The following is a 62,492-nucleotide window of genomic DNA, read 5'->3' as shown; positions in this document are numbered from 1 at the left end:
TTGTATTTCTCTGTATTCCATGGACGCAGCCCAATAACAACTCTACAATTCTTCCGCGGTCCAGCAGAGGTCAACACATGACCAATCCTCTTTTTGCAAAACCAAGTTTAATATAGGAAATACCCACTGAATAGTTATGCAGGTGCATTTCTTACACAACCTAAGAGGGTTGTTTAGGGCAACGTTGCTCTCTGTCATATCATTTTGACACATTATTTAGGCCAGTTTAAATCCTTACCATCCCTATCATACTCTGATATTATTAGGTCCCTTTTAAAGTGGCACCCAAAGAACATCACTAACAGAATGACATTTCCCAAGGAACGAACAGCAACTGACGAGTGAAGATTTGGGCCTCCGTACAGATTCAGCGTCTTAAGCTACTACTGTCAGACACAAATAAAGACCTAACGAAAACTATTGCTAAATTTGCTTGGGGAGCTATAAAAATAAGGCAGAGCTGGACCAACCCTATTCCCTAATACTTTTACACTTGATCCATATACAGTTGTTCTTTTTTCTTAGTTTTTATCCATTCACGATTAATTTTATATCTGTAATCTTATGTTTCCTACTGGTGGGTCTATGACCGTAAATAAAATTGATTGATTGGGCCAAAAATCATCTCCCATTATAGGAGGGCTTGGATGGTGATAGTCAAAGTGCTCAGCTGGCATCGGCACCTGTGAGCTGACTGCTGCCAGCACTGGTGTTCAAGGTCATGATTTTAGCAGGAATTCTATAGCGACCACAGGCAATTAATGCAACCTCAGGCAGAAGATCAAATTTAATTATTCATCGCTGCCTTTCAGCCTTTGACATTTTTGCTATTGCCACTTTTGGAACCATATTTTTTAAAGAATGTTCTTTGACAGATGATCACGAATTGACAGCTTAAGCATCTGTAACTTGGCTCCTCTGAGTAAGGTCACCCTTTCCGAGTCATTATTGTGCTAACCGTTGCCCCTCCACGATGTAGAGCTGTCCCCCCCCCCCTCCCCGCCTCTCCGTTGTACCATTATTGTTCTGACTCTCCGGGTGTTGTGTAAGTGCTGGTCAGCAGCCAGGGCCCTGTCCCAAAGTAAATGTATGAGCTGGTAGTAAACCTTGACGGCCATTAGGTGCCACTCTGACTCTATGAAAACAGTGCCACAAAGGATGCCTGGAGCTGGCTGCTTCCTTCATTTTCTAGGTTTTATATTGTGGCCAAATGCTCTGATATCGGATGGGTCCTTTGCCTTGCTTTGGTGTTTTTTTGGCATTCTAATCATCCAAAATTGATTGCTGCCTTTGTAGAATGATGAGGTTAAGTATTATTCTATTTTATTTATCATATCATATGATGTTTATAGTGTAGCCAGGAAATCCGAGGAAAGGGAAGGCGATTGGAAGCCGCTTTGAGGCTCCTTCGGGTAGAGAAAAGTGGCATATAAGAACCAACTCTTCTTCTTCAGTGATATCAGGGTTCTCTCAGCCTCACCTCTCTCATAAGGTATCTGTGGTGGGGAGAGGAAGGGAAGGCGATTGTAAGCCGCTTTGAGACACCTTCTGGTAGAGAAAAGTGGCATATATGTACCAACTCTTCTTCTTCTGTCCAGGTCTTTTATACTTCTTTTTTTCTTTTTTCCCCTTAAGCCTGTGATTGGTGGAGCAGGTTGTACTCTCAGCCAATATGCTGGGGTAGGTGCTGTTGGATTTTTTGCCTTGTTTATATGGCAGTTGGTGGCAGTAGTTTTGGCCATATGAATAATCAATCACTGGTTTCTAAGGTCTTCCTCAATCTGTTTAAGCCATGTTTTCTTTGGTGCCAGTCGCTGGATCTTCCATTCAGTTGGTCGTTCCTGTCAGAGGAGTTTATGAGGCGGTCTGCTGGTGTTCATTCTGCAGACATGGCCAAACCATTGCAGTCTGTGCTTTTGGATTTGTTCTTTAATTTGCAGCTGGTTGTCACATTTTGCTCAAATTGCCTCATTTTGATTATGATCACATAGAGAGACACCCAGAATTTATTATATTTCTTGATCACATCAGTTTGGACTCTACAGGAAAGTATTCTATGTAGAAATACATCATCTCAACCATTCAGAGGGATCCATGTGGAGCCTATTTTTGTAGCGTCGTTTTGATGGCATGTGGTGGTAAGTATCTTGTTCATTGGTGGGTTGGAGGGATGGGTGGCTGTTTTCCAGGAGATTATGTGATGGTTCATTGTAAAGGTGCTGTCTGTGTTTTCTTGTTCTGTTCTTGTGTATGTTGAAAGTACTCCTTTAAGCATAGATGGAGGGAAAAGGCTTTCAGGCCCCAGCAGAACTGAATCATCTGTGTGGATTTGGTGGGTACAATGAAAGTCTCTGTAAATGGGTGGGACTTGGTCATCTGCCATTTTAATCCAAGACACAGTTTATCTCCCCCCTCCCCTCCCCAGTCTCTAATCAAGATAATAATAAGTAGTGTTATTGGATTACTGTCCTTACTTCCCGCAGAACTCCTAATAGTTTCAAGAAACCATTACATGATGTGATTATGATGAAGTCATAAAATTGTCTGAGCTAGCAGCCTGAGGAATCATCAATCCAGAGTCCTCAGTTTCTGTGAGGCCTTTCCTGCAGTTCTTATTTGCCAGCACGTTCTTGCAGCATTAACTTCTGGATACCGACCCCGATTTTGCGCCTTGCATTCTACTTATGTGGGTTTCTCCAGCACCACCCAGGAGTCATTTCATGGCTTGCATTTTACACTTTGTTGGGAGAGTAGGCATTCCTGTCTCCTGTCTTCCCTTAAAAAAACAATCCAAGCATGTGCAATAATGTAATGGCATAACCCACACAGACACTTGTTCTTGTGTCTTGCTCTCGTTGCCAACCTCCCCCGCCTCCCTTGGGAAAAGTATCCAAGTACTCCCCTTTTCCATATGTTGTACAGCTCATCCCGCCTCCCATCCCCAAGCCTTCTCAGGAGCAATGCAAATTAAAAGACCGCTTGGGAAAAATGGTACCTGTTTGCACCTTTGTTTTAAGTGTGCCACTTCAGGCAAGTATCATATGTCATCAATTCCTACTCCCTTCCCCCATATAGTGCATGTTTGTTTGTTTTTAAAAAACAGTCATTATGTTTGGACACAACAATGTTGTAAAACGAAGAAACTTTTTTTTGTACTTGGGGAAAGCCATGGAAGGCTGCTGGATGAAATTAACAACATTCTTAGTCTCCCTGCCTGAAACTGACCACAGCTCTATTTCCCTTCATGAAATTGACATAGACTGTTGAACATTCCTGCTGGAGGGGAAGACAGGGAAGGTGTGTGTGTGTGTGTGTGTGTGTGTGTGTGTCATGCTTGTGCTACTTTGGAACTGCATTTTCACAGAATCCTGTTCAAAAGCTTTTCACAATACAGCAGGGTGTGGAGGAGGGAGGGCAGAGACACAGCATTGGTTACATCTCAAATGTCATCATTTTGAGCCAGGAAACAGTGGAGGAAGCCAATGCGACTGTTGGGCTTCCACTTTAGGTTACTGTGAATTCCCTTCCAGGAGAGGGAGGGGGACTCTTGTTTTCTCAGGATTCATAAAAAGCATTCAGCGCTGGACCTGAATCAAAAGATTTTAGTGTGAAAGTAATGAAATTCCACAGAGCTTTATGGGTGCTACCATGAAGTTTTTAATCACTGAGGGAAAAAACCCAGCCCATTACATCCCAATGGCTACTTGCTTTCTTGCTTTCTTGCTTTCTATTTATCAATCATGAGCGTTATATCTATATTGGAAACAAATATACAAAACATAATGTGAAAGCCCCTGTACAAGGTCATCTCTATCTTCCAGCAGAAGTGTGTGTGTTGGCGGGGGAAATTATCATATCAGGAGCAAGGCCTCCTGATATTTTTGTAAGGAGTAAAACAGAGACTCCCATCATCTGTCATAGACGTGCTGGGGAAACAACTATTTTGCTCATTTCAAAACTCAATTATTAAAGTAGGAGGTGGCCTCTAGCACTGGAATACATTTCACATGCTCCCCCCCCCCACCCACACACACAGGTGCAATCATCTCTGTTATATTGGGTGTGATTTTCAAACCCAGAAGTGAACAGTTCTGATTAGTTTTAAACTTTTGTTGATTCTAGTAATTTTCTTCCCCAGTCTAATTTATGGATTGTACTTTGTATTTCAATGTGAGGGAACAGGTGACTGACACTGTGAATGTGTTGCTAGGGTCTTTTCCTGGCTTCTGGACTGTGCATTTTGCATTGGAAATGTGCAGGTAACAGTTTGTGTGACGCCATTGAACCCTTGCTGTGAACTGATTGTCATCTTTGCTGAACCCCAAATGTGACAAAATCATCTGCTGGTGATATATCACAGAGTGGTGCTTATCCTTATTCTGCTTTGATATTCTCACTGGTGTAGCATTTCTTGCAACTGTATTATGGTTGTGATAGCTCTGGCATAATAGCTACTAGCACAGAGGGAGCCTCAGATTATCTTGACTTTAAATTCGGGCTACAGCCAAATGACTATGCTGAAAAAAGCAAACATTGATGTACCCGAGTACATGATCATGTTCATCCCCATAGCTGATTCCTTGGTGATGTAACCCAGCCAAGCTACTGGCCCACAAAAAGGCATCTATACCACTATCCATAATGGGTCCTATGGGAATTCACTACTCACTCTCTTTTCATAAATTCAAGTCGATATTACTATGGATGCAAAACCTGGACCCTGAAGAAGGCAGACAGGAAGACCAATTATGGTGTTGGAGATGAATGCTGTGAATACCATGGGCAGCCAAAGTTACCAACAAGATAGTTTTAGAGAAGAGCAAACCAACTATGTCATTAGAAGGCAAGATATTGCAGCTAAAGCTCACTTACTTTGGACACATCATGCGATCAGACTCATTAGAAAAATCATTAATGCTCGGCATGGTCAGCGGCAAAAGGAAACGTGGTCACCAAAGGATCCGCTGGCTCGACACGATCAAAGCCGACACAGGGATAACCACGAACCTACTAAAAGATGTAGCGAGATACAGAGGCGCATGGCGAAGACTTTCCTATAGAATCGCCAAGGGTCGGACACGACTGAACGGATAACATCATCATTACTATGTTGCAGGAAACAAGTGAAACATCTTGTATTAGGATGAAGCATCCTTGATAGCTGCTTTAGGAGATAACACTTTTAAAGGACAAAGTGTAATGCTGTTTTGACGGTGCAAAAAGAAATGGCCATCAAAATAGTTACACCTCACTTGTCTCACTGAATATTAGTAGGTACCCTATTTCGAGCAATAAGGATATGATTGAATCCGTGTGAATGAGCAGATCTGCTTGTGGATGAATTAGGGGAACAGGATGAACACTACTTATTTCTTTCATTTATAGTTAGTCTTTCTCTCAGGGACAGTCTTTGTGATTCTGGGGCCCTATGAAAAGGTTCAGGGTAGTGCCCCAGAATCAATGCCACCTCCCCAGTCCCCCTACCAGAGGTGGGTGGGTAGGTGACTGGAGGGCCCCAAGCATTGCCCCTGTTGCTCAATGACCAAAAACACCGATTTCTTGCTGAGACTCATGTCAGATTCCAGATTTAGAATACAATGCCATGAGAATAGTAAACTGCAAATAAAGATTAGAGAACAATACACTAAGGCAGTAAGGTCCATGGAATATAGGGATGCCCAGACCACCCATAGGCAGCTTCTGACCCCCACTGCCACTCAGTAGGAAGGCAGGGGGAGGAAATGTGGGAAAATTAGTGTTGTGTGGACACTGAGACATCACTTCCAAGGTGAACTGGAAGTGAAGTCATCATGTTAATGTGACTAGGATTCACCCAGATTCTTAGGTAAAGCTATAGATCTCAGGTCGTATCGTATTGTATAGATCTCAAGTGAATTCTTGAACAATGCAATGCAATGAAGTGATGGCATCATTTCTGGATTTGCCGTGGAAGTGATGTCCTAGCAATGCCCTCCGGTGACCATTGTCAGCTGACAACCTTAAATATAACAGCATAAAATGCGCGAAAGCAAAACTACAGAGATTAAATGAAAATACAGGAAGATTTAAGAGTTAAAGAGGTTAGATTATTCTGTGTCCTTACAAAACATATGTCCTCTTTCTCGAGGAGGGATTTGAATTACCACCCTATTCTGACTTCTTTTTAAAAGGGAAAAACCTTTCTAGCAAAATGCCTTCCTCAGTCTGTGATATTTAGAGAACTTGGGCAGGTGCGTAACTCAATTTCAGAAGTATTATTAGAGCCTTTCTTGGTATCAGTTTCTATTCACCGAGGAAACATTGCAGTTGGAACCTATCATTGACTTTCTTTGTAACACTTTCAGATAGGGCAACGTCTATTAGGTAGAAATTCTGCCTAAATAGAACGCTGAAATTGTGTATACATTGATTTTTTTTTAGCTTTTCTTGAGCCCTGGGCTCCAATGCTATTACGATTGAACCTTCTTTGGTAGAGAAGGAAATTTGACAATGCAAACAGGCTATTTTTATCATAAAGATAAATAAAAATGGAGATGTATTCTGCCAACAGTGAGGTAGAATGGTAGTCCAGATTGAAGCCAATGGAAAAATTCCATTAACTGCTACAAAGCCAAGATTTTATTGGAAGCGCTTCTCTGCTTTAATTGTTCTGTGCTGTGATCCTAAGCAGACCAATACCCTGTTACAAAGAGCTCTAGCATCATTCTCATTTAGTGCTAACACATCTTAATTCTGTTGCTGAGCTGGGTCTAGTTGACGAACAAGCTCGGAGAATTTTGCACTCCGTCCCCTAATTGGGGCATGTGGGGAAAGGAGATTTAATGTCCCATCGATACATACCCACTGCTGCATTTCCCTGCCTAAAACAGCTCCAGAGAGTCGCTATGTAAAGCAGTGCACATGAAGTCCCTCAGTTCATGTTGAGTTAACGCATGATGTTCAGGGCCGGATTTACATGAAAAGAGGCCCTAGGCTATTCCACTTATGTGGCCCTTTCACCTCCCATTTTTAAGTTTGTAAATTACATGAGAGATAATAAAATACATCACTACTGTGATATATATCAATATGTTAAATGAAACATGCTGTGATTGGTACTAACCTTTATAAAAAATGTGGAACATAGGCCCCTCTTGATCTTGAGGCCCTAGGCTGAAGCCTAGTAAGCCTATAGGAAAATCCAGCCCTGATGATGTTGCTCACGTGTCTAGCAGGGCTGCTGTTAAATCCATATGTTCAGGAAGACACAGACACTGGAATCGTTAAAAACAGAGTCCAGTAGCACTTTTAAGACCAACGAAGATTTATTCAAGGCGTGAGCTTTCGAGTGCAAGCACTCTTCCTCAGACTATGGATTGGAATTGTTGCCCCTCGTTATTGGTGCCGGAACATGATACAAGAAAGTACCAAGACTGCACTAAAACACCACACAACAACAACAATCAACAACAACCCCCAAAATATACAAGAGTAGAACAATGGATCACCCACAGCTGTAGGTGATTGGTTGCAAGCAAGTTAAAATTATTAGAATCATGGAAGATCCCACTGCTAGATGGCCAATCAGGCTGCGACTAGGCTGTTTTCGAATTCACAGGCTCCCGCAGGGAAGCTAGCCCTCTGAGCCAATCAGAGGCTGTGGATCTCGAGCTGCATATCCAACAGGCGCCTGGCCCTCAGTCTTATTTATTAGTTTACTGATCTTATGTTTTGAGTTTAAATTTGGGTCTGCCCCGTACCTATGGCCCTATTGTAACACCAAAAGGTTATTTGGGTGAGGAGCACAGAGTCCTGTTCCCAACAGTCTGTGCCACCTCTCCAAACCCTCTCTTGCCCAGCTGAGATCACTTCCAGTTATTGAGACTTAGCTAGAAAGCAGGGCCAGTGTCTGCATACCCAGAGCTGCCAAGGCCCGGGCCTTCTGGAGAGGCCCATTGTCAATGATCCCCACCCACTAGGGTTGCCAACTTCTAGGTAGTGTCTGGAAATCTCCTGGGATGACAACTGAGTTCCAGGTGATAGAAATCAGCACACCTGGGGACCATGGCAGCTGTAGAAGGCAGAGGCTCTGGCATTATATACCAATGAGGTCCCTCCCCTCCCCAAACCCCACCCCCCTCAGGCTCCACCCCCAAGTTTCCTGTTATTTCCCAGCCCAGCATCCCTACCACCCATGCCCCTCCTCTGTGACCTGTCCACATGGTCTTTCCTGAAGCGCTGAATCACCCATGCATCCAGCCTTGAAGCATGCATGGGGGAAATGCATGCAGGTGGTACACAGTGGGGCCACTCAGTCCTGACGGCCACAACAGCTGCGCTACCAGCAGAACACACCAGCCAGTGCTTCTGGGGAGAAGGAAATGAAGGTGGCGCAAGTGCCTGTGAATGCAGGTAGTGAAGGCTTTGCAGAGAGAGGGTGCCTAGTTAGGTGGGGGAAAGGAGAGGGGTTCTTGCGGAGATCGAAGGAGCTGTCTACCCAGGGCCCTCCAAATCCTGGCACTAGCCCTGCTGGGGAGAAAAGGGAGGGATGATGGAGAGATTAGCCCCGTCTCTCTCCCTGCCTGTGCATTTCTCCCGTCTTCTTCGATTTCTTCGTGTGTCAGCTGCTTTTAAGCATCATACTGGCAAGAGTCTAGCAGAGGCCGCTGTGAGCTTGGGCAAAAGCTTTCTTAAGACAATTTCCTTCCTAAATATGGTATTCTGTGAGCAAGAGGTGCAGAGATAGGATCAGGAAAGAAAGAAAACACACACACACACACACCGCTGTGATGTGCAGAACAAAATGTAAAAAGGAACGAATGTAGAAGGCCAGACTGACTCTTCTTCGGCAGCTGCCTCCTCCTGATTGGATTACTCCAGAGAGGGCTGTCGTTGCTATTGTTATGTAATGAAAAATGTGTCCCCTTCCAGGGTCTGGGCACCGTGCTTGGCTGCATGGCGAAGTCTGGACTCACTTGCTCCTAAAGGAAGATATTTTCTTCAACCAGGTCTGCTTATAGGGAATATTGACTGAACCCCACACACCCCTACCACGATACCTGCCCTTTTCTTTTGCAGTGGAAGCTCACAGTCTTGGGACAGCGTCAGCAGGGTCACATTCCCACACACGCGAAAACATCTTCAGTGTTCAGGACTTGGCTGCAGAGGAAAGGACACGCAGTAATGGGTTTAAACTACAAGTACAACGATATAGGCTAGATCTCAGGAAAAAAAGTTTCACAGTCAGAGTAGTTCAGCAGTGGAATAGGCTGCCTAAGGAGGGGGTGAGCTCCCCCTCACTGGCAGTCTTCAAGCAAAGGTTGGATACACACTTTTCTTGGATGCTTTAGGATGGTTAGGGCTGATCCTGCGTTGAGCAGGGGGTTGGACTAGATGGCCTGTATGGCCCCTTCCAACTCTATGATTCTAGGACAGCAATGGAGCTTTTCCAAAGCAATGTCAGGATAAATACAACAATGTCAGGATAAATACAATAAATAAGCACACCTGGTCCTTGCCCCCTCTTCTTTTAGCTTTGCAGCAGTGTAGGCTGATTAAACTAAAAGAGGAGGAAGCAGCCCAAGACAAGAGTTGCCAGTCCCTCCCCCCCCAGTTATTGGAGGGGGGTTGGGGGGGTATCCTAGTCTTCCTTGTGAGGACTACTATAGTTTCCAGGGCTCTCTCCTCCAAAGAGAACCAACCTACCAGTTCAGTCATTGTTGCCCCTGGAAGTTTCCACCACTCAGAGATGTAGAGCACATACAACACTATAATTATTGTGGGCAGGTTGGGAGACTGCCCGGTATAAAGGCACGACTGTGGAAGGCTATTCATTTAACTAACAGAAGTGACTGGATCCAAAAGCTAATTACAAATGATCTCTCTGACTCTTAAAGCTCAGTATTATCAAGAGGCTAAACGGTCCCTTAAATCACCACACAGCAGCATTCTTGGCAGCGTCAGCAGGGTCACATTCCCACACACGCGAGAACAACTTCTTCAGTGTTCAGGACTCAAATAGGTCCTTTTTCCCACAAGGCAGGCAGTCCCTCCACTTAACTGGCTTTTCCCGACATATTTATTGTGTCAGCCCGAGTGAATAAGCCATAGCCTTTTATTATTATATTGGCCCAAACAAACTTTTGCATTCTTGAGATTTGATTTCTAATAAAAAATACCTGTTTTTGAGTTTGCCATAATTTTAATGATGCTGGTGATGTGATTTTAATGCTGCTGAGATTCTGAGGATGTCATCAGGTTTCACGCTGACGTGTCACACTGCTGTGGACTTGACACAAACACCAATGTCGCCTCAGCAATCAGCTTGAAAGATGTCATGTTTCCTTTTTGTGCATGTCACTAGAAGCGATTTGCTGTAAATTTAGCTAGGCGAGAGGACAGACTCTGTCCAAAGTTTTTGTCGTGCCTTGTGATTAAAGTGTCTTTCTGCTCTCTAGCTCTTGGAGTTTACTACAATCACATCTTGGAAATACAAATTGTATATAACTGAGAGGTTCCATCTTCTAAATGCTTTATTGAGCTGCTTCTGGCCTAAGTATCATATTATCTACATTAGATACTGTCTCATTTGAATGGTCTTGGTTTGTTTTCTCAGTGCCTTGTTTTAATGGCGTTGGTTTGTTTTAGCGGTTTGCTTAATGGCTTCCTTTTCTAATGGAGGCATTTTCAAGGATAGCCCAATCTCATCAGTTAAGCGGAGTCAGTCCTGGCTAGTATCTGGATGGGACGATCTCCAAGGAATTCCAAGGCTGTGACACAAAAGCAGGCAATGGTTAAAGCACCCCTGGATGTCCCTTGCCTTGAAAACCCTACAGGGTCACCAAAGGTCAGCTGCAGATTGATGGTACCATCCACCGCCATTTTCAGGGCACCGTTTCATTGCTTTAGTTGGAAGCCACTTCCAGCAAGTCTCTGGAGAGGTGACATAAATAGTGATATGCACAACTGCAAGGAATAATCAGAAATGAGGAGAGATCATAAAGCGGCAAGTTTGATTCTGCAGTGGTTTTGAAGCCCTAAAGATTCTGGAAAATCGGTGTGCCCCACAGACACAGACATCTTCTGGCATCAGTGGGTGGAGGTGGGAAGCTTCTCCGGCAGAACGATCAAGACCCAGTGTGTGCTGCCAGAGGAGCTGATCGATTTAAGCATCCCACTCTGCCTTTCCATAAAGCTCAAGGTGGAACAAAACCAAACCACACTTGCACAGAAAATTACACAAAACCCATGGCATGAAGATCCATTGTTCACGATTGTATATAAATTGTTTTTTTCCAGGGCTTCTCAGTTCAGTTCTGCCTGTTGTCCCACCATGCTGATCTCGCTCTTTTCTGCTGCTCCAGACAGACGAATACTCTATTTCAATCTACCCCGCAAGGCTGTTCTGTAGATACCCCCCCCTGGCCAAGCTACTTGTCCTGCCACGACCCCTGTGAAAGGGTCGTTCGACCCCCAACGGGGTTCTGACCCCCAGGTTAAGAACCACTGTTCTATAGCAAGCTTATAACTGAAAGACTTCCCCTTATGTTAGAGTTGCCATGGAGATTTGGGGAGTGGAGCCTGAGGAGAGTGTAATTTGGTGTAGGGAAGCACCCATGTGTTCTTACTTTCCAAAGTGGCAATTTTCTTCAAGTGAACTAATTTCTAATTTCGGTCACCTAGAAGATCAAGTGTAATCCCTGGAGATCTCCAGCCAGCACCTGGAGGTTCATAGTTTTAAAGAAGAAAAAGGAGCAGAGCTTGTTTTTATACTCTGCTTTTCACTACCTGAGGAAGTCCCAAAGTGGCTTATAACACCACTCCCTTTCCTCTCCTCTCAACAGACACCCTGTGGTAGGTGGGTGAGAGCTCTGAGAGAACCACTCTGTGAGAACAGGCCTAAGGGGACTGTGACTAGCCAAAAGACGCCCAGTTGGCTGCATGTGGAGGAGAAGGGAATCCAGTTCTCCAGATTAGAATATGCCACTCTTAACCACTATATCAAGCTGGCTCCTAGAACTTGTAAAGAACTGGTAATTTGTACCCATGCCCTGGAATCACAAGAACGAGGCTTAGAGATTGTGGTCATGATGCATTAGTTGCTGTTCATATTAAAGCTGTTTAAAGCTTTTATTAGCCCACCCAGAAATAATACAGCCACTAGTCTTGCTTAATAGATGGGCAGCCCTTTTTGTACCACCTGAGAAACTTCCAGGTTGTCTTCAAGGGCTGTCCTAGGAAAGGCTGGACTGCCTATATAAAATGAATGCTGGGAAGGGAGGATGAATAAACAAATGGCTACATCTTGGGAATTATAAAGGGTGTGGGTTCAAATTTAGAGAAATAAAGAAGTCCTTTTTGAAACCCAGTGTAAGACTAGGGCTCATTTTACAAGAACACATTTTAATTCAAGTGGTGTTCTAACATATGGGCCACAAGGAACAACTTACTGTGGCAATGTGTCAACCAACACAGCGCAAAGGACACATTTCCATTCTCAAGCAGAGCTTCATTCTGACTCAACACTGGATTGATATTTCTTTTGAACTGAAGTTCACAAATCGTACTTTGGGATTAACCCTCCCTCGCGCCTCCTGCTTCAGCTCCTTCGGCTTAACCCGTGTTTTTATCATTCATTTAGTAGATCATACATTGAACATGAGTCAGCAGTGTGACGTGGCTAAAAAGGCAAATGGGATTTTGGGCTGTATCAAACGGAGTATCATGTCCAGATCGCGGGAGGTGATGGTACCAATTTACTCTGTTCTGGTTTGGTCTCACTTGGAATACTGTGTTCAGTTTTGGGCGCCCCAGTTGAAGAGGGATGTAGACAAACTGGAGCATGTCCAGAGGAGGGCAACAAAGATGGTGAGGCGTTTGGAGACCAAGACGTATGAGGAAACGTTGGGGGAGCTTGGTCTGTTTAGCCTGGAGAGGAGATGACTGAGAGGGGAACTGATAACCATTTAAAAGGCTGCTCTGTGGAGGATGGAGCAGAATTTTTCTCTCTTGCCCCGGAGGGACAGACCAGAACAAACGGGATGAAATTAATTCAAAAGAAATTCCATTTAAATATCTGGAAGAAGTTCCTGACAGTTAGAGCGGTTTCTCAGTGGAACAGGCTTCCTCGGGAGGTTGTGGGTTCTCCATCTTTGGAAATTTTTAAACAGAGGCTGGATAGCCATCTGAAAGGAGAGGCTGATTATATTAAGGTTTCAAGGGGGTGGCAGGTTACAGTGGATGAGTGATAGGGTTGTGAGTGTCCTGCACTGTGTGTGGGGTTGGACTAGATGACCCATAAGATCCCTTCCAACTCTGTTATTCTATGATTCTACAAGTTTCTCTTCCATGCCCCAGAGTGGCTGTCTGTCTAGCTTCATGCCTGTTTCTTCCACCACTCCTCTCTTTGTTTTTTTCACAGGCTGAAATCAGAAGGAGGTGGGCTGATAAGAGGAGAGAAGATAAAGTGTGAAAAAGATGAGGAATGTAAGTCTTTGGGGGGCAATGGCTCTGAGGAAGACAACAGAGAAATGGTAGATGGGTGAGGAATACCTTCTGGAGACAGGTACCTTCTCAACTGGGAAGAGACAAGAAAATTAAAGAAGCCAATTGGGGATCCACTGGGCAGGAAAGTAGAGTATAAATACCTAAAGAACTACCAAAACATGTAATTTTTCTTCAGCATCTTGGAGTAGAATCTGGCTTGCAGTCTTGCATTCATTAAACCTGAGGCATCAATATCACCCTCTGCCTTTCAGCTCCCTTGTATTTGCATGTTCCACTCATTAACAGGCTATCTTAAGCCTCTGGCAATTTCGGAATTGGGGATATTATGGGGGGGGGGGAGCAAGCGAATATGAATTTGCCTGTTATTTCTGGAAAAGCAGCCAGACAAATCAGAGGCATTGTACAGATTTCAATAGTGGCCTATTTATTCTACCATCAACAAGACCAATAATAGCAGAAGCCCTGAAATTGTCAATGAAAGAATGTCACAGTTTGATAGAAAGCCATGTAATTAACTGGAAAGGCAGGAAATGTGTTTTAGGAATGCGCGGGCCATCTGCTGACAAAACCTGCCAAAAATTGAATTGTGGTGATTTTGTCAATTATCATGATAGAGCACAAGGAGGGTTGTCATTATCCCAGAAATTCCCTCCCAAAGAATCTCGCTTTTGACGTCAGGTTGGTTTTTTAATTTTTTTTTTTAAACACATCTCAGCTGAATTTCTGTCCGGTCAAAAAAACCATGGACGCGCCATTGGATTCTCCTGCTTGTGAAGATCGATGTGAGCTATGCCACTGCCTTTGCAAGGGGATGGACTGAATCCTGACACAAGGTACGCCGTTTCACGATAAGCGAGGTTCCGATGCGGGGGGTTTCAGTTCCATTTGCTGTCTCGTGCTGGACAGATCTTACGGCAGAGGAGACCGTTAATCCTGACAATATTTCTTTCTTTCCTGAACAACTTTTCCATCCCAGCTTTCTGTTCCCTCTGGGCTGCCAAGATGGCTCTGTGGATGCTGTTCCACCTGGGAAGCCGTCTGAGCCAAACCGTGGCTTAGCTTGTGTGTCTGGGTGGGTTTTCCTTCTGGGGGAAATGTGGCAGAGCAAGGTTTGCATGCAGCAGCTCTCCGGTTTTGATTTGATGGAATTTCTGTGTAGACACAGGGGTGGGCAAACTGTGGCCCTCCAGATGCCCATGGACTACAATTCCCACGAGCCCCTGCCAGCTGGCAGGGGCTCATGGGAATTGTAGTCCATGGGCATCTGGAGGGCCACAGTTTGCCCACCCCTTGTGTAGAGGATCTCAAGCGGCAGGTTTGGGGAAATCCTTCTGACCGGAATTCCCTGGAGAGAGCTGTAGCTGGTCCAGAAGACAAATACCAGGCTAGATAGATGTGAATTAGCATGAGGCAGTTTCACACATTCCTATGCTCTGTTTTTAACTGCAGTAGTTCATCGTCTCCTTTCAGAGCACTCAGATAATTTGAAAATTGTTCGGTGCTTCTGGGCACCTTCAGGTCAACAACGCCCTTCTTAGACATTCACTGCTGAAAACAGCCTCACTGAACCAGAAGAAGAAGAAGAGTTGGTCCTTATATGCTGCTTTTCTCTCCCTAAAGGAGGCTCAAAGTGGCTTACAGTCACCCTCCCTTTCCTCTCCCCACAACAGACACCCTGTGAAGGAGGTGAGGCTGAGAGAGCCCTGAGATTACTGCTCGGTCAGAACAGCTTTATCAGCATTGTGGTGAACCCAAGGTCACCCATCTGGCTGCATGTGGGGGAGAAGCAGGGAATCAAACCCAGCTTGTCAGATTAGAAGCCGCTGCTCTTAACCACTAAACCAAGCTTGCTCTTGTATGCTTGGAGGATTCTTGGAGGCCCCAAACCACCTAAAATTTTATGGAACCTCACAATATATTGTGAAAGGACCCAGCCACCAGGGCAACCATTTTGTTGCAATACCCACTTAGAGTTGCCAGCTCCTGGGGACTTTGGGGGTGGAACCAGAAGAGGGCAGGATCTGGGGCTGGGGGGGACCTCAGTGGAGTCCAGCCTCCAAAGCAGCCATTTTCTGCAGGTCAACTTTAGGCTGGAGATGACCTACAATTCCAGGGGATTCCCAGATCCCAACCTGGGGACTTACTACCCTATACCCCCTACCTGTCCTCTAAAAAGTACCCAGAAGTTCCATGAGGCTGGGGATCCATGGTCTACAGATGTAACCTAACATTCTGTGAATCCCAAGGATCATTTCCAAGTAATCCCACAGGATAATAGTCCCCATGGCTGCAAACCATGAAGTCAATTCCTAGTGAATATCAGAAGGGCTTCTATTGGTTGGGGTGCAACCTAGTTCCTTGCCCCGTTGAAGAAGTTGGTTCTTATATGCCACTTTTCTCTACCCAAAGGAGGCTCAAAGCGGCTTACAATCACCTTCCCTTTCCTCTCCCCACAACAGACACCCTGTGAGGCGGGTGAGGCTGAGAGAGCCTTGATATCACTGCTTGGTCAGAACAGCTGTGGCGAGCCCAAGGTCACCCAGCTGGCTGCATGTGGGGGAGCACAGAATCGAACCTGGCATGCCAGATTAGAAATCTGCACTCCTAACCACTACACCAAACTGGCTCTCACTACACCAAACTCCTAACCACTACACCAAACTGGCTCCTTCAGCAAGAATAAATGATTCAATGAAAGCAAATCCATTTCAACAGTATATACCATTTACAGAAATCAGCTTCCTTTAAAGCAGAACTGGGTCTACCTTAAAGCAAGAACTCTAGAGTAAAAAGCCTAGTCTGCAATAAACAAAAACTGCAAGATGCTGAGTGATCGAAGATGGCAGATCGAGTGCTTGGACTCTGATGATCTTTATTCCTCTTTCTTCTTGCATGTGACATGCTCTAGAAGGCAAGTCATATTGCATTCATCACCAAGCAAGTGGCACTTTTTTTTCTTCAAAATGTATGATCTTTCCTCCGAACATGCGCTCCAGCAATTAGTATGCATATTTCAAGACACTGACACTGTATTTCCACAAAAATGCCAGTGTGAAAGACAAGCTATTAAAACAGGCATTCCTCCCCCCCTCCGTTTTAGAGGTTAAAACACAAATTATGAGGGCAATTGTTTGTCTTTTAAAATATATCCTACTGTGGAGTAACAAAAGTGACTGCAATCAAGACGATCAACAACAAGCCCCTGAAGTCAACTGAGGAAAGGTGGGTGTGCTGAAATGACTGATAGGAAGCAATTTGGGAAGGAATAACATACAAGACTTCGGTGACTGAGAGATTATTCATTTAAGGAATTGGCTCTGACTTGGGGAATAACTGCCAAGGGTTCGCTTCCCATCAGCCTGTGCCTGCCTGATGCAAGCTGATTCAGGTGGGTAGTCGTGTTGGTCTGAAGCAGCAGAGCAAACTTTGAGTCCAGGGGCATCTTTAAGACCAACAAACATGGCAGATTCGTGAGTGGTGACATATACATGTAATTATATATACAATACATAAAGTTTTATTCAAGGTAGAAGCTGTTGTGTGCATGCAAATTTCTTCAGATACAATTAACAGTATGCATAAATGCAAAAGCATATACTCTGAACAGAACTTTGCTAAAGGTGCTACTTGGACTCAAACTTTTGCTTGGAACGTGTACAGAAATTATTCCCTAACTGGGGAATCCTGTGCAGAGTCCCTCCAGTCTAAATACAAAGGCATTCCTCTCTCTTTTCTGCCCCTCATTGTTAATAGTGGGGGCAGGAGACAGAGAATGCTTAGCACCCACTGGGAACATCCCTTGTTATTGCAGGACAATCCAAGAATGATTCAGAACATATTAATTTATTAAGTTCCTTTTAGTCCTGCCCTTCATCAAAAAAGCTGGCGTAAATGGGTCCCCTTCCTCCATTTTATCCTTACCACAATTTGGTGAGGTTGGTGAGACTGTATGAGAGAGGGACCTGCTCAAAGTCAGATCACTCAGTGCCCTTCACAGCCCAGTGGAGATTTTGAACCTGGGTCTCCTAGATCCATCCGATGTTCCCACCCAGGGGTCCCCAACCGCACTGAACCTGCAGGCATCCTTTGGAATTCTGATACCGGTGGGGGGGGGGGGAGGACAATCACAAAATCGCTGCTTCCGTGGGTGCAGCCAGTCCCATAATGGGTGCTGCAGGAGGTGGAGCCAACCACAAATTGTCAGGGATCAAGGTTATATATAGCTCTAATAGTCACTCTTTAGCAATTCAGGTGGAAACTCTTGTTAAGCAGGATGCCTTTTTAATCTGCACTGCCAATCAGAAACCCGGTTGGCTAAAAGCCCCACTTAGCTCTTGCCCACTTTCTTAAAGCACCTGGTAGGCACAGAGAAGATGCTGCTGGACACCTTGGTACACAGGGGTATCGTCTTGGGGACTGCTGCTCTAGCCCAGGGGTAGTCAAACTATGGCCCTCCAGATGTCCATGGACTACAATTCCCATGAGCCCCTGCCAGCAATCACTGGCAGGGGCTCATGGGAATTGTAGTCCATGGACATCTGGAGGGCCGCAGTTTGACTACCCCTACTAGGCATTAGAGGAGCCTGAGTCTCCTGCAGGTCTCTGCCTTGCATTAGAATCCCCTCTTCCTGCTCCCAAAACAGGCTGTGGATGAAATAGGAAAGAGTGGAGTCAGAAAGGAAGGAATGAGTGAAATAAGGACTGACCAGCTGGCAACTTCTCTCTAGCCAGGATCTGGCATGGAGACCTCCATTCAGAATGTGACAATATGCTATTTGTAAATTTCTGGTTTGTGCTAACAGCCACATGCAGGACCCAGGGAAGGCAAACGAAACAGCCTGGAGAAAGACAAGGAAAATGGCACCGGCAGCTAAAACCTGCTCTGCAGATGGAGCTTTAAGAAGCCTGCAGATTTATCAGGGATGATGGGCCGAGATGAATGGTGTGGTGAACAAATAGCCAGTTGGCAGAGGCAGGGGAAGGAGCGGAGACAGCATCTTCTGGGCACTGCAGAACGGAGAAGCAGCAAACAATTAAAACACGCTGCTACCTTTTGCACTGGCAGGTGAGATCAGCTCCAGATCTCCGGTGTTAAAATTGCTTCTCTGAAAGTGTCCCTCAAGACAGTCTGGGCAAGTGAAATGCTGGCAGGGGCTCATGGGAAATGTAGTCCATGGACATCTGGAGGACCACAGGTCGATTACCCCTATGGGCAATGACCTCGGCTAACACACAAGCAGTCAATGGAGTCGGTCAGAGGAAGAGGAAGTGTCCAGTTTGGAATGTCCTGCAGGTGATCTGTTAGTTTTCAGGTGCCATTCAAGTGGCTGATTTTGAGCTTGAAAGCCTGCCTAGGCTTTCCTATGTGCTGAGTTGATTCACTGAAGTCCTTGACTGGGCATCAGGCTCTCGAACAGAGGAGGCCTTTCTCAGCAGTGGCCCCAGTTTGGAATCCCTGGCACACCCACCTCTCCCATTTGGAAAGCTGGTCAAATACCCCTCCCCCCTCTTTAAATCCCTTGGGGTTTGGAGGCGAGATGGGTAATCATGGCTTTTCATTGATCTGCTAAATTTCAACTACGGTTTTAGCAACGCTTTTAATTTGTGTTGTTTGTTTTCTACAAAAATGCCTCGAGGGGCAGCATGATCAAAAAGTGGCAGGTGCAGGGATATATTAAATAGATTTGCCTGCCCATTGGAAACTTTGAGGTGGTCGATTTCCCATGAGCAGATCTACCCAGTTTTAAGGTTGGGTCATCACTCAGACTCATGGACACCAGGGTCAGGAAAATGCCACGTGTCAAAAAAAGCCAAAGAGATGATCATGGGATCAATGAATGTCCTTGGGCCAGTCAATCTCCCTCCACCTAGACAAAGAAGAAGAGTTGGTCCTTATATGCCGCTTTTCTCTACTGGGAGAAGTCTCAAAGCGGCTTACAATCGCCTTCTCTTTCCTCTCCCCACCACAGACACCCTGTGAGGTTGGTGGTAGCCATGACAGGGCTGCTCTACCAGGCCCAAGGTCACCCAGCAGGCTGCATGTGGGGGAGCAGGGAATCAAACCCGACTTGCCAGAGTAGAAGCTGCCACTCCTAGGCACCAAACCCCTATGCTATAGAAGCAAGATAACCACCATGGGGCACAGGTTGGCATAGAAAGGGGGGGGGGAGCCTGAGCTCTTTGGGGATTAAAAAGCAGGGGATACCTAACAGAAACGCCTGCATGAGATACGTTAGGTCAGTCCCTTCCTTGCATGCTCAGTGAATTGCTGATTGTCACTGCGGGACGGTGGGTGAATTCCCTCTGGAGACTTTCAGTGGGGGGGGGGGATCACTTGGGCACGAAACCAGCGGGGTCACCGCGGGTAGGCAGGTAATTGCAAGTTGCTGCATTGTGCAGGGGGTTGGACTAGATGACCCTGGTGCCCCCTTTCAACACAGGGATTCTACGATCCTCGGGGCGGCCAGGAGGTGCAGCCCACACGAAGGGGGGCCGGGTATTCATGCGTCTCTCTCTGCCGCGGCCTGCAGCCTGCAGCCTGGCCTGGGAGAGAAGCGTCTCGGTCGGCCGGTGCGCTCGCAGGGCGCCTTCCTCCGGCTGCCCCCTCCCCTGCCGCGCCAGCAGCAGCAGCAGCAGCAGGCGGGCGAGGAGGACAGGCAGGCGGGCGGGCGGGGCCAGCGGCAGTGCCGGGCGGCTTTATAGCCAGCGCGCGAGGGGGAGCGCTGCGCCGGCCGGGGGGGGGGAAGCGGATTGCTGCTGCTGCTGCTCTTCTTCTTCTTCCCCCTCCCTCCCTCCCTCCCTCCGCCGAGGATGCTGGAGCCCCGGCCGGAGCCGCCGCGGCCCCCTCCCTCCTTTCCGCAGGAGCCGAGCCGAGGCTAGAGGCGCCTGGCCGACGGCGGCGGCCGCTTGCGAGCCCGCGGCAGAGAAGAGGTACCGGGCGGGGGGCTGGCGCGGGGCGCGGGGCTGGTCCGCTTGCCGCCTGCTGCGGGAAGGAGCCGCGCACTGGTGGGGGGGGGGGGGCGACGGGCTACGCAGTTGGGCCGGCAGCCGCGAGGCTGCGGTGGCCGGGGGGGGGAGGGCAGGCAGCTGCGGCCCCCGGGTGGGCGCCTCCCGACAGAGCTGCCGGCGAGGGGGCGAAGGGACTCCTGCGCGGAGGATCCAGCCGGGATGCTGAAAGGATGCGCAGACAGGGCGCGGGGGGTGGCGCGGGGAGGTCGGAGACAGAAGCCCTCTTGCCTAGGGTGGGGGGTCCGCATTATCATTGCAGGTTCGTAGAAGTGTGGACGACCTGAAGGTATCTGGGATAGGACTTTGGCTGACCCCGAAACTTTCAGACCTATGGCTTTTGTTTCGAGACGAATCGCATCTTCCTTCCAACGCTGGCTCCTCTACGCTAGACTTTTAAAATAATGGGAGTTGGAGAGTGCCCACAGCAGTGCTGGTATCGATTAGTTTGAATGGGACTTCCCAAGCTGTGTGTGTGTGTAGGTGCAGGCATGCGGGTTTGTGCATGCTGAGCCACCTGCTTTGGAAAATCAAGGCCCGATGGTGCTGCCTTTACTGTCTAAAACGGTGGTCTGCCACAGGCTGAGGCTGCAATCTCTGCCTACTAAACCCATGGGCCTCTCCTCCTGTGGGATGTTCATGGAGAACATGGTGCATACTCATGTGTGGCTTTCATGCCAATACGACACAGACCCTTCTCTGTAAATTCACACACACACACGTATGCAAAGCCCATATCATGTGCTGGACACATGGACATTTCTGGACATGCTTCTCCCTTGCACATATCCTCTTGTCAGACCTCTCAATGAGTTCCCCAAATATGGCTCCTTATGAGAGCTCTGTCCTGGACAGCCCAGGCTAGGCCAGTCTGGGGAACTGAGCAGGGCTGGCCCTGGTGAGCATGTCGATGGCAGTCTCAAAAGTGTTGTGTGACAAGGAGGCGAACAGTGGCAAACCACCTCTGGACGCTTCTGGCCTCGAAACCCCTGTAGGGTTGCCATAAATCAGCCGTGCCTTGACGGCCCTTTCCGCCACTGGCATCTCAGAATTGGCTTTGTGGCACACAAGCATGGGCCCTGCCATTCGTTTCTGCATGCACAATTGCCAGACCTGTGAACACGCACATCCTATTCTGTTTAACCACAAGTTCACCTGCCACATCCCAACCCCTCCTGCTTTCCTTTGGTTCTGCCTCTGCTAGGCAAATGAGGGCAAATTCTCAAGTCACATTCTGTTCTCAAGTGCTTGAGTACAGAGCATGTACTCTTATCAGGTCTGAAAGGCACGCCTGTACTAGAGGTATCTTTAAAATAAGAGGAAGTGGTGATTGGACACCCCCCCTCCCAGCTTCCCCCTTGGGAGTCTTCCTAAAGAGCACAGACTGGATTATATGTGAATGTCCCAGCAGGCATTTTGTACCCAACGTTCCATATCTGAGCACAAAATGTAATTGGCCCTTGGATGCTGTAGGAAGTTGCTTTGATCTGTTGTTCTAGATGGCCAGCTGTGTTAGCCTGTGGCAGCAGAGTAAAACTTCCGTTCTGGAAACCGGGTCTTTACTGTGCCTGGACTCCTGCTTTATTTTGAGCTTTAAGGGAGCTCTCCTCTTGCTGCTAGCTAGCTGAGGACTCTGCTAGCTGAGGACTGGACCACACTGCTCTTTGGTCTGGACACCCCAACAGCTGTGCCACTCCCTCTTTTATGGAGGGCCATGGTCCAGCGGACGAGTTGGTTTTGCATGCTGGTTCAATCCCTAGCACCCCCCGTTAAAGAGAAGGACAACACTTGAGTCCAGTGGCACCTTGACGACCAACAAAGCTTTTGTGTGCCTGCACACTTCCTCAGCACACAAAACTCACACCTTGAACAAAATTTTGTTGGTCTTCAAGGTGCCTTTGGACTCAAATTTTGTTCTGCTACGCCAGACCAACACAGCTACCCACCCGAATCTATCCTTACAGTTAAAGAGAGTTCATGATGTCAAAGATCTCGGTTGGAGGCCCAAGCGAGCTGCCACCAGTCAAGTAGACCCTGAAAGAGCGATAGTTGTCCTCAGTAAAAGGCAGCTTTGTGTATTCATGTGTTCTGTTTCTGAAACTGGTATTTCAAAAAGCCTTCTCCCCTTCCCTGTGAAACTCTTTTTGTCTTGAGCCTTTTTACAGGGTCAAAAATACTCGAAAGGTCTGAATCTCTTTCACATTGTTCTCATCAACTCCTCTGATGCCAAATGTGTATTTCTCCTACTGTGCAGTTTGAACAAGGAGATGTTTACGGCCCTGTCTCGACAACCCTGTGAGCAAACAGGTGAGTGCTTTCCCCAGGCTGGCATGGCGACGCACCAAGATGCATTTTAACCGGTGCTGTCCATTTTTATACGCATGTGCAAAGGGGGCTTGCTCAGGCCATGTTTTGAGACTGGAAAACGAGTAGCTGCCGAGCCAACTTCATTTTTAGCAATTCTTTAGTCAGCTTTGGAAACAAATGTTCTTGTGTGGTCTTGCGTACATAACTGGATTTGTACTGGGGAATCGGTTGTATTTATTTTACTCCTTGTTCCAGAAGGCAGCTGTTCTGCTAGGGAAACTCTACTGCAGACTGAGATGTCGCCAGCATTTCTCACTTTTCTCAAATGCTGTCGTAGGCTGATTCCCATGAGGTGGAAGCCAGGCAGCCTACCTTCAACTCTGCCCGTTCCCCTATGTGCAGACTTTCAGGAATGCCCTCTTTCATTTTCCTGTCTGCCCCCCTCCAATAAAGGCATGCAGAAACATGTTCTCTACAATTGCCTGCAAACATGCCAACTCCTGTGCCCTGCAGACCTAATGTAAGTCAATGCAGTTTTTGAAATTAAGCCCATTAAATCTCTTTGCCGATATCATACATCTGAGGAGCAGTGGCCAAAAAAGAGCCAGTCCCCCTCCCCCATCTGCAGAGCTGTTCAGACTGCTATCCTGAAAGTGACTCTTACAGGAGATTAGGCAGGGGGCTTTCAACCAGCCTACGTTTTAGTACTGGGTTGCCAACTTCAAGGTGGAGCCTTGAGCACTCTCAAAATTACCACTAATCTCCAGATCCACCTCTCTCCAGGGGCAGCTCCAGAGGGTGGAGTCTATGGCATCACATCCCAGCTGAGCTCCTCTCCAAACCCTGCCCTCCCCATATCCCCCCTCTAAAAAAATCTCCAAGAATTTCTAGAGTTGGCAACTTACAAAATGCCGGGGGCTGTTGCCTTGTTTGAGCTAGCTTTTAGTGTCCAGAAGAAGCTGGTGTAAAGTCTTTTTGAGATCATATTTTCTGTTTAGCAATCTAAAGCTCTTGGCTTTATTGCTTTTAAAAATGCTGTCCTTTAACCCGAGTTTTCAGGATTGCTAGAGTTAGCAATGTGGCCGTGCAATCAATCCAGTGTAGAGTTACATCACTGTAAACCCACTGAAGTGGATGGGCTTAAACTGGAATACGGCTGCACAGGATTGTACTGTAAATTGATCCTTTGAGCCAGATCCACGGAACTACCTCAAAGGCACACTTCCTACTGGGGAAATGGCAACAATCTCACCAGCAGAGATTTTGATGGATGTTTTCTGGGTAGAAGACAGGAACCTGATTAGGTATAAATGAAGACAGAATATTGCCCAGTGCCTCATGCCCCAAACATGTTGGAACCCAGCTACCATGTCAATAAAATGCACTGCCAACACGAGAGCCTGCGCTGTGCCTTTTCCAAAAGGTTTGCTAACTGGGCTTGAATTTATAAAGTGCGTAGTGATGAAATTGCCACTGGCAGACGCTCCATTGGCTGATGAATAAGGCAAGGGGTATTTCATTTGTATGTCATGCACTTCCTTGGGAAAAGGCTGCTTTCAGGTTCATGGATATATATGCCCTCTCTGCTTTTACTGGAAACACTTGTCCACGGTTATCTATTTGCAACAATATAAACATAATAAGCATCAGAAACTTACATGACACTTTCTGTGTTAACATCAGCAAGTGGTGAGGCAGCCTTTTTAAACCACTGGGACCGTTTACGCACTGGAGGTTTCATGCTGGGCTGCAGGCTGGAGTTTTAGTCGTGGCAGGTTGCCTCACCTCTTCCTGCACCCTCATGGGGGGGGGGGGGAGAATTTGCCCTTGTGCACCTCATCTGCCCCTAATTTGTGTTCCTGCACGGGAGCTGGGGCAGTGAAGTTCCCAGTGCATAAATGCTCTGGGTGAGGCAAAACTTGCTTCTGTAGGCACAAATGGCATTCAAAAGATGTAACTCATAGGAGGACAAGACCATTTCAGCACATGTAGGCCAGTTTACATGGTTTACCGGCTTCAGCAGAAAAAACAAAACTATAAGGCTACTCCCAAAGGTAGTGAGCTCTTGGGATTTAATATAATCTGGATTTAGTTTTTCAATGTTTTAATCTTCTCATTGTATGGAGTGTGTGTAAAAAAAATCTGAAAAATAAAATAAATATAAGTAATTGAAGGCAAGTAGACGACAGAGGAACAGTTGGAGACTCCCCATGGTGCTAGCTAAAATCAACATTATTGATTGCAACATCTGAACACTTTGGCCTTTGATATAATACGCCTTAAAGGAAGTGTTAGGGACGTTATTTTCACTGAACAATAATGAGATTACAATTAAATTCAAAGTGATCAGAGCCAGGAACTGAACTTGTATCTCTTGAATTCTAAGATGGCATCCTATGACTCGCTAAGAAAAAGTTCTGGGTGGAAAAGACATGTTTTTGTATAAGAACTAATCTGATAGGGAGAGGGAGGCACTTTACCCTGCATCTCTGTGTTACAAAACCCTTTTGTTCATCATGGACAGCACTAATAGGACCACATTGGGTTTTTTCCCAAAGGAAAGGTGTTCTGGCTATTTCCCACTTAAGTGCTGAATACCTCCAGTAGGCAGAGATACCCCCAACAACCAACAATTCTTTAAAAACAAACAAAAATCTCCTCCTTTTGCATACTTTTACGAAAAGAGGAGAGTAGAAATTCCTTTCTCCCCAAATAAAGGATATGACCAAAATAGTCTACAAGCCTCTTGAGAGATGCAGAATCTTCTAGGCCATTTGCCTAAAGACTTCCTGTTCGGAGCCAGCTGAAGGTCTCGGCTCCCCCACCCCTCCTCCGTTGCCTTTGGGAATAATCTCTCTGGAGGGCTAGGAACTTGCAGAGCTACAATTAAAACAAGATGCATATGGCTGCTGGAAGAGAACCCAGGCCATTTTGCAGCAGCCTGAGATTTTCTGGCCTAAAAGTTGTTGCCTTTAATATTTTGGAGACGGTTTTAATATGCAGCCGTTCTGCAGTCCCTGTTAATTGTCTCCTCCAAGGCTTCTAAGAATCTCCATGTCCTGAGGGTTGAACGTTCCTTTGAGGCTCTCTTACTGCACCCTGCCTGAGTCAAGGCCGTTTTTATTCTCAGCTACAAATAAATAGACGTTTATAACCTGTGTAAAAATGGTTTACATTTGACCTCAGGAGTATATAGAGAGTGCCTTAAAAGGTGAAAAACAACCCCAAAAAAGTATTTTTAGATTCAGTAAGAAAGTGCAGCACCCCTTCTGCAGAGAAAACCCTATTTTTAAAAAGTGTTTTTGGGGATCTAAAGCAAGAATCCAGATTAGAACTTGAGCCAAGTCCATAAGTTTTCCCTGCTGCGTTCACTGTTCCCCTTCCACCTTAAAAATTGCCCTACCTCCAGTCTATAGGCATTTTTAGAAGATTCAGCAAGCCAGTATTTTCTTTCTGCTTTCTTTTCTTTTTTATGCTCAACTGCTTTCAGCGGTCTGTGCCTCTTGAGGCATGCTGAGTCTTCATCACAATTGGGTGGTGTGTGCATGTGCGTGTTATTTGCTTTTGGTCCATTTAAAGATAAATGTGTTCCTGGGGAGTTCTCTGAGGATGTGGAAGCTTTGCCAGTATTTGGCCTGGTACTGCAGCTTTTGGGCTGCTTTTTTGAAAGCCAGCCACCCAGTTTATCAAGAGATACAAGATCACCTTGATACACTTGGCTGAGAGTCATTCTACTGATCTAGGCTGCTCCCCACTTATTTCTTCTTACCAGGTTCCTGTGTTTCTCATAGCTATGTCACAGGCAGAAAGGAGTAGAAGCTCCATTTCCACTCTGGAGGCTTAGCAACAGACTGCAGGCTGAAGTTGGAGCAGGTTGCCTCACCTCTTCCTGCTCCTGCACGGGGGAGTACTTGGCCCGGTGCATGCCATTCATCTGAGATTTGTGCTCCTGCACAGGAGCCAAAGCAGTGAAGGGAGGGGAATGACAACCTTAGATTATTAGGCAGAAATCACAGTGGTTCTCTCTCTTGTCAGGATTTCCCAACTATGGTGCCCTCAATGGTACCTCAGTGTGGGGATTTTCAAAATGGTGGCTAGAGTGAGCCTTCCCACCCTGTGCCTGCCATTTCTTGCTCTGAGTGAAGCGGAAAGAAAAAGAAGAAGAGTTGGTTCTTAAATGCGGCTTTTCTCTACCCAAAGGAGTCTCAAAGCGGCTTACAGTCACCTTCCCTTTCCTCTCCCCACAACAGACACCCTGTGAAGTGGGTGAGGTTGAGAGAGCCCTTATATTACTGAAGAAGAAGAAGAGTTGGTTCTTATATGTTGCTTTTCTCAGAACAGCTTTGTCAGTGCTGTGGTGAGGCCAAGCTGGCTGCATATGGAGAAGTGGGGAATCAAACCCGGCTCGCCAGATTAGAAGTCCGCACTCCTAACCACTACACCAAGCTGGATCTCTAAAAGGTTAGGGAGGGCTGTCTCACAACCCACTTTCAGAGATTTTGTGACCCACTTTTGGGAAACGCTGGTCTAGACTTGAAGTGGTCCCAGGATTTGCTATTCCTATGTTGGGGAAATGTACAGGTAGTCATCGGTATATGGCAGTTTCCCCCGTGAGGCAAATACTGTGGCTTCACGGTCTTTCGGTTCCGGAAAATGGCACCACAGGGAAAGCTTAAGTGTCTTCTCTGCACAAAACACAGTTCCAATCCAAACTGAGACACCCCCCCCCCCCAGCATGGATGTTGAGGCCCAGTTATGATCCAGAGTCCTCATGGTGGCTGTGGCTGCCCCACATGAGCTTTGCAAAATGTGAATTGACAGACAGCTTTCTAAAAAAGGGGTTCCTCTTTGACATCTTAAGCAAATGCAGGACAAGGAGTTTCTGAATGCAAGAAAAATGATGCAAAACCCTTCACCTCCATAATGTAAGTTGTTGCTTTCTTATCTTTAGGCTTCCGGGTCCTGTACAAAATGCCAGCCGTTGTTGCTTTCGTTTTCCTGCTCTTAAGCATAGCTGTGATTGTTGCCATCACTCTTGTCCAGCTGAATCAAAAAGCTGTCCTTTCACCAGGTCTGAAGGTAAGTGTCTAGGGTGTGATTGGTATCCATTGTGCCATCTGAAGGAGGGATGAGCCCCCAAAGCCATTTTCAGAGCCAGGGCACAGCTCCTAATCATGTAGTGTAAAATGAAGTCGCTGGATGGATCCTGCAGGCTCGTTTTGCCAGTGGAGGGATTTTCCTCTGACAGGAGTAAGTGAATTTTTTTGTGATTCCTTAGAAAGCTTCTGTTAGAGGAAAGCACCTCCACTAGTGGAACAGAAGTGCGAGAGCCAGCCCACTGTTTCTGAACACGCGGAGAATGTTTTTCATTCCCAACACAAATAACCACAGCCTTTTCCTTTCATCTGACCTTAGAAGGAAGGACGGGCATGCATGTTTGAACTTCCTCTTGTTCTGGAAATGCATCACCAGCCTTGGTCATAGGAAAGCTCTTCAGGTAAATTCCACTGGAAAATGTCAGTCGGTCACTCTGGGACAAACAATACGTTAAGATGTTCTTGGGCACCATCACCATGATAGAGCTGAACTCAGCCATTAAAAAAAATGCCACATGGCCAGCATGGCAGGATCAGGCAATCATGTCCCTCCTCATGCCTTTTCAGGTGCCGAAATCTGTGACCACCTCCCCCCCCCCCAACACACACACTTGGTTCTTAAATTATACTGCACTTGTATGGCATTTGGTCTGGTCTAGAATTTAGCTCCTTGAAAACTGTGGTCCTTAAGGCTGTTAAATCACCAATGCCGTCAAAGTTGCTGAGAAGGATTGGGGAGGTGATGCTTGAGTGCCATAGACACTCCTTGACCCTCTTCTTCCTCCTTGACCCTCCAAAAAAAAAAGCCCAGCATGTGGAATGAAGACCTATGAAAAGGATACCTTCCAAGTGACCTCATTCTTCTGGCTATGGCTCTTGTGCCTTGGTTGTTTCCTCTCTAGTTGGGGAAACCTCTGACAACCTTGTTTGGATAGCCAGAGTGTCCTTTCAGTTATCATGCTGGGTTATAGCCGGTCAGGGGAAAGGGAAAGGGTTCCCTTCAGAAGGTGAGACTGCTCACACAATATTTTTAATTTAAACTTTTATGCTAATCAAAGATCAGTCAAGCGGTTTACCAGCACAGTTTACATACAAATATAAAATTGATATACAATTAAAAATAAGTCCCAGCCTCATAGGTATAACTGATTATAGATAAAAAGTTAATTAAAGAAAGTTAATTTGGTGGCTCCATCCCACGTACTCAGCCTAAGCTGCTCACTAGGATGAAATGGAGGAGAGGAGAAGGATGCCAGCTGTCTGAGTTCCCATTGGGGAGAAAAGGGCGGTATAAAGGAAGTAAATGGGTCAATCAGCATCAGTTTATTCAGTCACTGGATCAAATATTACCCAAGATGGCTAACAAAAGTTTCCACAGTATGATTTTTTTTTTCATTTGAAGGGGAAAAGCTCAAAACAGGATGTAGACAAACAAATAAATCAGAGTCCAGTAGCACCTTTAAGACAACAAAGATTTACCGTATATACTTACATATAAGCCGAGGCACCTAATTTTACTACAAAATCTGGGCAAAGTTATAGACTCGCATATAAGCCTTGGGTGGGAAATGCTCCATCATCACAGGCTCTCCCATCCAGTCTCCCCCCCCCACCAACAAATGCAGAAAAGTCAAGAGGATGAATAGCTGCTGGTTTTTGTACCCTGCTTTTCACCCACAGAAACCAAAATAATAGTTTGGGAAAAGTGATTAAGAAGAGGAAGTGAAGGCAAAAGGAAAAAAAAGATTAGAGTCCCTCAGTCAAACCGTTGATGGTCCTACAAGCTGCCAGAGCAACGACTGGATGGCTGGAGCAGGCTTTTATTTCAATTACCATATATACCTGCGTATAAACTGAGGAGGGCTTTTTCAGTGTGAAAAAAGGTGCTGAAAAACTAGGCTTATACGTGAGTATATAGGGCATTCAAGGCGTGAGCTTTCAAGTGCAAGCACTTGAAAGCTCACGCCTTGAATAAATCTTTGTTGGTCTTAAAGGTGCTACTGTACGCTGATTTTATTTTGCTACTTAAGACCAACACAGCTACCCATTTGAATCTATCCATAGACAAACAAAATGCAGCATATCAACATATTAGGATGAGATCATTATGGAGAAGATCTCTGTGGACAGTTATGTGCCTAGAGGCCTCAGAGGCTTACGGCTTTGGATGTGTGTCTCTTTCCAAAGGAGTTAAGCTCGAAGGGTGTAACTTCTCACTTGCTTCACTGGTTGGAACATGTTGACAGTCTTATCCTTCTTCCTGCTAATACCAGGGGAGAAGAAACCAGGAGGAGAAATTATTTATGGGACATGTTCCTTTGTGTACTCTGAGGTGATCAAAATCTGCTCAACTCTGGTTGAAATAATAGGATTTAAGTAGTGGAAACCAAAATTGTGGGATGACATTTCTAGAGGAAGGCCTCAAGGGGCTAATTGATTATCATGCTCCCAGAAAGTGGCCATTGAACATGGTATAATTTTGGCCTCCTTGCTTTGGTGAAACAATATTCCTGCTTACCGTACTTGAGCCAAAACCGAGTCATTTCTCTGTGAAGGGCTTGTTTTCCATTCACTGAACACTCTTATCATATGCTCAATGACTGCTGTGGTTAGGGAAGGGCAAAAGACTGTTTTGCTCCACTTGTTTTACTGTTTTTATTTTATTTCTCTGAATTTGTAGCCTGCCCTCTCTGCTGAGGTGGCCTTGTTTGTTAAATAAAATGACCTTTAATTTAGGAGATGTCTGTGATCTTTTTGTTGACACGATGCCTGAGAGAAGGCAGCAAGATTTCTACAGAGCGTTCATTTGATTCACCAGAGCAGTTATTGTATTAATTGAAAATTCATCTAATGTATATTTTTTATTTGATTTTTTTCAACCGGATCTTCTTTGTATGGTGCTAGTAAAGGTGCTAAGACTAATTTAGAACATGACCGTTTGCAAAGTATCAGAAGTTCTTTTTAGAACAGGGACATTTTAATTTTTTTAAAAAATCCTGTCGTGGTGATCCCTGCTCTCATCCCCTAGTAGCCATGATCTTGACGTGACCAGCTTTGCCTTGAGAGAGCGTAGAGATTTCACTGTCAGCATATTTAAAGCATCAAGGAAAATAATGCCCCATCCGGTAAATCGGTGTACTTGGTCAGGTGCCTGAAAGTGATAAGGGACAATTTAAGCAAATTATTTCTTTCAGGAAAGGCAAAAGCCTCCAAACTTACCAATAACTTCTAAAGCACTCGGGGTTCATACGTGCAGAAATACGCACATACCCTCGAGCTTAATAACAGGGTTATGGAAGGATTTCACGATTCTACATTCATTTCTTTGTCTCCTCCTTCACCCCCCCCCCCCCATGGCAGCCTGCCTACTGAGAAAGGCCGAGAATGGCTCTGAATGAAGAATGTATTCAGCAGCTGACCCTTCTATAAGATTGCTCTGGTCTCCTTGCAAACCATTTCACATTGCATTTCTTTATGGTGCCCATTCCAGTTGCAGCCACTCTGCAAGCCTGCCAGGTTTTACAGAAAGTCTGCCATAGGTTTAGGGGTGTGACTGGGTATTCTGCACTGGAGGATAGCTTGGTGTGTCACCAGTGGATTATTATTAAGTGAATAATGAGTAATCAGTGGGTTTGAGGGTAAGCGTTGTTGTTTCGATTTAACATGGTCTGTCTGGTTTGGCCTTGTTTCGAATGGAAGGCCCTGTGGGACTCATCCGCTTCATTGTTCTTAATATTACTGCTAACATGTTGCTTGTTATGGCAAAATACCTTTTGGCTCATTTAGAATATAACCCGTTGAGTGTCTAACAGGTTTGAGTGTCTAAGAGCGCAAGTGCCTGCTTAAAATTGGATTATTTGGAGGGACAAGATTCTCTTGAGTTATTGCTCAGTTGTAAGTTTCCAAAGCAAAGACCCAGAGAAGTTCCTGCCCCTGGGATCCAAGAGTCAAACTTCCGCATGCAGTTAGACTAGCTGTCTTGCACAGCAAGTACTTCGCTTTGCTTGACTCGCTATTCTTGGTTTCAGACCTGTTGGGTAGATGCAAGGTCTCCCAGGAATTCATGGAGGTTGCAGGGGAGCATGCTTTAGGCTTTATGACTCATCCCAGCCCTCTGAAAAGAACAGGAAGCTGAAAGGAAGGAGAAAAATCACACAGAAAAGGATTTAGAATGGAACAACTATTCATAACAATGGCAAAACCAGGTCCCCATGCAGCTCATTTTAGAGAAGCTAAATTCGATGGATCTTTAGGCTTTGTTCTTATGAGTCTTCTGGTAACATGCCTAATTCTGCCCTCGGAACATAATAAGAATCCTACAGGGAGGGGAGATTCCTAGGGAAAGTACTTGGTGGTTTGCCGAAGTCATTTGCTGAAGGCATGTGGGGAAGCAGGAGGGAAGGCCTATAAGACTGTCTTCACTTTTACCCACATTATCTCTTTGTCTATGAGACCCACCCTACCTGTCTAATCATACACCTTTTCAACAGTAAATTTACAGGCCTTATTATTCCTGATAAAAGAAAACAAAGACTTTGCACAACAAAATTCTTGTGTGATGCCTCGGGATTCAGGTTAATGCCAGGGGAGATTACTAAACTGATACAGTAATAGTTTCTGTTGACTTGATGACAGACTGCATTGTCATTTTTCCCCTGTCACAATTCTGAATGAGAGCCTGACATTCTACATTTGCAAAGTCAAGGATATGGAGAGTCCCAGAGTGCTCTTATAGAATCCTAGAGTTGGAAGGGTCCATACAAGCCATCTAGTCCAACTCCTGTTCGGTGTGGGATCAGCCTGAAGCATCCAGGATAAGTACCAGCTTAGTGTAGTGGTGAAGAGTGCGGACTTCTAATCTGGCGAGCCGGGTTTGATTCTGCACTCCCCCACAAACAACCAGCTGGGTGACCTTGGGCTAGCCACAGCGCTGATAGAGCTGTTCTGACTGAGCAGTAATATCAGGGCTCTCTCAGCATCACCTCCCTCACCGGGTGTCTGTTGTGGGGAGAGGAAAGGGAAATAAATTGTAAACCGCTTTGAAACTCCCTTTGGTAGAGAAAAGTGGCATAGAAGAACCAACTCTTCTTCTTCCTGTCCGCCCATTGAAAGACCTCCAGTTCAAAGTTCAGTTTTGTGGCCTGGATCAAAAGAACTAGAAAATGGGTCCATAAGCCTGAGGAGGCAACAAACTTGGATCCCCTCCCCTTCAACCAATAGCCTTCCCCTCTGTGCTGTTTGGCAAACAGATTCTGAAATCCAAAGCCTTTTATGCAATATGGCATGAAGATTAGCTACGCCCAGGGACAGAAGCCAGTGAGCCAGCACAAAGCTTCCAAGTAGCTCTCAGGATGTCCAAGCCTACTTTTCTAATTTAACCAATATTTTATCCAAAACAGTTTATTGAATAGCGACTCCTCTGTTTTTTAGTATGGAATTGTTCTTGATGCCGGGTCGTCTCGGACAACAGTATATATATACGAATGGCCAGCAGAAAAAGAAAACAACACCGGAGTGGTCAGCCAGACCTTCAAGTGCAATGTGAAAGGTACAGGCAAAACAGGAGTTTGAAAGAACTGGGGGATACCAGAGGGAATACCGTGAACCGAAAAATCCGGGGGAAGGGAGTGGGGTTGGCTGTTCCATGGGTAGGAATCCTTCTCAGTACATGTCTGGCACATAATACAAATAGATTGGCAGCCTCTGATGACAAAGACAGTGTCTCTGTTTTTAACAGAGAGACAGGTTTGGCAGCTCCGAATGTGTGGGAGGCGCATGTCTCTCCTCTTGAGGGAAATGGATGTTTTTTTTTTTCCCTCTGTGAATCTGCAGGGTCAAGAGCTGTGAAAATTGCAGATCAAAAAAGGGATGCTTTTAGGGGTCCTGTGTAGAGAACAATACAACTGCAGAGTCTCTAGGCACTGGAGTCACCTTCTAGGCTTGGGGAAGAGAATGTGGGCTTAACATCTTGTCAGCAGGGCATCTTGTAATATGACCGACCTTATAATGGTTTTATGCCCAGTCCTGCATGGCTCAGGGTAGCCTAGTCTCATCAGACATTGAAAGTTGAGCAGGGTGGTTAGAATCTAGATGGGGGACCTCCAAGGGGGTTCAGGGTTGCTATTATTTTTTTTTTCTTATTATTGTTCAATTTATTTCCCACCACTTCCATTGGCAAACCACCTCGGAACACCTTTTGCTTTGAAAAGCCTATGGGGTTGCCACAAGCTGGCTACGACTTGATGGCACGTTCCATCCTGGTCATGATTTTGTACAAATTGATAGAAGAAAATCTCATTCAGTCCAGTCCAGCTGGACCTTTTGTCTGAACTGCTGCGTTGTGTTGTCTCTGCTGGGAGGAGGTGGGGGGTGCCCTGTAATCAAAGGATGCTAGACAGTGAAGTGTGACTTTCAATTGATGGGTATAAACTCCTGAACATCTCCTCTCAGGCACACAATTAGGCAGGGCTGTTTCTGTGGGAGTATTTGATGTTCTTTCTAAGCATGTGGAATTATGAGAACAGCTTAAAAAACCTTGGATCTGGAGCTCGCAAATAGAATCCTGTCTGAAAATTATTGGTTTCATGGGCCGCTTTTGGTGACTAATGAAAGGGACTGCATGGCCCACTATAATCGAAAGTGAAGTTCTCACCCTGATTCTCTCATGTGGTGGGGAATTTTTAACTTAGAGGACCACACATTTGAATTTTCCCCATGCTAAGACTGACGCTTGGTTTTCATTTTCATCTTGTTTTCCCAAGACCTCAAGCTATGCTTTGCTAAACTTAGTAAAGGGCACATCCAACTGTTTAGTGCATTAGGGGCAGTTTGAAAAGCACCCTTGTCATGGGCACTTTACCTCTGTCCTGAGGTAAACTCTGTCCTGAGGTAAACTCTGAAAACCTGGTTCTGCAAGTTTCCCACAAGGAACTGGGGGAAAGTTGACTGTAGAAGGCACCTACTGGCTAGTGCCCACATACCGCCAACACACCTCCCTCTCTCTCTGGAGAAATTTGGGCACTATTTTCCAAATAGTTGTGGTATTATTTTCTAAGAAGATGAAGAATGGATGGGTAAAGAAACAGACATGCACAGCTTATAAAAGTTTTAATACACAAGCAAGAGCTCGTTCAGTGCAATCTGTGTGACTATTTCCTTCTTGACACCATACTGGTTGAGTGTCGGACTAAGCCCTGGAACAATGGGGTTTGAATCCCAGTTCTACCCAGGAAGCCCACGGGGTGACCTTGAACCTGTCGTAGTCTTGCAAGCTGGCAGTTGTAAGGATAAAGCAAGGAAGGGGAGAATGATTTGGAGCCACAGACGAAGGCTCAATGACGGAACATCTGCTTTGGCTGCAGAAGCTTCCGGATGCTCCTCCTGGTTCCTCTAGGTAAAAAGGATCTCTGGTGGTACAAGATATGAAAGAAGCCCTGGGGAAGAGTTGCTACTCAGAGTAGCCCATACTGAGCTTGACATGTTAGGGGTCTGGCTGAATGTGTGGCAGCTTCATGTGCATCTAGGTGTACTTGTGATGTGATACACCACTTTAGATCCTCATGAGGGGGAAAATTGATGTAAATTAATAAAATAACATCCTCTCTAGTGTTATAAACTTCATCACAAGTCCTCCCATTGCCTGAACTGTTCACAGTTCACCCAGATTAGGTTTACAAACTAAACAGAAACTGGTTATTGAAAGGCCTGCCAAGGTCTGGTTGGAACAAATGTCTGGGACAGTAAAATGTACACCCAACTCCTTTAATCTCCTGCGTAAAATGCATGGCAGTGAAATGATGGTGGTGCCTTTGGGAAGGGAGCAGTATCTTCCAGTTGAGGAGCAAAGGCACTTCAGCTCTCATCAGGAGGAAGCTTCAGAGCAGATGTGGACTGAGAACACATGAAGAAAGCGCAGGGAAACCGGGCAAGGGAAACTGATGGGTCACCAAGATGGGCAGAAGCTCCAAAATAATCTGCTGCCATTGGGAGCCTCAGTAGGAGCAAAATATCTGTGTGAAAGGGGTCTGTGTGACCTCTACGACCTCAGCTACCAAACCCATCATAATCTGCATATACCTTAGGTATTGTCTACAGTGGTGTGAAGACATAAGCATTTTACTTGCCTGTAATATAAGGAATTGTTCAAAAGTGTGTTTTTATAACGGGAACAAGAATGTCATCTATTGTACTGTTCATTGTCTGCATTATTCTGCTCCACTCTTCTACTTTGTAAAATCCATTCTCTGCATTATTTTGACTGCATTTGTTTCAGTTGTTTCCCTATGTTGCAATCCCAGTCATATTGCATTGTTTGCTGGACATCCTGCTGTTGTCGAGTTTTATCGTTTGAACAGTTTATAATTCATTTTGGGTCTCAGCGAGAAAGGTGGCCCATAAATGAACAGGTTGTGAGGATGGCTGAAACAGTCTCCTCACAGGAGATATAATTAACTTCTCAGCAATGTCTGTGGAACATCAATGCAGCATCATTGGCAAGCTAAAACTATAGATCAGGGGCGGTCAAACTGCGGCCCGCCAGATGTCCATGGACTACAATTCCCATGAGCCCCTGCCAGCGAACGCTAGCAGGGGCTCATGGGAATTGTAGTCCATGGACATCTGGAGGACCGCATTTTGACTACCCCTGTTATAGATAATGCCCAGGTCTAAAAGCAGAGCTTGCATGAAAGGTAGTGCTTGTGATAGCAGTCTTTTTTTATTTGCTTAAAAGAGAAACGTTTTCTAAGCACTTGCTTTAAGCACTCATTAAACATGTCTTTCTGATGAGTTTTAAAACACACTTGGCGGGACAAGGCTAACCCTTTTAATTACCCTGTCTTAGGTCCTGGGATATCCAGCTATGGGAGTAACCCTCAAGAAATTGCTAAGCCCATTAATGACTGTATGGATAAAGTCAAGGACAAAATTCCCCTTCACTTGCATAGGCACACACCTGTCTACCTGGGAGCCACTGCTGGCATGAGACTTCTGAGGTATTGTAAAACAAAACAACAAAACAAAATGCCACTAGTAGCTACTAGCAAGGTAAAACTCTTGCATGCAGCAGGGCGTCAACGGGACAGCATAATCATTCATGACCATGCTCTTTCCTTGCCTTAAAACCCATCAACCTGTGCAGATAAATGGATAGGTGTGCTAGACCAACCCCTGTTAGTTGGAAAGCAAGTCTGACCTTCCCTGGGGCTGTTATTTATTAATGTATTAATTTATTACATTTGTATTCCGCCCTCCCCTAAGGCTCGGGGTGGTTCACATAGAACGTAAGCATCATTTTATGGATAAAATCATCTTACAGCTTCAAACCAGTTGTGATTCTTGACTAGCCTTAAAGAGGTCCCAGGAATGAATGCTCCTGAGAATGTCATAATAAATGTGGACTATGTGGCATTTATCGGATTTGCGCAAACCAGGCCCTGTGGACTGCACATTGCCACTGCTGCTTGCCGTGAACCAAGAAGAGAGGAGTTGGCCCACGCTGCATGTGGGATGTCTGTGTTTGATGCTCTGCATATACCTGTGATCATGTAAGCACAAGTTTGGGGTGCAGAGTGCAGATCAGAACCTTAAATCTTTTTGGTGCTGCCACGTGGCACCTGTGGTCTGCAACCATAGGATTTATCAGTTTGGTGACAACATTTCTGTGCTGCCTTTCCAACCCAATAGGGTCTCCAAGGATTGGTGGTGGTTGGCCTTGGGTTGTTTACATTTTAGTCTATGGACTAGAACTGCTAGCTGCTTCTAATATATGGAAAGCACCCTATTTTGCTTCCATAGAACTGGGAATCGAATACATATAAATTGTGGCTAATGTCTAGGAGAACTTCCAAGGGGAGGGAATTTACATCGATGAACAACTCCTAACCATTTTCACTTTGCTTTTGGCATGCAAATCCTTGGCTGCTCCTACTTTGGGGCACTGTATGTGCTATATTGCACATACAATCTGTGACCCTTGGATTACGTCCATGGGCAATCCACTCACTAAACATATTTTTGATGGAGAAAGAACATCCACGGTAGGCTTAAGCATATTCTTGTAAGGCCAGCAGGAGGGTTGATTAATTCCATCTGGCGGCATGTTCATCTCCCCCTTCCCCTGCCCCCTGATTCCTCACTTGGTGTTTGTGATTACTTGGATATGAGCCATAACAAGTTAATGACTTACCTGTCACGCAGTATTTTCTCTAGCATGTATTTTTCAGTGGAGACCACTGGCACCTTTGACCAAGCCAGTACCTGTTGAGTAACTGAGCAATGCATGCGTATATGAACCGGTCCATGATTGTCTCTTATTCAAAGGCTGCCCCTGCACATCAAAAATGGGGGGAGGGGGTCCACAGATTTTCCCCTCTAATCGCTAGATTGGCAAATGATGAAGCATTTTGTGTTCTGTGAATTGCTTAGGTTGCAAAATGAAACAGCAGCCAATGAAGTCCTTGAGAGCATTCAAAACTACTTCACATCCCAGCCCTTTGACTTTAGGGGTGCTCAAATCATAACTGGGCAAGAGGAAGGGGTGTATGGATGGATTACAGCCAACTATTTAATGGGCAATTTCCTGGAGGTGTGTGGAACAATCTGCATGTTTTATTTCATACTATTGTTTGATAAATCATAAGTGTTCAAAGGGATGTATGCTGAGGCTTGTATAACTGAACCTAGTAAGTAAGATGATGATGATGCACGTTTTGTTAGCCCTGCACTGTAGGGTGTCTTTTGGTGCAAAACAAATGGGAATAGTTTTAGGAACCTCTTGATTCCAAAGGCCCCGAGGCTTGGTCGCCACAGGAGGTGGGGGCACGGGTTCTTGAATGAACTATACCACTACAAACTGCTAATGGAAGATCCCATTTTCACAGTTCTAATGCATTAATAATTTATCTGGAAATAGCAATCTAGCACAGCATGTGAAGAGCTAGAGTTCTGATGTGCTATTTTTTAATTTGCAAGGGGGGCTATATGGGGAGGGACTAAAAATGTGGGTTTCCCACCAGCAGTCTGAAGTGGTACAGTCGATTCTGCTGTTTTTAAATTCTACCCCCTCATTCTGCTGCTTGTGTAGAAGAGTCATATGAACAACTGACACACTCTGATGGGTGCCTTTGTTAACAAGATTTCTGGTTGACCTTGCAAATCGATCTCGTGCATCGCAGATGTAAAGGAATCCCGTACAGTGGTTGTGTTAGTGATACCATACATTTAAAAAACCTACTGAGGAGTATTTGCAAGTTACGAGTAAACCCCCACCACCCTTAATTTAGCAGACAGTCTAAGTCAGGGGTAGTCAAACTGCGGCCCTCCAGATGTCCATGGACTACAATTCCCAGGAGCCCCTGCCAGCGAACGCTGGCAGGGGCTCCTGGGAATTGTAGTCCATGGACATCTGGAGGGCCGCAGTTTGACTACCCCTGGTCTAAGTGCTAGGTGATCCCCATTCCAGAGCAGTTAAATGAACAACTAACACACACTGATGGATGCATTTCCATATGTGTCTCTTGCCAATCTCCACTGCAGACGGTAGTGGTGGTATCAGGGAACCCTTAGAGAATAATTTGTGTGGCTGGCCCAAGAAGCAAGGGGTTTCTCCTGTACTATGGCATGCCTTCTTGTTTGGTGTTTAAGTACCAAACTGGGGACAAGCGGATCTTGCACGCTTGGGTAGCCGTTGCTGTAATGAGAGTTTTTCAGTCCCTAAACAGCCACAGTTCTGTAGTCCATCACTGCACCTCCCTACAGAGCAAAGGGGCATCTGCTGATCTCTGGCAGTGCCTCTGCATCGTGGTATCGACAGATCTCACAAGGTGGAAACCCACGTCTATACCAGAATCCACCCATCCACCCATTGCGCAGGGGTATAAAGATGGGCAGCCACGTTAGTCTGTTGTGAGGATAAAGCGGGGGGAGGGGAGAGTGATTTGGAGACCCAGGTTTGAGGCTCAATGAAAGAACATCTGCACCGGGTTCCAGGTTCAGTTCCTGGCATCTCCAGGTGAAAAGGATCTCTGGTAGTAGATGGGAAAGATGCTCTGGGGAAGAGGTAGAAGATGCGAAAGAGGAGGCCTTGGGTGTAAGAGGCCCTACCTCTTTCACTGCGAGGTGAAATCTTCTCCAATCCCACTACCTGTCACTTCTCTAATATATTACTTAAATGGAGGGGGGGGGGCAGACATAATCTGGAACAGATTCCCTCTGGGAGTGTCATTCCAAGTGTCCTCAAAGAGGAGAAAGGGTAGAGGAGGTGCTGCGTGGGGCCCCTGGAAGCACGAGACCCCTAGCACCCGTAGGTTCCCCTCTGCTCTGGCTTAAAGGAGAAAACCCCAGGAGTCATGTGGAAGTTCCTTTCCTAAAAGTGAAGGCTGAATACGAACCTGTAAGGGCACACCTGCAAGGGCACTGCATGGCTCAGTGGAGATTCTGTCGCTCTGATGAAATCGATGCCAGTCAATTTATTGCCCCCTCTTCTGTTGCTGTAATGCCTCTGTACTTCTTAAGTTGCGCAATCTTTCAAGGAAAGGATGTTCTAGTCTGTAAGACACCCACAGACAATCTGGGGAATGTGTCCCCGTGTTAAAATTGCATGATGCTTAGAGAGAGCTGGAGGGGGAACAGCACAAACCCACCACGTATGAGACATTAACTCTCCTCTCTTTATTTCTAGAAAAACATTTGGAGCGCCTGGGTCCGTCCTGAGGGAGCAGAAACGACGGGGGCCCTCGATTTAGGAGGGGCCTCCACTCAGATATCATTCATCCCCGAAGGAACTGCTGAGAATTCTAACAGCACACTAAATTTCCAGCTGTATGGTTATGACTATAGCATATACACCCACAGCTACCAATGTTATGGGCGAGATGAAGCAGAGAAACAGATGTTAGCGGCAATGTTACGGGTACGCACAGACAAATTCTGTTGGGATCTGACTGAAGGTAGATTGAATTTGGTTGTCTATTGCCGGCACAATCGCGATTACAAACATACTCAGATCCCTGTTCAAAATCAGAGGTGACTGAGCCAAGCCAAAACATCCAATTATTTACCTTGCTGTGGCAGAAAAGTACTTTTTTCCTTTCTAGGCTTAGCATAGGAAGGTGAATTATTCAAATGGATCCTGTTTTGGTTTTTGTTTCTTTGTTACCCTTCAGAATTCAGGCAGTAAATCCAGGATCGAGAATCCATGTTATCCTCGGAATTATGAAACTGTTTTCACAATGAAGCACTTATATGGAAGCCGGTGCACGGAATTTCTGAGGCCCGAGAATTACAACCCGAGCCATCCTGTGAGAGTCGTGGGAATGGGGGACCCGCCTCTCTGCATGGAGGCCGTGTCTGCTTTGTTTGATTCGACAGCTTGCAAAGACAGGGAGGACTGTTCATTTAATGGAGTCTACCAGCCAAAAGTGAAAGGGAATTTTGTGGTGAGTTTGCAGACATGAATATTTTTGCAGCTGGCTCCCTGTTCCCCCCCACACACACCTGCCAATTGGAACCATAAAATAAAGCATCTCTTCTTTGGCTTTATTCATAGGCTTTTTCGGGATTCTATTATACAGTCAATGCTCTGAATTTATCAGGACAATTTTCACTGGATGAGTTCAACTCAAGCCTCTGGTCTTTCTGTGCACAGAACTGGGTCCAGGTATGTATCAGTATCCTGTGTTGGATATCAACTATAGATAGTACTCACTATCTATAGGAGCCAGCTTGGCGCAGTGGTTAAGAGTGGTGGATTCTAATCTGGTGCTTGATTCCCCATTCCTCCACATGCAGCCAACTGGGTGACCTTAGGCTCGTCATAGTCGTGTAAGAGCTGTTCTCACAGAGCAATTTCTCACAGAACTTTGTCAGCCCCACCTACCCCACAGGGTGTCTGTTGTGGGGAGAGGAAGAGAAGGCAATTGGAAGCCACTTTGAGACTCCTGGTAGAGAAAAGCGGCATATAAGAACCAACTCTTCTTCTTCAGTAATATCAGGGCTCTCTCAGCCCCACCTACCTCACAGGGTGTCTGTTGTGGGGAGAGGAAGGGAAGGTGCCGCTGATGTTCATGGACATCATGGTCATAACCCTAGTCATGATCAGCCAAAGTTGAGTGCTTAGCTTTCAAAATACAATTAATAGGATTTAAAAAAAATGTATGACATACACTCTGGTATTATATATTGACTGACTTAGTTGTGAGTGTTCATTTTGATTTTTCAGCTTCCCTTTATGCTGCCTAAGTTCGAGGAAACATATGCGAGATCGTACTGCTTTTCGGCAAATTACATCTATTACTTGCTTGTGCGTGGGTATAAATTTACTGAAGACACATGGCCTCAGATCCACTTTCAGAAGGAAGTAAGTTTTAAACTCCCCCTCCCGACAAACATATAGTGGAGGGGCTTGAATAAGGTCTTGAATAAAGGCCAGGCAGGGTCTCATGGGAATTGTAGTCCACAGACATCTGGGGAGCCACAGTTTGGCCACCCCTGCATTAGGCAACGTCAAGCAGCAGATCTGGATACATTCTGCCTCTCCCATTCATTCCGTGGGGTGGGGGAGTGTCTGCTAGGGAACTTTTTGATGGATTGTGCCTCATGCTAATTATTGAGCGGGTGAAGACGCCATTTGGATTTTTAGCCTGAGGAACCAAAATGTCAGGATCAGGATTTGGTGCTTTGGCTGCCAAAGAAGTTGTTCGCTCCCGAAGCGGTCAGGGCGTGGGGGGGGGGGGGGGGAGAGGGGTTCGTGTGCTGCCTGCTTCGGGCGCAAATGGCCACTTCAACCTAGTCAGGATGGCTCTGACTATGAAGAGATGTGAAGCAGTCATCTGGAGTCGCTGGTTCTGAAAACGTTCCTGCTTTCAACCTTGAACAAGGAGCACCAAAACATTGATTTGGGTGTGAAAACATCAACATGCCCCTTCTCATGTAATATGGGGAGAACCGTGACGTTTCAGCCTTCTGATTCTGTGAAAATAATGTGAGAACAACAAGATTGAGGCCATACAATGCCCACAACCACCAGTTGACTCTGGCCACATGTCTTTGACAATTCACAACATGAGACCCTTCAGACCCTGTAGGAGGAATCCACAGTGTGCCTCCCACAACTGGCATAAGGAGTTAGACAGCTGTCCCACTGGCTGACCCCTAGCCAGTATAAGTTCATGCAGCAGCTTTTTTTTGTGCCCTCACCACAAGAAATGGGAGAAATGGTGAGGATCAGCTCCTATTTTCTGTGGGAGGTGCACCCAAGGATTAGGAGTTGACTCTGCCAAGGGCTTAAAGGAGTCATCTCCACACTGATCCCACCCTTACTAAGTTTTGAGTGGTTCTTTTCATAGAAAAGAAAGAAATGGTGTATTCTGAGTCAATTTTTCAGAGGCATGGGCAAGGCCACCCTGTATTGAGTCTGCCATGAAAACGCTAGAAGGCGTCACCCAAGGGTCAGAAATGGCTCGGTGCTTGCACAGGGGATACCTTTTATCCACCCTGACTATGATGGTCCAAGCTAGCCTGATCTTCTCAGATCTTGGAAGCTAATCAGGGTTTGTACTTGGACGGAAAGACCTTTAAGGAAGCTAAGGGTTGCTACGCAGAGGCAGGCAATGACAAACACACTGTTCTCCCACAAAGTGGCCTTAAGTCAGAAGGCCTTGGGGATGAATTTCTGGCAGATCTTATATGCTACTACACTGCGGTGTTCCCCAAGGCACAGCAGTCAGGGATACAAGTCATCTTCATTGAGTGAGCAGAAAATTTTTTGAATGACATTGCAGAATGAAGAACTTTTTTCTCAAGGCAGTGGGAGAACTGAGGGAAGGAAATGGGCCAGAGCACATGACCATGAGGTGGCCAAATGCCTTCCAATTTGGAGGCACCCCACATGCTTTTACTAGGCTTGCTAAAAAAAATCTTCTGGCAGCTGGCCCGTGCATGTGCGTACTTCATAGAATGATACAGTTGGAAGGGACCTCCTGGGTCATCTAGTCTAACCTCCTGCCCTATGCAGGACACTCACAGCCCAATCGCTCATCCAATGTAACCTGCCACCCTCTTGAACCTTCACAGAATCAGCAACTCCATCAGATGGCTATCTAGCCTCTGTTTTAAAACTTCCATGTTCACCTGCACAGAGACCACTAGATGAACAATTACAGGTAAGTGCAGCACTGTTTTCCTGGTGGCAGATTCTGATGTGAATGTCCTCTATATTTTAGGTGGGGAACAGCAGCATCGCCTGGTCCCTGGGCTACATGCTTAGTCTCACCAACATGATCCCAGCTGAGAGTGACCGGGTCTGGTTGCCTGTGAATCCCTCTCTGTTTGCTGGACTTCTTCTCTTCTTCACAGCAGTGGCGTTACTGTGTCTAATCTTCCTTGTGTACTCATGTGTTGTGTCACGCATGCACAAGAATACCTGCCATGTTGAACATGTATTTGCTGCAGAATAAAATAAGCTCCTAATGAAGCTCTGAACTTAATACTTCTTTTTGAAAAAGCAGTATTTTATTTTAAAAAATACTGAAGAAGCAAAGAAAACCACAGCATGACAACCTAAGAAGGTGCATAGAAACACCCAAATACATCTATTACCTTCCAAAACGTTTGTGGTCCTTTTGAAGCTAATTAAAACACTACTTGTTCTTGGGCAACAAGAAGCAGCAGGCACCTTTACAGCCTCTAGGAAAAAAGCCCATCATAAAAGGCTTCTAGAAGGGAAGCATGAGGATCAATCAAATGCTTACTGTCAGGAGCTATAGACTGTTGTAAGTGGGGGCTCAGTGGCAGAGCACCTGTGTTGCATGCATAAGGCCCCAGGTTTAGTCCCTGCCATCTCCAGTTAAAAGGAGGAGATGGAAAGTGATGCGAAAGACCTCTGCCTAAAACCCTAGATGTGGGTGGGGCAAGGTAGGGCTTTTGCCCAGAAAGGCTTTTGATTGGCTCCTGGAAATTTGATTGCCAGCTACCAGCACAGTACAAGGATCTTTGCCGTGTGAGTAAAGTTAAGCTGCTGCAATCGTTTTGTGGCTGGCTCCACTTCTGCACCAGCCATTTAGTGGGTACACCCTCCACAACTGTGTTGGGACTCTTAAGAGTCCCACAAGCTCAAAATGGTGAGAAACTCCTGAGTAGACCATCTTGACCTTGAGGGTTTGATAGCCTAACTCAGGATAAGGCAACTTTACATATGTGGTATTCCCTTGTGTAGAATGGGAGGGAAGGAGATTCTAAGCCACTTTGACACTCCTGGGAAAACATCAAGGACATTGTCATGTCACAAAAAATCCTGTGCCTTGTTTATTGGTATCATTCCTAGTTTTCTAGTCCCTTGTACACAAAACTGCAGTACACACAGTACAGTCCTGCAGTAGAATAAGATCCATTAAGGTTAATGAAGTTTACTCCAAGGTCTCCAGCACCTAGGGGTGGTCCAGCATTTTGTGGCCTCAGAGACTGCAGAAGAGAACAAATAAAGAAATGAAGCAGTACGGTATTATAGCAAACCTGAAAGAAACAATAGTATTTGCTTATTAATCCCAAAAAGGAGAGACATCTAAATATATTGTTTATTATATTTATATACTACCTTCTCTTGCGGCTCAGGGTGGTTTACATGGAACATGGGAGAACGTAGGAGTAAGTATAATACAATTCAGCAACAGTGTCAAATAAAATAACAGTTAACAGCAGTGGTTTCAACAATATCCCAATAGCTAATTGTAACAATATGAACCTGATTAACTATGATCCCATGGTTGGTCAGTTTGTGGCAAAGCAAATGAACCTTCTGACCTCCACAGGATAGCCTGGTTGCATTTGTGAGCAGTCTGAAAACTCAACTGAAAAACACACAGTGCTTCCAAAAATAAGGTGACCAGATTGTCCCACTTTTGGAGGAACATCTGGGGGTACCTGGCCAATTGTACTTACGTTGAAATTAAAATATATATATTACAATACTATTTTTGCGTTCTATGCGTTCTATGAAGCCTTTTGTTGCTCCATATAGACCAAATTTTAAATCAAGAATGGTGTCCCGCTTTACCAATGTTAAAATCTGGTCACCTTATCCAAAAACCGCTTTTATTTTAGAACAGCTTTGTGAGAGCTGACCTCCATAGTTCAAGTGAGTTTGGGGCCAAAGAGCTCCTATGGGAGAGAACAAAATAATATACACTTGATCTCTGTGGATCACACAGAACCAAAGTATAGTGTGCACATGGGTAAAATAATGAAGCAAGACAACCTTCCAGCAGCTCATATTACAGGATTGCTTACAAATATGTGGCCAATAATTCGTCCTAAAATAAAACCATGCTTCCTGCTACAAGAGTCTTCTCAGTTTATATAGAAAGGTCAACTTACTAGCTGCATAATGAGCAGGGGTCCTGAGGTGAGCATCTTCACTCTTTCAAGACAGGGATGGAAAAATTTTTGCTTGCTCACCTGTGTCTGATGCACTCATGAAAATCAGAGTACATCTATGCCCAAGTTCCAGAAGAAGTGGGCAGAGAGAGATATATACACTACCAACAGCAGAAAAGGCTGGGGGCATTTATTGCCAAGAGAGGCCAGAAAGCCCTGCCTTTAGCAGAGAAGAGTATCATGTTACATTGCAGAGAATGGAAGAAGATAAAAGTGTAAATAGACCTCAGCAGTTGATGAATGGGCAAAGTTGATGAATGGGCAAAGTAGGACAAATCTGAATGGTGCACCTGTAAACAGGAACAATTCGTTTTTGTAATGAGCTAATTGCAATATTCTAGAGCCTCAACCTTGAGTGCCCCAGTGCAACCCTAGATTCTGCCCTCCTGAGCACGCTGGCCTCCATGGGGTCTCTTTCGCAGCTTTTCCTTAATCTGCTCGGTGGCTGTTGGGTGCTCTTTTCCATCACTTGTTTTGGTTTTATATTTAGGATTTATGAATGTATGGTGTTTATGGCATTGCTTTGACTTGGAAGTAGGCTCTGGTTTCACCCAGGAAAATCCAGTGGCAAAGCCCCACTGAAAGTACCCGATCCAGTGTATGCAGAATTAACTTTCTGGTCTTAAAGAGGAACCACCTGGACCTCCTCCGCTTCATCCCCTAAGCTTAGCCCTCAGAGGTGGGCAGGCTCTCTCAGCGGTGGCTGCGGGGCTCAGGTCCCGCCTTCACCAGGCTGCGAGGAGAGCTCCTTCCTTCCAAAACATCCATTTTCTCCAGAGGAACTGATCTCCGTATTCTGGAGACGCACTGTAATTCCGGGGGGGGGGGGATCTCCAGGTCGTGCCTGGAGGCTGGCATCCATCCTTGAACGAGCGACTGCCAGCAAGGCCACCTGACCAGTCACCTCCGTCGCAATCCCGGCTGGCGCGCCAACCTTGTGCGTCATAGCGCCACCGCCTGGCCAGAGCCGTAATTCTTCCCTTAATTTCCACAAGTGCGCATGCGCCTCATTAGTCGCACTAGATAAACGAATCCGGAGTCACCCGCTCCCCATTTCGCCGCCTACGCATGCGTACCACCGAGGCGGCGGAAACGGCGCGTGCGCGTTTGCACACTTGTGCGGTTTCACCCTCGTCAAATCCAGCGAGGCTCCGCCTCTCCGCCCCGGTTTCGCCTCTGCGCCTGCGCACTCAGCGCACCCAACCGGAAGCTGCGCCTTCTCTTTCCTTTCCGGTCGGCTCGTGGAGTGGCCATCATGGTGAGCGCGAGTGTGGCTGAGGCCTACTTGGCGGCGCTTTTTCTTCATGGGTTTCGGAGCGGGAGGAGAAGAATGAATGGGGGGAGAGAGAGAGTGAATGGGAGGGGGGCACATTCTGGAAAGGCCTAAAGCACTTCGGTCTCCCCCACCGGGCCTACCCTACAGCTGCCTCGCGTGCTCCTATGGGGTGCGGGATGGGGGACAGATGGGTCGCATCAGGAGCACGCGAGGCAGCTGTAGGGTAGGGCTGGGGGGGGGTCGAAATTCTGAAAGCCTTTGAGGAATGTGCCTCCCCCCCACCCCATTCACGCACTCATCGGGGACCCGCGTATGCATTCTTAAGCAGGTCTCTGCATGACCCAGGATAGATTCTCAGACGGGCATCCATGTTGGTCTGAAGCAGCACTACAAAGCTTGAGTCCAGGGGCACATTTAAAGCCAATAAAGTCTTATTTAAATCTATGAGCTGTCGTGTGCACATATTTTGGAATGGAAGTAATCAGTCCATGCTTATAGGCAACATGTAAATTGACGCACAGAGATAAATAGGAAAAACTAGTGATTTCGATTTTTTTGTGCTCACTTGAGATCGAGTGGCATGGGAGACGTTTTGGATTCAGTAAAGGAGAATAATGAGCAATTGTGACCCAGGAAGCTTAGCTTAACTCCTCTCTGCTTTATCGTTGCTCCATGTGGTAGGTTAGCTTGAGTGCAACTGTTCCAGGAATCCCCAGTGAGCTGATATGAAGGACATTCTGTGCTGGGTTGTTAATAGTAACAGCATTGCTTCCTTCATCACATGCGGTGGTGGGAAAGATTGCACTGGGAGAGAGGTAGAGAGCCAGGCTGTCTCCCCCACCCCAATGGCATCCTCTCATTTGTGTGCTGGGCAACTGATCTCCCAAGTGAAGAAGGTGCACTACAGTGCAGTACTCTTAACTCCTGGCTTCTAGGGGGCATAACTTTGCTTAATATTGCACTGTTAACCATTCAAATAATTGAAACTGCATTACATGCATGTGATGCCACAGCACCTTCTTGCAATTGCTTAGATATATCAGCAGGTCTTTGTTCTTGTCACAAAGTGCCCAGGTATATGTTTCCCTCTCCTTTGTTCTTCAATGAGCCATTGTAGTGTAGTAATGGCTAGGCTACAATCTGTGAGATTCCCATTCTGCCATGAAGCTAATTGGGGGACCCTGGGCCAGTCATTTTTAGCTTGGCCTCCTTCCAAGGGTTATTGTGACAATAAAAAGAGAGAAACTTCTCTGAGTTCTTTGGAGGGATAAAAAACGTAGATATATACATTTCACTAAACCTGTTGTTTTTTGGAGTTTCAGGAAATTCTGCATTTAATATTTTGTGCTGTTTCAGGCCTAATGTTTTTCACTGCTGGTGTGGTCAGAGTTCACATAATTCTGATATGTGGCTTGCAATATGAAACTTGAAAAAATTGTATGTTCTGTCCCATTTAGGTGTTCAAACGCTATGTGGAGATTGGCCGAGTGGCCTATATTTCCTTTGGGCCACATGCGGGCAAACTGGTAGCAATTGTGGATGTTATCGATCAGAACAGGGTAAGTTTGGAATGCTTCAAGATCAGAGAAGAAACTGCTGTCTATTTTCCTAGTGATCCATCTTCTCCCTGCATCAGCTGTTTATATTTATACTTGTTAGATGTGTTTTAGAACAGTGGTCCCCAACCCCCAGTCCAGGGACCGGTCCCAGTCCGTGGATCAGTTGGTACAGGGCTGTGGCTCCTCCTTGTCCTCCTCCCCAGCAGCTGCCTCGGGGGCTGCCCTGCCACCAGCTCACCTTTGGTGTTCTCCAGCGGCCGCCATGGCTGGGGCTCCCCAGTGGGCGGCAGGAAGTCAGGGGCGCCGATGGGAAAGCAAGCGGAGCAGGGGCTCAGGCGGCGGCGGTGACGTCCCTCAGCAAAAGACTACCCCCCCCCCCCCAGGCCTCAGTAAGATTGTCAAGCATTGACCAGTCCCCAGTGATAAAAAGGTTGGGGACCGCTGTTTTGGAATTGGTAGGCTTATGATGCCCGAGAAATTGACTGTGTACCAATTTAGCTGATAACAATCTCTTTCATAGTAGTAGTAGTCTCCTTCAGGCATACTTATAGCATTGATAATATGTGTAAGGTTCCTTTGGCACGATAGTTTTAGTATAGCTAAACTTGCAGAAAACCATGAATTTGGTCTACCTCCCTTTCACCAGCTTCTTCGCTGCCTTATCCCACTAGCTGGGGACTGTATTTCTTTTTCTGAATGTGTTCTACAAATTTAAGACTCAAAAACATAACCAGTGGAATTCTTATGTCAGACCATGAACTTGGTTGAATGGTTATTTAATTATTTAAAAAAAATATTTATGTTGATATTCTGGTTTGTGCCACTATGGGGTGTCAAAAGAAGTGATGTGGACTTCAAGGTGAAGTTTGTCTTTTGTAACAATGGAAATCATCAGTTAAATATAAAGGGAGATAAAAGGAAAGTGGAAAACTGATGCGATTTGGCTATCCTTAGTTAAAAGTTAAAATGTTTTCAGATTTCCATTAGGCTAACTGGATTTTTTTTGTATTTTTTATTTAGCAATTAGTATTTTTTTCTGTTGAAGAGAGGGCAAGGGTTATGTCTGGTATAGTGTTGAGAATGTAATCATCCATTTTATCCTCCCATCCCCAGGCGTTAGTTGATGGTCCCTGCAGTGGTGTCAGAAGGCAGGCTATGCCGTTCAAGTGCATGCAGCTAACTGACTTCGTTCTCAAATTTCCTCACAGGTTAGTTACTCTGGTAGCCCAAAATCTGTCTCTTGACATTTAGAGTAATATATTGAGTTGCATGCATTATGATCACTGCTGTAGAATAGGTCGTATAGTTTTTTTATGTTCCGTCCTGCCACAGGGCATTTTGTAACGTATTAACATTTTATTTATGTCTAAAATGAATGTTGATAGAACATTTTAGAAAATAGCAAATGTCTTCTCAGGGTGTCAGACTCAAAACTGTCCAGATACAGTCCTTATCCGGTATATTATGTTCAGTTTTCTAAGCAAAGCTGCTTTCCTTTTGTTACTGTGAATAAAACCAGTGCATTATCCCAACTGGAGTGAGTAAGTACGGCATACGGTCAGTTGAATTCAGGTAGAAACCTGTCCGAGACAGCCAATTAAGCTAAACAATGTGCATATGAGAACTTGGGTTAAAGATCTCAAGTTTACAAGTAGATGCATGTGCCATGTCACACATCATACTGATAAAATGTGTTTAGAGGGTTTTTTTTTAAGGCATTGCTAGTTTCACCAAGATGGACTAATATGATACAGTTGTGTCTTTTACAGACCTGTACTGTGACATAATCATAGATGTAAGGATAGAATTTAAGGAAGAAATTGGTTTCTATTGACTTCTGCCATTTTACTATTACTTTTAAAGAGGAATCTCTGGAGAGATTTTAAATCCACTTTAGTGTCTGGCATGACTGACTTTTTAAGACTGATTTGTAAAATGAAACCAGAAGCCTCTCTTTACAATAAGAAATGTGTGTCTTTTTCTTTTTCTTTTTTTAATTTAGTGCTCGCCAGAAGTATGTCCGTGCGGCTTGGGAGAAGGAAAACATTAATGAGAAGTGGAAAGCCACGAGATGGGCACAGAAAATTGAGGCCAGGGAGAAGGTATGTTTTGAAAACAGCATAAAGTAACACTGTTGAATTGTTGCTGAAGTAGCTGCTTGAGCAACTCAAGTTACACAGGTGACTTCAGTAATAGAACAAAAGGTTATTGCTGTATTATATTTTGATCTTGCTTTTCACCCAAAACTAGTTTCCCAGAACAGTTGACATGAACTAAACGCACACCCACCCATGCTTAGGACAGTTCCATAAATATGTTATTCAGAGGGGATTCTTTGGTGGCTGCTTTCTGCCTTCCGTTTGTTAAGCCCTGTCAGTGGAAATTGTGAGCTTGGAGGTGCCTGATTGCTGACTGTTCCCTCAGTAGATGAAAATATTCTGCAACTGAAGGCATTTGCTCTCGATGTGCTGGCTGTTTGAAGCCTTTTATAATGATGTGATGCTTGAACGTCTGGGAAAGGCACTATATTGTGTCACATTCAAGGACACATCAATGCTCTTTATGGTGTAACTGATAGGGTTTTGATGAGTCTTGTACCTGTGCTGTTCTTAAAAGCTTTTTGTGTACGACAGCAACCTCACACAGCAGTTAGAGGATAACAGAAACAGTAGAGCATATTGTGTTAAAGTTAGGCATCTGCTACTATTTGTATTCTAAATGTTATAATTTGACCTGTGTTCCCTAAACTGCACTGGCTGCAGATTGAAGACCAAATCAGGTTCAGGGTGCTGGTTCTTACTTTTAAGGCCCTTAAGGGTCGGGGACCTTCGTTCTTGCAGGACCACCTCCTGCCTTACGTCCCCCAGAGAAACCTGTGGTTGAGCATCCAAAATCTGTTCAAGATCCCCAACCCCAGAGAAGTGAAGCTGGCCTCAACCAGAGCCAGAACCTTTTTAGTCTTGGTGCTGGCCTGGTGGAATGACCTCCCAAGTAATGTTAGGACTAGGGTTGAGCGCTTTGGCATCTGAAGCATCGTTCATGCACGAAGCAACCAGTAGTGTGGGGGGGGGGGAGGAGGTGTGGGCGTTGGCGGACGCACACATGCATACGCAGAGCTTTCTGCTTTCGTGTTTGCGCCAGCTGGTGCGCCACACTGCCACGGTGCTAGCTGCTTTGCCCAACCCTACTCAGGACTCTGCGGGATCTAAAACAGTTCCACAGGCCCAGTAATCCAGAACTATTCCACTGGGCCTATGGTTGAGCCCTACAAAAACATCTACAGAGTACTTCCTAAAACTGGCCTCCCAGTGGGCAAATACCTGTAGATACTGGAAATGACCATCTGCAAGCCATGTAATTACATTGGTATGGAACATTGGAAATAAGCTATGTGCTCCTAGATTTTTTATATATATTGTTTTAATTTAATGTTTTAAACCTAAAATGTTTTAACTTTGTTTTATGTACTGTTGCGAACCCCTGGGGAAGGGCAGCGTAAAAATAGAATTGAATTATAAATGAATGAAAACAGGTTGTCAGTTTTAGCTTATGTTCAATCACTGGGGGAGATTTTAAATAGTTCACTTCAACTTGAAGTGAACACCTCCATTCTGATAGTCATTTTTGCTTTCTGATGGCAGTGAAATCATCAGAAATAATCAATTTTAGCGGGATGGGACAATTCTACACAAATTGTCGTCACTCTTTCAGAAGAATGCCCCAAATGCTATTTGGAAAGAATTTGGGTTTTGTTGGGTCTTCAACAATTGTTGGATTTTCAACCTGTAATTTCAGGTTATTTTGTAAGAATGTTTAAAGGTCTTGTAAATTAAATTTTGATTTTGTTCATGTTTGAAAATCTTCCTGTAGAAAGCCAAGATGACAGACTTTGATCGTTACAAGGTCATGAAGGCCAAGAAAATGGTGAGTAAACGGGATATATATATATATGTTTTAACTTTCAGTGTCACTTTGCATTTATTTTCTAATACACAGTCTTGGGGCTAGTTCTGTTGGTTGCTTCCTTTTCCATGTGATCAGCTTTCTGTAATTATAGTAAGAAACAGAAATGTGAAAATGCAGCCTATGAGTATAGCCTGGACACAACGTAGTAATGTGAATTGCTGCAACACTGCCTGTTTGCATCCCAGTTTAGTCTTCTGTTTGTCTAGATGACAGTGAGCAAGCATGATTTCCAGCCCAGGACATGGCTGAAAAAGCAAATAACCATCAAGCAGTTCTTAGCAAAACAAAATGAAATATGCACCTTGTTATCCCTCAAACACGAGAGCCTCTTGTGGCGCAGAGTGGTAAGGCAGCAGAAATGCTGTCTGAAGCTGTCTGAAGCTGTCTGCCTATGAGGCTGGGAGTTCAATCCCAGCAGCTGGCTCAAGGTTGACTCAGCCTTCCATCCTTCTGAGGTCGGTAAAATGAGTACCCAGCTTGCTGGGGGGTAAATGACTGGGGAAGGCACTGGCAAACCACCCCGTATTGAGTCTGTCATGAAAACACTGGAGGGCGTCACCCAAGGGTCAGACATGACTCGGTGCTTGCACAGGGGATACCTTTACCTTTATCCCTCAAACGCCTTAAAATTTGATAACTTGTTTCCCCTTAGTACAGACTTAATTCTTAGCTAGTTCTCAAGGCATTTTGAACTTACAACTGAGAAAACTGTTCCTTGAACTTTTGTGATTCAGTCATAGATGCCAAGGCTGGATAATATAACATGACTGCCTCCGAAGGCAGTGGTGAAATTCTTAAACCTTCTGGATGTGTCTGTCAGGGGTTAGATGTACCATCTTTTCTTTCATTTACCACAACCCTAAGTGACATCCATTTCTATTTCTATTTGGTTTTGTGTGTGTTACTGCACTATGTGAGAAAAGCCCTTTCATTTTTAATACGGCGGTGTGTCCTTAACACTGTCCTTAATATTATTTGAACTAAGCTATTGTGCTTGATTTGAGCATTTGGTTCCATTACTCATTTGTTCCATTACTCATCAAGTCCTTGAGCTGTTACAGCCCCTGTTCTTTTCTGCTCATTCAAGAGAGTTAGAAGCTTAAAAATGAAAACTGAAACCCCACTTTTCTTTATCTAGTACATTCTTATGTACACCCTTTAAGAGTAAACCGCTCTGAGCCTTCAAGGAGGGCGGTATAAAAATACGAACAAAAGAAAGAAAGCTTGTGCAATGTAGTGGTGGGATTCAAATTCCCCACTCTGCTATGGAAGCTTGCTTAATGACCTGGGGGTGGATGGCAGTCACCCACCCCTCAGCTTTACCCTACTTCACAGGCTGGTTGTGTGGAAAAACTGGAGGAGAGAATGCTGGAAGCTGGTTTGGGTCCCCATTGAATTTTTTAAAAACCCTCAAGGCAGCTTACGCATACTTTCAAATCCCAAATGCAAATAGTGAGTGATAATTAAATTGGCTTCACTTATTTTGCTTTTAAAATCAACTTTTCTTGTTACAGAGAAACAGGATCATCAAGCATGAAGTAAAGAAGCTCCAGAAGGCCGCTGCTCCTCCCAAAAAAGCATAAATTCTCTGCAGTCAAATAAACTTCGTTTATATACACCTACCATGATGACACGTGACTTTTTAAATTGCTTTTACTAATCTACTGAATAAAAGAGACATTACCTTTAAAGAGCAATTGAACAAGAACTCCATTCTGCTGCTTCTAAATACATTGACTTTCAAAATGGAGGGTTTGGCTGAAACAATGACGGTGCAAAACCAATGACGGTACAATGTGCGATTTAGGGAAAGTATAGTGCTAGCAAATCCCATTGAAGCGTAATGGTACTTGCTCATGTAATTCTGTGCCTATGTCCTATTGTGTTTTTTTGGAATCAAATTAACTGGATATATCCTCTGAGATCCGTGTCACAACTAGGGTCAGGCACGATGCCCGTATGGATTCCAGATCCTGTTCCCAGGACTAGCAAGTACGAAAAGATAGATAGGTCTTTTATTTCCCCCATGCCATTCCCTACGTAATATGGCACTCAGTAGCCTGGGGACAGACAGGCTATTGTAAACAGTTTCAGCATGAAGTGTTCAGAAAAAAATATATACTTTCTGGTTACATTTGAGATACGAATGTCATGATTACTTCAGACTTAGCAAGCGGAGAAGTGCTTACTGAGGCATCATTTCAGAAAATTACTTCCCACTGCGTATGTGGGGGATATAATTACAACTTAGTTACAAATCCTGCAAGTAGTTTATCTCCAGAACGTGTCCAGATTTCTTGAGAAAAGAATTAACAGTTGTATAGAATTAGCATGATTTTAACCTGCTTTGTCATAAACATTTTCATGGGCTAATGGCTGTTCCTCGAATGTGAAGAACATCCGTAAATGCTTCCAATGCAAGGTTTGCCAAAGTTCTCTTGCACAGAGCTGATGTAGGAATAGAAACTAATCTTTCAGTATTAATAACCAAAGCTTTAGCCTGAGAGGCCCTGTTTGTGTTTGACATCCTGTTTTGTATGTTGCACCCTCTTTTCTGTGCGCCTAAAATAGTTGATGCCATCATTATATTTCATGCAACTCAAAATTAATCCTCTGAAGACATTTTCCATGCTATTGTTGCTCTCATCATGCCGAGGTTATGGGACCCCTTTGAACAGGGGTAGTCAAACTGCGGCCCTCCAGATGTCCATGGACTACAATTCCCATGAGCCCCCTGCCAGCGAATGCTGGCAGGGGCTCATGGGAATTGTAGTCCATGGACATCTGGAGGGCCGCAGTTTGACTACCCCTGCCTTTGAGTTTCCTGCCAAATGAGCTCAGTGACATGTTAAAGGGGGTTTGTTTGTTTTTTCATTGTGTTGCAGTTCCGTGAATGAATGCATTAAGGCGCACTGCAGATTCCAGTTCAAAACTTGAAATCTTGTATGTTACAGTAATGAGAGAAACCTCTTGGCTAAGTAGGCTTGGGTTTCAGCTGTGGTTGCCAAAATCCGGGGAAGCTCAAACAACATCTGGTTTGGCATCTGCTAGTCCTAGGGTGGGCGAGCCATTGAATTTGCCAGGGAAGTTCCTGGTGGGTCACTGTGCTGGAGGTCTGCTGGCCCTTGGAACAAAGAGAGCTTATACCAGGGCTCCAGGGACTACTTGGCTTGTACCTTTAAGTAGCAGTATGGTATCAGTGTCTTCACCAGTTGCCTCATCCTGCATCTGGGCTCATTAGTGGTATGGAAGAAGACAAGGAGTGGAACAACACACATCATTGATATCACTGGCTGTGTCTAACCTGAGATGCCTTTGCAGTGCTGGCTTTACGGCTGGGAGGATTCAGTTTGTTTGCTTATGGGCCATTTCAGCTTGTCAGTCCACCCCTGAATGGTGCATACTGTCATTGAGCAGGGAATGTTTACTTTGACTGCTGCTGGCAGGCCTCTGAATAGGCCAATAAATTCTGAAGACAGTGTAGGCTCTTCTAGCTTATAGCCCTCGTCTTGTGCTCTAAATCTTTTTGGGAGCAAGAATAAGATATGCAATTCAGAAAAAAAATTGGCCATTGAAAAACACTCAATTTCCAGTTTTAAAAAGTTATCTCTGTTAGTGACAGTTCTTTACCATGTGGCAGCAAGCTCTAAGGCCTTCTGTCGCTGCTTCTGGAAGTTAATTTAGAGATGTTCAGTAGAATTTATTCTCAAATATGCACAGGTCGGACCCCAGTCCAATGGGCTTGATAGACCACTTCTGCCCAGCAGGTCAATAGAGTGGCTGATGGCTTGCGTAGGGGAATTACAACTTGACATGATGTAGATTGCATCAGTAATGCCACAATGGAAGCCTTTTCCTATAGAAGAAGAAGCCTTTTCCTATAAAGGGTTGCCATCTCTCCTTTATAAAACTTTTAAGTTAAAGGTCATAACAATGTACGTGTGAAGAACCCTGATTAAGATATTCTCTAAGGGAGATGCAGAGAAAAGACAAAGGTAAGATACATTTAAAAAAATCCATTGTTTCAGAGAGGGACTTCAAAGGTGCATCCTGGCTCTGAATAGCTATTAAAAACAGACTGCTGTTCTGGTTGGCAAATCGGGTCTTTTTCTCCCAGTTGTGCTTGCAGACCTGATTATACCCTGATGGGGAAGAATCTGACTCTGTGACCCTCACTCTGAGAACCGTGCTCCCCCCCATCTTCCCTCCCCAGTGTCCTCAGCCAGAGTTTTCTTAGTGGTTTGGAAATGCCCTAGAGTTGCCAGCTCCGGGTGGGAAAACACCTGGAGATTTGGGGGTGGAGCCTGGGGCTTGGGAAGTGGAAGAAACTCAGCCCTAGAGTCAACCCTCCGCATGGCCTTTTTTTTTCAGGGAGAAAGTGATTCCTGTCGTTTGGCAATCAATTGTAATACCAGGAGTTCTCCGGGTCCCACCTCGTGTTTGGCAACCCTAAAATGCCCTAACATGTGTAAAATATGTGGGATGTTGGACTTGCCCCCAGTTTCGTAAATAATACCGCATTTGAGGAAGCAGGTGATGGCTACGCCACCAGGTGGTGCTGTTTATCCCTTTAAAAAGTCATCTTTCAAAGGCTGGTTTTGGGCATAAAGGTAAAGGTAAAGGTATCCCCTGTGCAAGCACCGAGTCATGTCTGACCCTTGGGGTGACGCCCTCTAGCGTTTTCATGGCAGACTCAATACGGGGTGGTTTGCCAGTGCCTTCCCCAGTCATGAACGTTTACCCCCCAGCAGCAAGCTGGGTACTCATTTTACCGACCTCGGAAGGATGGAAGGCTAAGTCAACCTTGAGCCGGCTGCTGGGATCGAACTCCCAACCTCATGGGCAAAGCTTTCAGGCGGCTGCCTTACCACTCTGCGCCACAAGAGGCTCTGGTTTTGGGCATAGGCAGGGTTAAATTAAACTAAGGAGGGTAGGCTCAAGGGCTAGTAAGTCCGTTTATTAACCACAGGCTTAACTACTGTTTTGTGTGATGGGTGAATGCAGACATTCAGCAAAATCCTCCTGGTCTAGAGAGAGAAGGCAATTAACCCAGCACTCGATCAAGGCAAACCAGGGTTTGAGTGACCATCTGTGAATTAAGTCCAGGTTTTGCCCACTATCCATAGTTAAAATAAGTCAGTGTCCAAATGCCTGAAGTGGAAGGTCACAATAAAAAATTTGGGAATGGGCTGTGGCTGACTTCCAGAGTGTCTGCTTGACATGCACAAGGTCCCTCGTTCAATCCCTGACATCTCTGGTTAAAGGGATCAGGTAGGAACTGAGGTGACAGACCTTAGCCTCAGTGCCTGGAGAGCTGATGCCTGTCTGAGCAGACCTTGATGGGCCAAGGGTCTTCTTCAGTATTAGGCAGCTTCATGTCATCAGGCCCGTGCCCCAGCTGCTGCCACTGCCGGAGGAATCTGCACCCGAAGCACCAGCACCTGCACTACCAGCTCCACTTGCCAAGCTGAGACGCTGCCTTTCCTGCCCTTACCATTGTCTGCACCTCCCTCCAGCCTGGAAAGATCACCAGAGTGCAGAAGGCAGAGACAACGGTTTGGATGCGCCGTCAAAACAGATGGAGGCCAAGTAGAAACACTTTTTAAAATGTATTTATTTATCATTGCATTTCTATCCCACCACTCCCACAAGGACTCATGGTGGCTAACAATGATAAAAACTCCAATACATAAAACCCCATAAAACCCATAACATTATAAAATACAACCATCCCCTTAAAATCCTCCAATCGTCAGCAAAAAACATCCTAAAAGCCTCAAGGTGGACGGAGGGGCTTTTAATCAGCTCCTGGGATGGCAAGAGTGAACGGGGGGGGGGGGGAATCTTCTTCCACGCATTGGCCTCAACCATGGACCTGGTGGAAGAGTTCCGTCTTGCAGGCCCTGCAGAACGCCGAAAGGGCCTGTAGCTCTTCTGGGAGCTGATTCCACCAGGTAGGGGCCAGGACCGAGAAGGCCCTGGCCCTGGTCGAGGCCAACCATGCTTCCCGGGGGCCGGGAATGACCAACAGATTTGTCCCCGCAGATCGCAGCGCCCTGCGGGGAACATAGGGCAAAAGGTGGTCCCAAAGGTATGTGGGGCCCAGATTGTGGAGGGCCTTAAAGGTAAGAACCATACCTTAAACCGGATCTGGGTAGCAATTGGTAACCAATGCAGCTGCCTCAGCACAGGTTGGATATAGGCCCTCCAAAATGTCCCAGTGAGGACCCTTGCAGCTGCATTTTGCACCAGCTGCAACTTCCAGATCAAGCCTAAGGGCAGGACCGCTTCAATGGATGATACCTGAGGCCACAGCGGCAGCCTTTCAGCTAGTTAAGGGAAGTTGGGCTTCCGCAAGGCAGGGACTGTGTTTGCTTGTGGGTGCAATTACACGTTAGACCTACCTGCTGCCCTGAACTATATTTCCTGTCTAGACCTTGCCTGAGCAAAGCTCTGCCCATTTGCTGACCTCAGTTTTGTCCCCTGGACTTTGTGTTCTAATACTCAGACTTTGACTTGGCTCCTGACTCTGCTCTTTCGGTTCCTGACCCCGACTTATGCTAGGACTCTTGGCTCACCCTTCGGACTCCAACTTGCTCAGTTGGTACTAAGATGCGGGCTGGACTCAGATTTGGCACTTGGAAAGCGAGCCAGTCTCGGCTTCATGGCCGAGGGTGTCAGAACTTGGACTCCCCCCTGGGTGTGCCCAGATAGGGCGGCAGACATGTGTTTGATATGATTTGCCTTGCAGTAGGGAAAAAGTATTGCTAGACTGTTTCTGTGGAATTGCATCATTCTGCTTGCAAGTTTGCCCTCACTGTTAAATTATTTTTACTCCTCCATCTGCTACTTAGCAGTTGGAAGTGAGAGTCCTGGGATATATTAAAATTGCAAAGAATGATAGGAGGAATCCATTATTCATTCCAAGCGTCCACTGCAAAACATTACAGAACAGGTATTTTCTTCTTAGGTGATCTTCAGGGACTGTCTCAAAACAGTGGCTCAAAATGCTTAGACAGATTCACAGATTCATGCCCTTGTTTTGCCCCAACATGATTGCATATTCTGGTTTGTCCGCACAACTTTTGTATATGCAAGTTCCATGATCCCCCAGCATAGCCTTCTCTTTTGGTCACGGAAGGCTCTTCCTTTGTTTTTTACCAGCAAAAAAGTTTGTTGAATCCAGCCCAATGGATTACGGCACATAAACCCATGGCAAAAATGTAATGATCTGATGTGTATTCTCTTTATTAAATTGCTGTTCTACAAACAAGTAGTGGAGTTAGCATTCTTTGAGAATACTGTGTTCATGTCGAAAAGCAAATATTAAGCAACCAATAATTCATGTAGTCATTTTCAAGTTCAATGGAAGTTGTTTCAAAGTCACCTGCTTTCTATTGGCTACTCCCAAAATATATCTGCCAAAGCTGAGAACTTTAAGTGTGATGTGAAACAAACCATTTTTGTTAAAAACCAACCATCGAAATTCTATAAGTAAGAATAAAAGGGGATAGGTCAGCAAGCACATTTGCCCAGTCTGGCAGGAATGCAATTTACCATTGTGTCCCAGGCCAGGAATTCGGGAGTGACCATGGATGCCTCCCTAACTATGGAGGCACAGGTCAAGAGGGTAGCTGGCCAGGCTTGTTTTCCATCTTCGCCAGGCCTGACTACTAGTGCCCTACCTGTCCCCTGACAACTTAGCCACAGATCCATGCAACAGTCACCTCCAGACTAGATTTCTGTAAATCGCTCTACACGGGCCTGCCCTTGTCCTTGATCCAGAAAATGCAGCTGGTACAAAATGCAGATGCTAGGGTCCTCACAGGAACATCTTGGAGGGCTCACATTCAGCCTGTGCTGAGGCAGCTGCATTGGTTACCAGTTGCTGTAGTGATCTGGTTAAAGGGTTTGGTTTTGACCTTCAAGGCCCTTCACAGTCTAGGCCCCACATATCTGAGGAACCGCCTGTAGACCTATGCCCCCTGCATAGGTTCTATGCTCTGTGGGTATTTGTTGGTTATCCCTGGCCCCAGAAAAGCACGCCTGGCCTTAACCAGGGCCAGGGGCTTTTCGGTCCTGGCCCCAACCTGGTGGAATGAGCTCCTGGTCGAGCTGCAGGCCCCGTGGAAGTTTTCTCTGTTCCTCAGGGCCTGCAAAATGGAGCTCTTCCGCCAGGTCTATGGTTGAGGGCGGTGAGGAAGATCTTTGCCCCCCCATTGCATTCTGGCCAATGTGATATCACTGACCCTCCTCCTAACCCCCCCCCCCCGCTATTAGATATATTAGGTTGGGGGATGAGTGCTATGTGGGTACTGCCATGTTTGTTCTTGAGTTTTATTGTATTTGGTGATGCCCAGTTTTAAAGGGGTTTTATTCTTTTTTTTATGAAGGACTATTGTAACCTGCCATGAGCCGATTCAGGAGAGGCGGGTAATAATAATAATAATAATAATAATAATAATAATAATAATAATAATAATAATAATAATAATAATAATAATAATAATAATAATAATAATTCAAAGGAATTAGGCTACTTTTTCTCATTTTGCTCTTACAGTGTTTGGATGGTTGGTCATACACTCGTTTTATAATAATGTTCACTGTTATGTTACAATGAAATGTTAACATCATAATGAAATGTTAGATGATGATGAGTAATAGCATGAAAGGAGAAAATGGGATAATATAAATGATCATGAGTATATGAATACACTATCAGGACATAGTTTGTAATTCGTTGGGTGACTCCATTGCAGCTCTGTCTTCTTGCTTCCTCCCTCCCTCCTCCCGTAATTGTGATTATGCTGGTGGAACAGAGAATCACTTCCTTGCACTCCTTTTAGCACTGGTGGGGTACTTGTTTTGAAGGTACTTGTTGAACAAAGTCAGTGTACTAATTTCTTTAGTCTTTCTCCCATTAGGAAATCAAAGGGTAAAATCTGATGGGCTAGACAGTTGGGGTAATGTTGGCAGGGGGGAGCACCCAAATGTAACTGAGCATAATTTTTTTATTCTATTCTCTCTGCTAACTGGAAACAGACACTGGAGGTGACTCATGCTCCTTTGAGCACAAGAGAGTCATACTTCAGTAGGATGTTGCCCCAGAGGCTCCTGTAATGTCCACATGGGGCCTCTGGGTATTGGGGGAGCACAGGGAGAGAAAACAAAGAATGATTTATTCATGCTCCACCATGTTTCAGGTCTTATAAGGAGCAGGAGAGAAAGACATGGGGGATGCTCTGGAGAAAAGAGCATCTTCAGGAAGCCATTTTAAATGAGAGGATGGGGGGCACAGAGTGAAAGAATTACCACTGGTATTAGGAACCTGCATCATTCAGACATGGATCTTCAGTGCCTAGCTTA

General features: G+C 45.5%; 2 protein-coding genes and 1 long non-coding RNA gene across 5 annotated transcripts; 2 read left to right on the top strand and 1 right to left on the bottom strand.

Moving 5' to 3' along the window:
- Positions 1-2,049: 2,049 nt before the first annotated feature.
- Positions 2,050-44,364, top strand: ENTPD3 (ectonucleoside triphosphate diphosphohydrolase 3). 3 transcript variants are annotated; one of them, XM_077303371.1, is made up of 13 exons: positions 2,050-2,138; positions 13,400-13,464; positions 14,201-14,318; positions 22,745-22,797; positions 27,749-27,876; positions 33,324-33,441; positions 36,736-36,886; positions 38,319-38,478; positions 40,573-40,803; positions 41,057-41,329; positions 41,440-41,550; positions 42,112-42,249; positions 44,114-44,364. In XM_077303371.1, the coding sequence occupies exons 3-13, from the start codon at positions 14,275-14,277 to the stop codon at positions 44,345-44,347; spliced, it is 1,641 nt and encodes a 546-aa protein (XP_077159486.1). In that variant the 5' UTR covers positions 2,050-2,138; positions 13,400-13,464; positions 14,201-14,274; the 3' UTR covers positions 44,348-44,364. The 3 variants fall into 3 exon arrangements, with proteins under 3 accessions (XP_077159486.1, XP_077159484.1, XP_077159487.1); XM_077303372.1 differs by lacking the exons at positions 2,050-2,138; positions 13,400-13,464; positions 14,201-14,318 and adding exons at positions 20,278-20,415; positions 20,753-20,926; XM_077303369.1 differs by lacking the exons at positions 2,050-2,138; positions 13,400-13,464; positions 14,201-14,318 and adding an exon at positions 19,883-20,415.
- LOC143820219 (uncharacterized) lies at positions 8,649-10,233 on the bottom strand. The gene is made up of 3 exons (XR_013225273.1): positions 10,158-10,233; positions 9,039-9,138; positions 8,649-8,960 (listed from the first exon to the last, which is right to left on the bottom strand). It is a non-coding gene; the product is annotated as an uncharacterized LOC143820219 (long non-coding RNA).
- A 4,658-nt stretch (positions 44,365-49,022) lies between the features above and the next one.
- On the top strand, positions 49,023-54,746 carry RPL14 (ribosomal protein L14). The gene is given in 5 exon segments (XM_077302708.1): positions 49,023-49,157; positions 50,271-50,365; positions 51,160-51,259; positions 53,028-53,081; positions 54,638-54,746. Coding segments are annotated over 5 exon segments (438 nt in total). The 5' UTR covers positions 49,023-49,037; the 3' UTR covers positions 54,707-54,746.
- The last annotated feature ends 7,746 nt before the right edge of the window (positions 54,747-62,492 follow it).

Source organism: Paroedura picta, chromosome 11 (assembly GCF_049243985.1).
Source record: "Paroedura picta isolate Pp20150507F chromosome 11, Ppicta_v3.0, whole genome shotgun sequence".
Classification (NCBI taxonomy): Eukaryota; Metazoa; Chordata; class Lepidosauria; order Squamata; family Gekkonidae; genus Paroedura; species Paroedura picta.
This window is presented reverse-complemented; position numbering and strand designations above follow the sequence as displayed.

Bases quoted from the DNA above. Each gene is read 5' to 3' on its own strand.
- ENTPD3 (XM_077303369.1), top strand. From the start codon at position 19,898: ATGACCCTGGTGCCCCCTTTCAACACAGGGATTCTACGATCCTCGGGG. The intron at 20,416-22,744 runs GTACCGGGCGGG...CCTACTGTGCAG, and splicing joins GAGCCCGCGGCAGAGAAGAG to TTTGAACAAGGAGATGTTTA. The intron at 42,250-44,113 runs GTAAGTTTTAAA...TCTATATTTTAG, and splicing joins AGATCCACTTTCAGAAGGAA to GTGGGGAACAGCAGCATCGC.